This window comes from Tursiops truncatus, chromosome X (assembly GCF_011762595.2).
Source record: "Tursiops truncatus isolate mTurTru1 chromosome X, mTurTru1.mat.Y, whole genome shotgun sequence".
In the NCBI taxonomy this organism is placed as follows: domain Eukaryota; kingdom Metazoa; phylum Chordata; class Mammalia; order Artiodactyla; family Delphinidae; genus Tursiops; species Tursiops truncatus.
The window spans coordinates 27716466-27788554 of record NC_047055.1 but is presented as its reverse complement, the minus strand read 5'-3'; the positions used below and the strand labels follow the sequence as shown (position 1 = coordinate 27788554).

The 72089-nt window shown below is 41.5% G+C and overlaps 1 protein-coding gene across 4 annotated transcripts; it reads right to left on the bottom strand.

The window, feature by feature from the left end:
- Positions 1–18998: 18998 nt before the first annotated feature.
- LAMP2 (lysosomal associated membrane protein 2) lies at positions 18999–51675 on the bottom strand. Of its 4 annotated transcripts, none has more exons than XM_019949454.2 (9): positions 51488–51675; positions 40628–40746; positions 39731–39944; positions 35060–35218; positions 33945–34132; positions 33024–33146; positions 29654–29717; positions 29067–29231; positions 18999–19518 (listed from the first exon to the last, which is right to left on the bottom strand). In XM_019949454.2, the coding sequence occupies exons 1-9, from the start codon at positions 51549–51551 to the stop codon at positions 19379–19381; spliced, it is 1236 nt and encodes a 411-aa protein (XP_019805013.1). In that variant the 5' UTR covers positions 51552–51675; the 3' UTR covers positions 18999–19378. The 4 variants fall into 4 exon arrangements, with proteins under 4 accessions (XP_019805013.1, XP_073655088.1, XP_073655087.1 ...); XM_073798987.1 differs by lacking the exon at positions 51488–51675 and adding an exon at positions 51023–51153; XM_073798986.1 differs by lacking the exon at positions 51488–51675 and adding an exon at positions 41978–42095.
- Between the last annotated feature and the right edge of the window lie 20414 nt (positions 51676–72089).

Genomic DNA, 72089 nt, shown 5'->3' with positions numbered 1-72089 from the left:
AAAATATATAAATAGCTCATACAACTCAATATCAAAAAAACAAACAACTTGATTTAAAAATGGGCAGAAAACCTGAACAGACATTTTTCCAGATGAGACATACAGATGGCAAACAGGCACATGAAAAGATGTTCAACAGCACTCATCATCAGAGAAATGCAAATCAAAACAACAATGAGATATCACCTCACACCTGTCAGAATGGCCATCATCAAAAAGGCCACAAATAACAAGTGTTGGTGAGGATGTGGAGCAAAAGGAACCCTTGTACACTGTTGGTGGGAATGTAAATTGGTGCAGCTACTGTGGAAAACAGTATAGAGGTTTCTCAACTAAAAATGGAACTGCCATATGATCCAGCAACTCCACTCCTTGGTATATATCTGAAGAAAATGAAAACACTAATTTGAAAAGATACATGCACCTCAATGTTCACAGCAGCATTATTTAAAATTATTTACAATAGCCAAGATACTGTAGCAACGTAAGTGTCCATCAACAGACAAATGGATAAAGAAGATCTGAGATGGACTTCCCTGGCGGTCCAGTGGTTAAGACTTTGCCTTCCAATGCAGGGGGTGCAGGTTCAACCCCTGGTCAGGGAGCTAAGATCCCACATGCCTCGGGGCCCAAAAACCAAAACATAAAACAGAAGCAATACTGTAACTAATTCAGTAAAGACTTTAAAAATGGTCCACATCAAACAAACAAACAAAATCTTAAAAAATAAAGAAGATCTGAGATACACATACACACACACACACACACACACACACACACACACACACACACAGGAATATGACTCACTTATAAAAAAGAATGAAATTTTGTCATCTGCAACAACATAGGTGGACCTGGAGGGTATCACGCTTAGTGAAATAAGTCAGACAGAGAAAGGCAAATACTGCATATTATCACTTATATGTGGAATCTAAAAAATAAGACAAACTAGTGAATATAACAATAAAGAAACAGACTCACAGATATAGACCACAAACTAGTGTTTACCAGTGGGGAGAGGGAAGGAGGAAAGGAAAGATACGAGTAGGGGATCAAGAAGTACAAACTACTATGTATAAAATAAGCTACAAGGATATATTGTACAGTACAGGGAACAGAGCCAGTATTTTATAACTATAAATGGAGTATAATCTATAGAAATTTTGAATCACTATGTTGTACACCTGAAACTAATATAGTTTTGTAAATTAACTCTCTCTCTACATATATGTGTGTGTGTGTGTGTGTGTGTGTGTGTGTGTGTGTGTGTGTGTGTGTGTATAATATAACCAGACAGGATCTGGGGCTGTGACTGGGCACAGACTGTTAGAACTATGACTCCACACCACCACTATTATGACTTCTCTTAGCAGCAACTATCTAATCATTGCAATAAGAATTAACATATTATAAACACTTTATAGATTACCATATTTAATCTTCACAACCCTATAAGGTAGGTCCTATATTCCCATTTTACAGCTGATGGAATTGAAGCCCAGAGGAAAAAAGTAAAATAAAATTATAGGAGTGAATAAGCTCATCCAAGGAGAACATATAGAATGAAAAGAGGAGGGGTCTGAAGACAAAACTGGGAAAATACTAACTTTGGAGCTGTGGGAAGAAGAAGAATAAATAGTTCAATGAAACAGAAAGATAAGCCAGAGGAATAGGAGGAACATCAGAAGAATTTGATGTCACAGAAACCAAGACAGTATTGAGTGTCAAGGACGGAATGGGAAAGAGAATCAAACCCTACTGAAAAATCACGTGAAAACTAACTTTCAAAGTATCCACTCGCTTTTGTACTGAGGTAGGGACTGCTGGTGACCTTATCAGAGAATTTTCACTAAAGTTTTGGGGGATGAAAACCAAAGTGCAGCAGGTTGAAGGGTTAAGGGAGCACAGTGAAGTGGACATAGTGTAGACTATTCTCTAATGAGAAAAGAGAAAGGCCAGGACTTGGGTTAGAGGGAGGAAATTATTCCAAGTACAGAGGGAACTTGAACAGGTTTACCCTCTGGGAGAGAAATATCCAGTAGCACAGGAGGGGGGAGGGGCGGCGGAGAGGCAGGAAATACAGGGGAAATAAGATGTAATGAAGTCCCTGAGGAGGGACTGGGATCTAGAGCATGAAGGTAGGGTTTAGCAAGGAAAACCGAGGGGCTTCATGGCTCAGCCACTTGATTTTCTTGATGAGACGAACTCCAAGGTTGTCTGCTTTAGGATGAGGTAAGAGAGCAGACAGCTTGAGACCATATAGAAAGCTTGAGATAGCAGCTGACAGTTAAGCGAGAGGGAGCTGAACCAAAAGAACCCCCCACGCCCACTCACCTGATTTCCGGGTTTGAAATTTGTTGCGCCATATCCAGGTGCCGTCCTTCAGAAGCTCCTGGAAACGAGAATCATTGTGAGGCGCACTGCGGTCCCTGGGAGCACAGTCACCAGCCAGCCTGCCCTGTAGGAGGTTCTGTGCCAAGGAGAGCGCGTCCCAGGTGGACCCTGGAGCAGTCACCCAACTTGCCCGCCCAACAGGGGCCGCTGGTAGAGTACGGTGGTTCCCAACATGCTTTGCGGCGTGAGTCGGAGCCCACATCTCAGAAGTGCTAGCTCGTCGCCCTGAGGGGGTTTGGTATGGCGAGTGGGTGGCTTCACTCTTTGTTAGGAGAACGCACAGGTGAGAGGGGAAGGAGGCTGAGGAGGAGGCCAGGACTGAGCTAGGGCTGAAGGAGGACTGAGTGAGGAGCAGAGAGGCGGATCGGTTGAGGGCCACCGCTCACCACAGAGGCAGTGGCTCTGCCGACGAGGCCGCGGCGGCCATGGCCGTGGACTTCAGAGACCCCAGCAGCGGTTTCCGCCACAACGAGGTAGTTATGTTCATCAACGAAGAGGTGCTCAGTAATGGAGGCGGCCCAGACTTCTACTTGACCTTCCGCTCACGGCCCTGGAACGAGATCGAGGACGAGCTGCAGTCCATCCTGGCCAACCTGTAGGTACCACTGGCCATCAAGAGGGCCTGCGCCTGGAGTGTGCTGGCCTTGAGCGTGCGTGTGGCCACGAGGCACCAGGATCAGCAGGCCCGCCAGGTCCAGCGGCTGCAGGAGCAGGTGGGGCAGCGGGAGACGGCCACCTGGGCTCTGACCTCGCAGCTGCAGCGCCTGCGCAAGCGCGAGGCGCGCGAGGCGCGCGAGGCGCGCGAGGCGCGCGAGGCGATTGTCAGGCGGTTGCGTTGCGCCCGCAGCTAGCTGCAGCAGATGCTGAAAGAGCACGAGGCCCTGCGTAAGCAGCTGCTCCAGGCCGAGATGCAGTCTCAGGAGTTCGTATCCCGGTCTGAAGCCCAGCAGCTCTGGGCTGACATGTGGCCCCTGACCCCCGAGGAGCGAAACACGTTGCTGGTCTCGACGTCGCAGCGCAGGCAGATGGAGGAGGCCCAGAATGCCTCGGCAGGTGGTGTGCTTTACGTGCCGCTACCCCCGAGTTCCTGGCCCCACGTTGTTCAACCCCCTCCTCCCATGCCGTTACACATGCCATTCCCATACCCACCGCCTCCCGCACCTAGGGTAGTCTCAAAAGCAGAAGCAGCAGCCGCAGCAGCAGCATTCCCACCCCAGATGCCTGCTGGGGGGATCTACCAACCTGGCATGCAGCCTGCAGTCGTGTCCCAGGAGGAGGTAGCCCTGCAGTGGGACCTGAGGATCCAAGGCCAAGAGGAAGGTCCTGTGAGGCCCCCACTTCGTAAATCCCTCGGGGCACAGCTGGAGCCAAGAAGACCCAATGAAGCAACAACCTCAGGAACAGACGCCCAGGCCACCAGAGGTAAGAAAGCCTTTAAACCCCAGCAAGAGGAGAAACCTGCCCCAGACCTCAGGAGGAGGGATTGGGACTGCCTAAGGTATAGAGTGGGATTAATTTTTCCTGATACTTGCCTTGCAATAAATGCCAGAAAATCTAGATACTAAGTGAAGTGGAAAGTCTTGGCCAAAACAAGCTCCTCATTAAATTCAGGGATGGGATGTATAAAAAGAATGGACACATAGTCTAAAGAGAAATCAATTTCTGGAGGCTCTCTTCTGCTCAAAAACTAACTCTTTTATTTACATCATAAAAAATTTGAAAATCCATCAAACAAAAATTTTCATTATCCTACCATCAAGCAATAACAGATATAACATATCTGTTTCTACATATGGATATCTTTCTCCCACTTTCATATTATACACGTATATGTATATGTGTGTATACAATGTGTATTGTTTTAAAGGAAGATGAGATTCTATTGAATATGTTAATTAATCCTTTAAAGGAAAATTTCTCCAATTGCATTTAAGTTCACAGGTTGGTAGACTTTGGATGGCTGCTACCGATTGGTTGACACCCTCGAGAGGCTGATGTGATTAAACCTTCTCTTTTTCTCCTTTCTGTATTCTTCTAACTTCCTCTCTCCCATAATACCAGGTCTTTGGCTGAGAATAACCATGCTCTTAGAACATAAGATACACCTTATTCTAGGAACACTGCTTTTCCTTGAGAACGCTATTGTTATGCTGTATTCTGCGGCAGTGTTCATATTTGTTTCTTGATTTGTTTTTATAACATTCATTGGTTTGGGCCTGTTCTTTGTGTCTCTAAGCTCCAGGAACTTCGTGTGAAGCTGAAGGAGGTCCAGCTCCCAGTGTGTGAATCCTTAGGAAACACCCTTCTGGCTCTCAGCAACCTTCACCTCAGTGAGATCTCAACTGGCTGGAGGTAAAGAGTACCAGAGAAAAGGAAACATTCTGGCACACATCTTGCAACAAGGGAGGGCAGACAAATTTTGTTAAACTTAATGCTTCTGTTGGGGACAAGAGATAGACATAGCAGAGTTTCAAAGAGGGGGGTGGGAGGGTAGTATTAAACTGTAGGGGTTACAGAAAGTTTGTCAAATTGCATTCATTAATTCATCGAACAAATAGTGATTGATTGTCTATTATGTGCTAGGAACTACTATTGTATGTTATTATCTGGTACACACATTTTAACTCAATTGGATAAGTTTGGTTAGATGACAGGAGAGAGCCTAATTTGGCGTACAAATTATATCAGGAGTGACTTCTTTGCCTTACACATAGTATGGCTTTAGGGTAAACTCAATTGAAATAAAGTCAAGACCCATTTCTACGATTCTGGGGGCAATGTCAAAGAGACTTTCATGGAAGGATTTGAATGACTGAACTGCTCATCACATTAATCCCAGTGGAAATGAATGAGCAGGGGCATATATTGGGAATGTAGCCTCACAAAAGTACAGGCAGGACTTTTCTCATACTCCTGCTGATTTCCCCCCTTGAGAGGGACAGCTATTTTCTCAGTTGTCTGAAAGACGACTGCATTGTCTTTAAGAAAGACAATGCTTTGGGAGAGTGTTGGCTACACACTCGAACCCTCAGCTTCAGGCTGCCCCCATCCCGAGCTCCTTTCCAATCAAGAGTAGATGAAGAATGAAATGGATTCCAAGGACAGGCATTACGCTATGGATGGTGCTTCCCTTGGGAGTACCTACTGGATTAAAAATAGAACTGGACTGGGCCAAGCACCCTAAGTCTTGACAATGCCCCTGGGCCTTTCTCTTCCACTTGGTGTGTTCTCTGCAGGCTCTCCGCTCCCCTGAGGCAGCTGCTGCAAGCCACGGGGAGCCAGGGTCGAGCCCAGGGGCTGGGAAGTTAGGTCAGCCTCCAGGCTGAACAAAAAGTGTCCTTGGGGCTTCCCTGGTGGCGCAGTGGTTGAGAGTCCACCGGCCGATGCAGGGGACACGGGTTCGTGCCCCGGTCCGGGAAAACCCCACGTGCCGCGGAGCTGCTGGGCCCATGAGCCATAGCCGCTGAGCCTGCGCGTCCGGAGCCTGTGCTCCGCAACGGGAGAGGCCACAACAGTGAGAGGCCCGCGTACCGCGGAAAAAAAAAAAAAAAAAGTGTCCTTGAGTTCCCCCAGGAGATCCCCATTCACCAAGCTCAACCTTTGTCAGAGGTTTCCTGATTCTAACTAGTAATAAAGAGTGTGCACTTACTTGCTGTGTCTTCTGTGTAGTGTGTACCTCGGGGCAGGTTTGCTCAGAAGCGGCAGTTTGAATCTGCATTTTCCCTCCATCCCACTGAGGTGACAGAAAATCCAATCTCATTCACTATTGAAGGGCCCCTCCTCTTCCTGTGAGTTACTCAAGAATGGGAGGGCAGAGGGTATTCTACGGGGTCGTCAATCCATTGTGATTGTCCCTGCTTCCCTCACTGTCCAAGTCCCCACGGTTCCTTGAAGGTGGGCATCTCTGCTACTCCTGGGCCCGTGGGGCACGAGAGGTGAGGTGAGGAGGGCGCTTCTGCCTAGGCTGGGAGCCCTAATGCCTGGTGTCCAGCCTCCCTACAGGCACCGAGAAGCCATTTCCCTGAGGCCCTGTATCCCAGAGGTCCCTTGAGCAGAAATTTCCCCCCTGCATTTCTGCCCTGCAAGGCACTGCCCCCTCCCTCCTATGCATAATCCCATCAGGGTGCTCAGGATTCTGGAGAACAGCCAGGCTTAGACAGTCAGCTAACAAGACAAATGTTCCCTGAGGCAAAGGCGGGTAGAGTCTGGCTACCTGCTTGGTGTAGAGACAGGGAAGGGGCAGAGAACAGACATGAACCTGACCCACCAGCATTCTCTCTTCCCTCGGAGTCCTGATTACCAGGAGGCCTGGGTAACTCGGGAGGGCGCTGGGGAGGAAGGGGACCATCAGGGACTTCAACCCAAAGCTAGGCTTTCTGGGTTGGAGAATGGCTTTGTGATACACTTGTGTATGCTGATAGCTCCCTGGAATTTTGGGAGGATGGGACACGGATGAGACTTGGGAATATTATAGTACATTTTAACCTGGCAGTTCTCAATGCATGGTTTCTGAGCCAGCAGCATCAGGATCACCTGGAAACTTATTACAAATGCAAATTCTCAAGCTCCACCTCAGACCTCCTGACTCGGGAAGTTGTGGGAGGTGAGGCCTAACAGGTGTTTCTGGTGCTTACTACAGTTTGAGAACCTTTGTAACCCCTAGTGTAGTGTGAACAAATCACCCTGGTTGGTTCATTTAGGGCTTCACAACACACTCTGATGTCCATTGGAACGTCTGTAGACCTGTATGAAAGCAGACAGCCCAGGCACAACTCTTCCATAGCTCAGTGTGATCACCTAATATTTCAGGGCTGACTTTTTTCATAGCAACCTGCATGAATCTTTGGCCAGAATCACTGAGGTTGGCTGTCAGTCATCCCTTTGTTCTAGGCTGGGCACATGCAGGTAAAGGCAGCAAGTTGTTTAAGAGCCTGGGCTTTGGAGCCAGAGAGACTGGCTTCATACATCTGCTCTACCATTCACTAGCTGTGTGACCGAAAACAAACTAGTGAATTTCTCGGATTCCCCAAAAGTATTGGCTCCCTTCCCCCACCGTTAGGGTTCTTCTCTGTGATGATGGGGTAATGGGTATAAAGGATGCCCACTGTGTGCCTTCTCATACCACTGAGTACGTACTATGTGACACTGTATGGCCATTATCCCATTGGTGACCATCACAGCTCTGGAAAGTATAAGTATAATAGATAGCTATCAATAGTTCTTCAAGGAGGATATTTTACTCCCATTTTTACAAATGTGGCAACTCAATAAGTTACCCAGAGTCATTCAGTTGGGAGTCGGTGAAGCCTGGGTTCTAACCCCAGTCTGCCTGACACCAAACTCCATGCCCTTTCTACTATATCACAGAGCCTCAACCTTGTACCCTTACCAATTAATAGCAGTTAACAGGGTCTGTCAATACCTTGGTGGATATAATTGACGATAATGGAAGGACTCTGAATCATAGGCCGTCTGGTGGAGAGGGAAGTGAGTGGAGATGGCAAAAGTCAGGCTTGGTCGCTGTGGAGTGTTGGTGCTAGAAAAGAAGGTGCTGGAAGGAGTGTGGACATGGCTTCTAGGGGTGTCAGCCTGGTGAAAGCTGCAGAGACAGAGATGCAGAAGGCTGAGGCAGCATGCGGTGGCTGCCACGTTCCCTGCCCCACCTCCACCGAGCCCCTTGCCATCAACACTTCCACTCCCATTCGTCTCACTCAGCTGCAGAAGTAGTGGGCTCCAAGCTGACCCTTCCTGCGGGGGCCTCTGCAGGCAGCAAGTGTAAAGTTTAGGGATTGGGAGAAGCACCTCAGGTGTCACAGGAGGCAACAAGAGACCGATCGATAATAGGTGTGCCTCTGCATCCCTCTGTGGGTGAGAGAGCTGTGCCTGATGCATGGCAAAGGGCAGCTAACCAGACTAATGAGCAGTGTCAAATAAAAAGTTTCCTTTGATAAAAACAAGTTTCAAATGAGGGCAGAGCCCTGCTGTATGGTAGGAGTGGAGGCTTTGTCTTCTCACAGAGCCAACTCTTATTTATAAGCAGGATGCAAGAGAGAACCAAGGAGATTAAAACCCACTCTCTTGGGAAATCATTTTCCTGAGGGCCTTTCTGACTGTCAAAGTAAACTAGACTCACCAAAACAAGAAGTAGGAAAAGCAATTAAAACCATGCACAATCCCAAAACCTGGAGGCAACTGCTGTTTATATTTTAATGTATTTACTTTATATACACACACACATATGCATATATATACCCACATACATATATACCAAGACACAATATGGTACATACTTTTTTGTAGCCTCCTCAACTGTGAAAGTAGTGGCTCAAATCTGGATCCTTTCTGTGGTGGGCTCCGCACCCCGCATGGGGGAAAGTATAGGGATTGGGAGAAGCACTTCTTGGATGGCAGAGGAGCAGTTATAGATATAGATACATAGATATAGATTTATTTACCAAAACAGAAAAATGGTACATACTTCTTTCCTACATTTGTTTCTCACTTAACAGTAAGACACGAACATTGTCTCATATTTGAATTATTTGAGAATGTGACTTTAAATGGCCGTGTAACGTGCTGTCATGTCAATGTTTCAATTTATTTAAGCTGTTCTATCTCATTGGCCATTTAGATTGTTTCCAAATTTTCATTTCACACTCAACACTGGGTTAGTGTGCAGAGTTTTCTGTACTGTGCCCAAGAGTAAATATAATCATTTAAAATATCTTTAACCAATTTGAAAGATATCTTGTTTTGATTTATATTTCTTTGCTTATTAGAAAGATGGAGTATTTTTTCAAATTGCTTATCCATTTGTATTTCTTCTGTCATGACTTAGCTATTCATGTCCTTATTCCAGTGTACTCATGGAATATTCATCTTCTTTTGTATTTATTTGATAGTAACGATATTAACCTAACCCTTTGTCATACTTAAGATGCAAGTATTTTCTCTTGTTTGTTGTTTATCTTTAAATTTGTGTGTGGTGGCATTTTGATAGTCAGAAGTATTAACTTCTTATATATTGAAATCTTTTCCCTGTCATTTTTTCTTTTTCTTTTATTAGGAAGGCCTTTATTCTGAGATAAGATACAACCATCTATATTTGATTCTGTATCTTTTACAGTTTTTAAAAATTTAACTCCTTAATCATCCTTGAATTTATTTTGGTACTTATGAGGTAGGTCTCAATGTATTTTTTCCCCTAAATAATCAACCTAGTATCTCAGCATCATTTTTCAATGTTCCATTCTTTCCCCATTGATCTGAAAAGAACATCTTTATCAAATACCAAATACACACAGTGTGTGTGTGTGTTGTCCATTAAATTGTTGGTCTATTATTATATCCATCTAACATTTGATCCTAGCTTTATAGCACATCTTAATAAATGCAGTACAAGTTATCACTCACTTATTTTTTTCTAAACTTTCTTGGTAGTTTTCACCTGTGTATTCTCAGTTGAAGCTTTATAATTTAACTCTACTCCTTTGAGTCCCAGATGTACTTCCTTCAGTTGGATTCTGTGAGGCTTATCCAATCACTTCATAATTCATTCCTTTTTTAAAAATAAATTTATTTATTTATTTTTGGCTGCACTGGGTCTTCGTTGCTGCACGTGGGCTTTCTCTAATTGTGGCGAGCGGGGGCTACTCTTCGTTGTGGTGCACAGGCTTCTCATTGCGGTGGCTTCTCTTGTGAGCACCTGCTCCTGGCACGCGGCTTCAGCAGTTGCGGCACGTGGGCTCAGTAGTTGTGGCTCTCGGGCTCTAGAGCGCAGGCTCAGTAGTTATGGCGCACGGGCTTAGTTGCTCTGTGACATGTGGGATCTTCCCGGACCAGGGATCAAACCCATGTCCCCTGCATTGGCAGGCGGATTCTTAACCACTGTGCCACCAGGGAAGTCCCATTCCTCTTTTTTTTTTAACCTAGTTTGAGTAGGTTTCTGTTCCTTAAGTCTTTAATCTCAGCCCTATTCTTTCTCTTCACTTCCTCCTTCCATGATCTTATCTAAACATTTGACACCTATCATCTTTAGGAAGAAGATTCCAATCTATATAATAAAAAAAAGCTCACGCTTATTGCTTACTATGTATATTTGGTGGCATTATCTTATTTAATTCCCTTTAAAACCCTACAAGATAGGTAGTAGTACCAACTTCATCTTACAGATGTAGAAACCTAGGCTTAGAGAAGTTAAGTAACTTGTGCTGCGTGTTAAGAGCCAGGATTCAAATTCTTTTCTGATATACCTGCCATCCTAAGCTATGTAGCATTTAAAAGAAGGAAACGTGACTATTAAAAATTCTGTCTGCTTTAAAACTGAAAATCATAGCCACCACAGATACAGACTTCTGTTTTTGGAATTGAAAATGACACAAGAAGCAGTATGTCATACTAAAAGGAGGTTGTAATGGTAGCATGCTGAAAGGCATTGGCTCTGACCACTTGGGTCTGAATCCCAGATGCATTCAATGGATTAATGGTGTTACAATCCACATACAGCACTCTCCACAGTGCCTGGTACATATCAACTCTAAGACGTGCATTTTTGGGAGTTCCCTGGTGGCCTAGTGGTTAGGATTCCGGGCTTTCACTGCCGTGGCCCGGGTTCAATCCCTGGCTGGGGAACTGAGAGGCTGCGTGGTGTGGCCAAAAAAGAAAAAAAAAAAAAGATGTACTTTTTTCACATTTTTGAAACCAGTAGGTCTCTCACAGTTTAATTGGCAGTATTTATCTTACAACTGATGGCATCTTAGATTTGATGAAATAAGGTAGAAAGTGCTTAATAAGTGTTTAGCTATTACACAAGATGACCACTCATCCATCAGCAAATATTTCTTCAGTGTGAACTATGTGCCAGGCACTGTTCTAGGGACTGGGACGGACTAGTAAACACAACAAAGATTCTTGCTCTCATGAAGTTTACCTTCTAGTGGGAGACAAACATGAAATACAGATTAACAAGTATATAGTATGTCAGATGGTAAGAGGTGGTAAGTAACAGAAGTGAAACAGAGTAAGGGGGATGGGAAGTGGTGGGGGCAGGGTGTGCTCTATTAGACAGAGTGCACAGGGAATGCTGCCCTGACTAGGTGACATTTGAAGAGACCTGCATGGGATTAGAGGGTGAGCCATGAGGATAGCTGGGGGAATATCTTTCCAGGTAGAAGGCAGAGCAAGCGCAAGGGCCTTGAAGTGAGGGTACCCTTAGGGTCTTTGAGGGGTAGCAAGAGGGCCATTATGGCTGGAGAGAAGCGAGTACAGGAGGGTAAATGAGGTGGCAGGGGGAAGCACTGCAGATTCTAGTTGGAAACTTTAAGTATGTGGATAAGGATTTCTTGAAATCCTCTCAAAAAGGCTCTAGATCTAAGAGTAGGAACTGCGTATTGGGGCTCACAACCACCTAGCAAGGATTGCCGAGTGTCATGGCTACACTGCACTTAAGGCTGGGGGACGGCTGGTGGGTAGAGATGGCATTAATTTAGGTAAAGTGAGGAGAGAGACAGTTCCATTTAGTCTCTTAAACACACTAATGCACAGCCAAATGATTCATGGTGCAGAACAGTTTGAGGGCAGAATGATAATGATACGTGATCAGAATAACTAGATGAAGCTACTCTGAAAAAAAAAGTGACATTCAGGGCTTAACATTACTAATGAGGTACAGCACAAACTGGCCTTGGTTTGATCTTTCAAAAGGCATGCTGCCACAGCATCCGTCCTTGCTTCAAGTGGGCTGGACAAAACTAAAGTTATTTTAAGAATACGGAAGAACATTTACAGGGTAACTACATGTAGGACAGAAGAGTACAGAAGTCAGATTTCTGTAACCATTTAATGTAAGGTACACGGTTTTTTAAAAATCTTTTGCTTCTTAGCAGCCAGGATGCATAGTGGTTAAGAGTATGGTCTTTGAAGGCAGATGGAGCTGGGCTCAAATGTCAGTTTTGTTACTTACTCTTTGTGGGACTTTTGTTAAGTAACCAACTCAAGCCTCAGTTACCTCCTCTGTAAACTGGGAATGATACTGCCCAACCTCAGAGAGTTGCTATGAGGATTAAATGAAATGTGTGTAAAGTGCACAGCATTGTAACTGCTCAATAAAACTATAGGGCTTCCCTGGTGGCACAGTGGTTAAGAATCCGCCTGCCAATGCAGGGGACATGGGTTCGAGCCCTGGTCCGGGAAGATCCCTCAAGCTGCGGAGCAACTAAGCCCGTGTGCCACAACTACTGAGACTGCGCTCTAGAGCCCGCGAGCCACAACTACTGAAGCCCACACACCTAGAGCCCGTGCTCCGCAACAAGAGAAGCCACTGCAATGAGAAGCCCGCGCACCGCAACAAAGAGTAGGCCCCGCTCGCCGCAACTAGAGAAAGTCCGCGCGCAGCAACGAAGACCCAACGCAGCCAAAGATAATAATAAATAAAAAATTATAAAATAAACAAATAAAACTATAGCTGCATTTTCCTACTAAAAATGTATTGTATACCAAGATTTCTCCTGTTCATTATCTCTTGAAAGAGAGGGACTCAAATTTACAACTGCCATCAAAATACATACAGACAATAAAAGCAAAGAGAAAGCGCAACGTTTCCTTAGAATTAGGCAGTTCTAGCATTACAGTGTACACACTGAATTTAAAAAGATGGACCTCCAAGTTGACTTTTTAGATACATGGCAACATACATAGAACCACTCTACTTGCTATCAATAATCTTAAAGTGCTTCTTTCAGAGGCTCTATGAGGTGCAGAGTTGCGCAATATATTCAGCAAAGCTGAGACAAGACAGGTTCTATTGAGAACCCCCTCGCCAGTCCCACAAACGCAAGGTAAGGCCATTTTTTGACTGAATTAGAAGACACTAAACATTTATCAGAAAATGAAACTCTGTTACTCAGGAACTGTGGAGAGATCCAAAGTTCAATTCCTTCTCCCACCAAAAATGTCTCTTATGTAAAAAGGAATGTATGTCATTTAATCCAATCATATAATATTTAAGCATTAGGCTGGGTTATAAGGAATTTTCAGAAAATGGATAGCTCCTTCTCAGCCCCGTCATATCCCTGAGGTGTATCTTGCTCAGAATGGAATGAACTTCAACAGTGAGTACATTATATCAATGCAGACATAATATGCTCAAAGTACATTTATTATGAAGCTCTTAAATTTGATTTCCATATTTTATTTTCAATACTTTCTTGTAATTTTCATGACTACATAGGTCCCCATATTTGAAATGTCTGCATTAAAGGTTCTAATGCCTTCTTAATGACGGCACTTGGTTAATTTGCAGACCTATGAGATCATATGAGTCCTACTGACAATTCAAAAGACAATAATTTGAGGAACTTAGATTTTATAACTCAATCCAAGCTCTTAAGACTGAGAACATGGAATAAAAATGAAGTTATCCATAGTGATATAGATTGTATGATCTTTATTATATTTTAATCCATCAATCTAAAATTCACACACAACAGATCAAACAGGAGTACCACAGTATTTATTTTGTAGGTATTAATTAGTTTACTATATTGATATATACAAAACTTTAGGTAGCAGCAGGCATCAGTTCTTCCAAAGAAGCTTAGGTAAAAACAATTCTTTATGAGTTCAAAGTCCTACTATTTGACCCCCCTGTTGTACTGACAATAAAAATAAACTCAGTGAGCAAAGCTTATTGAACACTCAGTTCATAGATTTGGGGCTTCCTGTATTTTATTGGAGTTGAAGCAGTTATTGTTTGAACCCTCTGTTAATATTTTATATTTCAATTAATCTTAATTCTCAAAGAATTAAAACATGTTTGCTAATTATCTAAGATAAAACCATGATACCCAATGAAGAATTAGTGATGTTAGTCTCCTACCCCAAAAGTAGAAAACTTTTAAATGAACCCATAATTTTGAATGTATCTGAATTTTCCAATCCATATACCTAGCAAGGTCACAAGCTGATTTAAATAATCTGGCTTTTAGACAATCATCTCAAAAATATTTTTTGAAACAAAGCCACTGTTCTTTATGATGCCATCATTTTGACCAAATAACAAATAAGCAATTGTTTTCAAAGGAGAACATTTTAAAAGGAAACATTCTTTATATACTTAGCAAAGAGAGGAGAGCTTGAGTCTACAAGTCAGAACCAGAGAGTTCTAAGGGAAATGTAGTTGAGCAATCTATTTCTACTCCAGTTTGGAATATATGCTTTTGAGATGCACTGCATATAAAGATAGTAAAGAAAGATGTTGATGAATTTTCTTCTTTTAAAAAAAACCAAAAATTTCCAACTTCACTTATCGGCAAAGAGTTCTGGCATCAGTTAATGGCAGCAATACAGTGGTGAGCATCTGCATTGTGCTAAGAGGTAGATGGGGACCTAATCCTTGGATGTAATAACTAACTTTATTTAAGGTTTAGGCTTAATTTTTTAATCCAAGGAACATTTTAAAATTTATTTATTTTTGGCTGTGTTGGGTCTTTGTTGCTGCGCACAGGCCTTCTCTAGTTGCGGTGAGCAGGAGCTACTCTTCTTGAGGTGCGGTAGCTTCTCTTGTTGTGGAGTACAGGCTCTAAGCACGTGGGCTTCAGTAGTTGTGGCTCGCGGGCTCTAGAGCACAGGCTCAGTAGTTGTGGCCTACGGGCTTAGTTGCTCCGCGGCATGTGGGATCTTCCCGGACCAGGGCTCGAACCCATGTTCCCTGCATTGGCAGGCGGATTCTTAACCACTGCGCCACCAGGGAAGTCCCAATCCAAGGAACATTTTTAAAGTGAAGGCAGATCTTTGGGAAACTTTTCTTTTTTAGTTATATAGAGATAAAATAGTTTGATAAAATAAACATCTGCCTTATGCTAATAACAGGAGTGCAAAGCAGCCATTTGGACACTAGAGAAATACAACAGTGTGCTTCCAAATCAAAGGATAATTCAATAGCCTAGCCAATCAAGCAGACACTGGGAGGAGTGGCCTATAGTACCTTACTCCAGTAGCCAGAGCCATTAGAGGTCCCTACAGGGATATAAGTCTGTATCAAGATCAACAAATTTACAGAACAATCCTGGTCCAGCTCTGGCCAGGCAGCCATCTGACTGATGATACTTCAGGGCCCACTAGCCTCTAAAGTTAGCACATGCTGCTGTGAGAAAAAAGAAACCAATACATTAAAATTATCAATTAGAACTTATTCATACAGGGGATGAGAGAGTACAGGAGGCACACAAAATAGAGAAGCTTTGTTTTGTTTTTATAGTGGAAGATGAATTAACTTTGTGAACAAGTTAAGGCTGTAAGGGAAAAAAATTCTAAATCATAACTCTAAAAAAAAATAACCCTTTCTGTATCAACACCTTAAAAAAAAACGCCATAGATCTTACTTCATCCTTCAGCATAAACGGAAAGTCTGAGGTAATCAATATATTCCAAACTCCAGTAGGAAAAAAAAAAGACATCCGTGTTTGTTTGGGGTTTTTTAAAAATATTTATTTATTTATTTTGGCTGCACCGAGTCTTAGTTGCGACATCCTTGTTAAAATATAGTAGCCACTAACAGTAATAAAGAAAACAGCCAGACTTTTGCTATTAAATACAATATTATGAAGACATTCCTTTCTTTCTTTCTTTTTAACTAGCAGGAAAATTAAATCAGAATTTAAATAATCTTGTTTAGGCGGTGGGGAATCTAAGTCTTATTACAAACCAAATTTTATGTTTGCCACCAATGAAAACGAATTCACTATGTTCTTGAGTTTATTTCCTGAAGCAAGTTAAGTTCTCTAACAGCTTTGATTATGCAAATAATGTCAAAGAGGCAAAATACAAGTAACTGCAACATATAAAATTATACTTCAGTAGAAATGCTTTCATAATTGGATCCAGAGGCTTAGAATCATTATTCACTAAAAAAAACATATTCTAAGCCACAATTTTTCTTTCAATTACACTTTTACAAAGGAAGAAAAAAAATGGGAAAAAAAGAAGAAATCGGCCCTAATAGTGCTACTCATGCCCAAGTTAGCTAGCAACTCACTGAGGTTAATCTGCGTATCTCAAACAATCAATTGCACAGCATTTCCTGGCTTTTTAGCCAATGGAAAACATAACTTCTAATGGCCAAAAAAAACCCAAAAAGCACTAGATTTAATTGATTACACAGACTGATAACCAGTACGACTTTTCCTTCTTCCAATCATATAAGAGATAAAGACAACAATTATAAGGAAGCCCAAGGCCACACCCACTGCAACAGGAATAAGAAAGTTGAGGTCAGAGTCAGCAGAACATTCTTCAGCTGTTAGAAAAGAACAGACAGAAAGCAAGGAAAGGAAATTAGTAAGGAATGCAATTAAGCAGAAACAAGAAACAAGCATTTTGAAAGAGTACATAGGTTAGTCTTTTACAGCATTACCCTTATTTTCTTATTTTCACTATGTCCACCCAAGTATTTCCAAGCAACTGATCCTCCTGTGTTTCTCACTGTCACTTCATCTCAAATCACACCTAATTCCTCAGTACGAAAAGCAGAAGTTAAGGGAAGAACGGGAAAGGGTCCAAAACAAAGAATTGTGCTTGCCTAATATGGGAAGATTTTATGTTGAATTGTCTAATGGCACTGCAGGGAAAGAGCGGCACTGCGGGGAAAGGGCAGCACTGCGGGAATCTTCACTTAAAACCACTACCTGCCTATTTCCCCACTCCCTTTCTCCCCTGCCACAGCTATCGTGAAAATACAAATAAGAATTCTGTATGAGTAATAACATCTAAGTTAAAAAGGACTCATGATCAAGAAAAATGCAGTATAATTTTTTTCATACAAGCATTAGGTAGCTATCAGGTTATATGTAATTATTTTTAGCTGAGCAGTGGCCTGGAAGAATAATAGCAGAGTCCAATGGACATTGCAGTCCACTCCACTGGACCACCAGGAAGGCGGTGTGCACATGCAATGTAGCTTCTGAGCTCTGGACTGAGACAGAACTGAGTTTGAATCTTGATTCCTTCAATTACTAGCTAAAGGACCTTGGTCAAGTAATTTAAACTGGGCCTCACTTTCCTCATCTGTAAAAGGGGGAGAAGAATACCTATATTATAAGGTATCTGAGGATTAAATGATATTTCTAAAGTATATGATACACATCAGGAGGTCAACAAGTGTTCATTCCCTTCTCTTTTCCTCCCATGTTTGTGATCCCATCCAAGGAGGTTTAGGCTTTGAAGTAGCAGAGGTCAAAATAGGAGCCATTGAAAAAGCCAATATTCAGTACTTTTAAAAATACTTAAGCAAACAAAGTTGGTATCATGTGTCATTTATTGAAATTAGTTAGTACAGAAACTCAAAGTGCCCAGTTCTGATCTCCCAGTTTCAAGTTTAAACTATTCTTACTATTGAGTGACTAGACTTCATTGGGACAATTTTTAATCAAAATGCTAATAATGGTTTTGTTGCCCGCTAGATATGTAACCTCAGTAAAGTCACTCCTCTTTCTGAAAAAATTATGGGGTTATAGTAAGGAATCTTTAAGGTCCTTTCCAGTATAAGTCTAATGCAATTAACAAAATGTGATACTTGGTGTGATTTATGATTGAATAATAACTTGCATTTTTCCTCTAATTTTATCTCTTCCTCCTCTTGCACTTTTGTCATTCATAAAAAAATGCTGCTGAGGTTCTGAGTATATAGAACAGATTTTAGTAATGACATAAGCTTTTATTAAAAAGATTTACTGTATTTTACTGAAAGCCTTCAGAGACTGATAGCTGGGTACCAAAATGCTGTAATCAGTGAATTACAAAAATTCTGAACAAGCCAATATATACACAGAATGAATTAATAAAATAATCACTTCCATGTGAAATTCTCGAGTCTACTGATTAAGCTTCCTTCTTATTTGTCTATACATTCAATATCTGTGCTGCACTTCTAACATGGAGCGTGCCTCAACAGGGGCTGAATATCTAGCTCATTTTCATGCCAACAGCTTCTGTCTACACCCCGTCTATGCTCTGCCCCACAGGGGCCGTCTTGGAAAAGGCAGGAGCCGAGTTGCTGCTTTGCTTCGCTGCCTCCCTTCTGAGATTGCTGCTGCTTACAGCTCATAAGTACCAGTCTGATGACAACACTAAATAGATTTTAATGCTCTAGAGACCAACAAGATGAGGTAGAGAAACACAACACAATCTCTCCTAATTAGTTCATAGAATATTTCTATCTTGCAATGTTAATCAGGCATCCAAGGAAGAGAAAAACATTTTTAAAAAGGCAACTGGTTAAATATGCTTGAATCCTTTCTGTCTATTATTGCTGAAAAAGAAACAGTTTTTTGAAAACTCTAATTCTGAAGCCAGTTGAAGCTCTGCTGCAGCCTCTTGGGTCTGTTTTTTACCTAGGGAAAAATCACAAGCCAAAGATACTGACTTCATCTTCAAAGAAAGTCACATAACCTAAAAAATGCTGATGGTCCTGAGGACATTCAACTGAAAACCAAGTTTAAGCATCTGATGGGCATTTATGCCACATCAACATTTATTTAATGAACTATATGCAAAGGCACTGCGATGAGCTTAAATCAGGATAATTCTTATATACTGAAACAGAACACCGGTAGTGAAACAATATTTATTAATTCCATTAGGAGACAACTACATATTTTATCTTCATAATGGCCATGTTAATAAGTTTAAGGCATCTTGGGTTAGAATCAAAATTTGGCCAAGGCTTCTTAAGATAGACCTTAAAACACTGCACACCGATGTTCTTTTCAACAAGTTTGTCTTCAGGACCAGTAAATACAACATTTAAAAAAAAATTATGCTGTTCTATTAACAGTTTTTATTAATAAAGAATTATCTCAAAATGCTGGGACTGATTTAAGAATTAAAGTTTCAATATATCAATCTTAAAGAACAAAGTATTTCAAAACTGAAAGGGAAGAAAATCTTGTTATGTGCATGTATTTTTATATAATCAATCAGACTGCAGGTTCTAAAATTGCTCATATCCAGCATGATGGCGCTTGAGACCAATAAAGTAAGCCAGCAACACTAGAATAAGCACTCCTGCCAAGGCTGCTCCCACCGCTATGGGCACAAGGAAGTTGTCGTCATCTGCACTGCAGTCTTGAGCTAGATGTGGAGAAAGCACAATTGAGAACAGAAACAGTGACAAAATTTCAGATCTGTACATTTTAAGTTAAAATGACAGTACTTCCCAACACACATATTTTTTTTTTACACCAAGGCAACAAGTCATTGGAATTCATTACCAGCAAATGAGATGTTCCACAAAAGTGATTTTCCAAATAACCAAATCATATACTTTTAAGTACCCCCAAAAATGCAGTCATTTTGGATGAAAGATATATAAAATGATCACATACTTCACAGATTTTTCAAATGGAAGATAATGGATAAATATAATTAGCCTTTCCTTGATGATCAGGCTGTGAGCTTTCAGAGGCAAATTGTTATGATGTTGAAGAAGCACAGTGCCTGGAACACTGCAGATTGGGAAGTATTAATGAAATGAACCAAATGAACAACTACATAAAGCAGATGTAAGAACTCAATGCATAGGAATATGGGGCCATTTAGTAGTAAGAAAAAGTATAAACTGGCCCTGATTGCATAACTGTTTGCCTCAAGATTTCAGTCTGGTGTAGGAGTCAGATAAGAAAATCAGCGGTTATAATTTCAAAATGTGCTGTAATAGGGGCAGGGAACACACAGTGTCATCGAAATATTTCAGAGGCACACTCAACTCAGCCTTGTTACACAAGACACAGTTTGAAAGAGGTGACACCAGAGCTGAATTTTTAAGAATGAGTAGGAATTAACCATGCAGGTAATGGGTGAAGGGTGTTCCAGGTATAGAAAGCACAGACAAAACTATGGAGGGTAAGAAAACAGCACTTCGGGTGAAATGCAAGCAGGTTGGCATAGCTAGAACAATGGATTAAGAGGTACTCTTGGGGCTTCCCTGGTGGCGCAGTGGTTGAGAGTCCGCCTGCCGATGTAGGGGACACGGGTTCGTGCCCCGGTCCGGGAAGATCCCATATGCCGCAGAGCGGCTGGGCCCGTGAGCCATGGCCGCCGAGCCTGCGCGTCCAGAGCCTGTGCTCCGCAATGGGAGAGGCCACAACAGTGAGAGGCCCACGTACCGCAAAAAGAAAAAAATAAATAAATAAAAGAGGTACTCTTGGAAAAGAGGTGGAAAACGGTACTAGGATCAGCTCACAAAGGCACCGTATGCTCTAGGTAGTTTGGCCTTATACTGATGGCCCCCCCAAAAAAAATTTCTGCAGAATTTTAAGCAGGATATTTTTTTCAGAAGTTATGGCAGATGGAAGACTGGAGGTATTAAGTTAGGAAGCAACTCTACTGCTAGAAGTCAGATGACGAATAATATGGTCCTGAACTTGGTTAATGAAGTGCAGATGCAGAAGGGATGGACTAGAGATCCAATTAGAAGACAGAACTGACCAAACAGATGTAGGAGGAGACAATATTGTAGAATGGCTTCCAATCCCTTGATTATGTAGACACTGGTGCCATTCATAGTGATAGGGAATACAGGGGGAATATATGCATTTCAGTTTTATTTGTAGTTATTTTTGTGTGGGTTTTTTTAAATTTAATTTTTAAAATTTGCATGTCAGGGGAGGGTGGAGAGGGATATGTGGAAGAGGAAGACATTCCATTTTAGATCTGCTGAGTTTAAGATACCTACGTCCTAACCAAGTGGTTGACGTGCTAGTTCAAACCAGGGACAAAGATATTTCTCAGCAAGGGCAGATAAGAGTAATAAGAGGATCAGAGATAAAACCCTTGGGAACACCAATATGTGAAGAATCAAGGAGCAGGAAAAAGTAGGAAAGGCAGGTAGAAAATGGTGCCACAGAAGCCAAGGAAGGAAACAGTTTCAATTATCATGGGAGAACAGTGTAAAATATTAGAGACGCCTGAGAAATGTCCACTGGATGTAGCAATACGGAGGGTGGGGGCTAGGAGTCAAATTGTTGCAGGTTTAGGAGTGAATGGGAAATGATTGACTGGTTAGGAGATCAAGAACTTGGGATGGGGAACACACAGTACTCGTTATGAGACGTTTAGAAGAAAGGTAGGTAGGTAGAAGGGGGACACAGGGTCAAGAAAGGATACCTTCAGGGTGGAAGAGACTTGTGGTTACAGGATGTGGGAAAGAGCCATGAGCGTTTTACAGGTTGAAGACGATGGTACAAAGTCTCCTGGGAGGCAGGGGAAATGGGATTCCAGAAGCACTGACCAGAAGAAAACCTACTGAGACTGGAGAAGAAAGGGATAGTGCAGATGGAGATATGTTTGCAGAGAGAGGAGGTGGCTAGCGTGTTGAACCACCGCTTCTATTTTCCATTTCCTTGCCTCTTATTGCCCTAGTTCTCCTCCTAGCTTGCAATTTACCAGGGATTGATAAATCAGATAATTAAACTTATTAGAACTGTGCCGAAAATAAAAATGAATAGCTGCAAGGCACATCTGATTGTGTTTGCATGTAAGAAATGTGCCAGCCTTTTGCTAGTCTCTGGGGCAATAACTGGGAACAGGATGCAATCCTAGAGTTTATGGACTTTATGACATCAATTTTGGCTGCCAGCTCAATGATCTTTTTTACTTGCTTCTTGGTTTTGTTAAAAATCCAGATAGCTGAGGTTGCCAGATGTGACTTGTGAATATATGGTGTTAAGAGCACCCAGTTAGCTCCTCCCCTTCAATTTCCCAAATTACCACCCAGCATATAAACTATTAGGTGACATGACCATAAAGTATTATGTCTTGGATTTAATATAACTTGGTTTTTAAAAAATTCATTAGATTAATTTCTTATTCTGGCAACGAATTCATAGTCCTCTTTCCCAAATTGGGTATTTGACCTAGTACTGAAACGACTTTCATAAATACTGCCAATAAGGCTTTCTTAAGGCTTTCATGCAAGACAAATATTCCCAGAGTAGATCAAAAAGGCAATTCTGCTAATACAAAGATCTTTCTAGATGCTGTCATTTACTTAAAATGCTCTCAGTATGTGAAGTATTAATTTATAATAATTGATTTTTATGAATTCGGCCTTTAAAAATTCTTTAGGTAATGAAAGAAATTTTGGTAAAACAGTAATTTTAATAAAATCACATCCAAGAAAAGAAAACCTCATTCTATAAGTCATTTTGACCTGATCTATTTGCCTAATGTACACTTGAGACCTTTCTGGGGAAAGGAAAAGTGTATTTGTAGAAGAGTTTAATAGTCACGGAAGCAATGAAGATTTTTAAAGATAAAGTTTCATTGACCATTGAAATTTCAATGGAAAGGTTCGTGTAGATTTTTTAAATGCTGTTAATCTTCAATTTTCTGTTAGTTCAGAAATTTTTCAAATCCAGTTTTCAGTGTGAGGGCTGAAAAGCCAAGATGTACATTTATAATAAAGTATAAAACAAACACCTCTTCAAAACCAATGTGTCAAAAATTCTCTTTGGAAGAATCAGCATTTAGAAGCACATCCTTATGTGACATCTTATCTATTATATACCTTTTAGATCTATAGTCAAACTGTTTGAAATATATTACATGAATCTGAAAAGAAACTTGAAGCTACTCTATACTAGTTTCAAAAATAAGATATGGTAATTATTGATGCAGAAAGTTATATACCAGGGTAAAAGATCAGGAGATAGGTAGGAGAGAGCTGAGCCCAAGACAATGTAACATTATCTATCTAAATAAACAGAGATAAAAGGCTATAATCCTAAAAATATCTGAGTCTCATAATAATTCCTCCTAAAAAAACGCAAGAAACTTCAGATGGTGTGTTTTATACTGTATGTAAATATGTTCTTGATGCCTAAGATGTAGCTTCTAATCAGGTTCCTTCTAAAAATACTCAAATGTATATTTTTCTTCATTGAAATGAAAAACTATCACTCAAAAAAATAAGAGTAACAGGACTTAACAGCCCTCAGTCCCCAGATGAAAAAACGAGAGAGACCCCAGTTGAGTAGCTTGACCAAGTCACATGGTAGCTAGTAGAGCTGGGAGCTCTGATGAGTAACTGGCAGTCACGTGGCTTAACTGGGTAATCCAGAGGAAAGCGACTAGCCAGGCTGCTAAATTTGTGTGTGTGATATACTAAGGTGGACTGGGAAGCTATCTGGAAATTGGAAGGTTCAAGAATTTTAAGGTGATCTGAGAGAAAGATTAGGGCTTCCCTGGTGGCGCAGTGGTTGAGGGTCCGCCCGCCGATGCAGGGGACACGGGTTCGTGCCCCGGTCCGGGAAGATCCCACATGCCGCGGAGCGGCTGCGCCCATGAGCCGTGGCCGCTGAGCCTGCGCATCCGGAGCCTGTGCTCCGCAATGGGAGAGGCCACAACAGTGAGAGGCCCGCGTACCACCAAAAAAAAAAAAAAATTACACACAATCCTATTTTGGCTCGGATCAATAGGTCAGTTTGTGTGGCTGACCTAGTACAGATACTAAATATCAGCCTCAATTTAGGACCTGAGAAAAGTGTACAGAGATATTCTGTCACTTTTACTATGAAATAAATATTCTAGATCACTGGTTTCCTAATTGCCTAAACATTAGATTCAGCTGGGGAGTTTACACACACACACACACACACACACACACACACACACACACACACACACACACAAGTGCGCGCCACACACGTCTCATCCCAGACCTGATTCTTACTCTGTAGCCACTCCAACATCAGTAGGGACCTATGTATGGGACCACTCTTCCAGACAGCAATACACAGAACATTCTGGAAATAATTAATTCTACTTCTAAGCATTTCTTAAGTTTTTCCTTTTGGAAGAAATTGCCATTATGTAGTATACAAAATCTAGACTTTAGCCAATGGGAAAGAAATGTGAGCAAATTTCCTTAAGAAATAAAAGAATCTTTATTGTTTGTTTTAGAAGCAATATGTTGAGCAAATGGACAGGCAAATATCTGAAGAGAAATACCATACATCAACTAGTGGTTTAAACATCTGAGGAAAAAACATGGAAAGTATTTACATGGACCAGTTTCTTTATACAAATGCTAACCCATGAAAAACACCCAGAAACCAAATAGAGTGTTAGATCATCAAGGTGTAAATCCGTTAAAGCAAAACTACAAAAGGTACAAAGAACACATGGCTATAGGAAATGATAGTGTGAATGACAGCATATAAACTGGCCCATGTAAAATACAAAAATATTCAATTAGGTCAGATTTTCTATAAAACAGTACTAATTAGAGGTATTTTAATATAAATCAGATATATAATCTAAAGGTAGAAACTTTTAGAAACATTAACAGCATTAAGCCAGTGTGCCACCCACTTGTGCTTCCAATTTTTATTTTTTAAAAAAGCTGCTTTGTTTTGACTCATGAGAAATATCTAAGGCTCACATTCTTGCAAGCATTATCCATTCTGACAACGTTAACAATCTTACACTAAAACACTATTTAAATAAAAATTTTTTTAAAAAAATCAGATTTATATTTAGCCTTTAAAAAGTGCCTTAAGCTGGCAATGCAGCTCAATGTAGCTTTTAGAGAGGGGCTTAGTCAGGAATCTTATTCTGAGCCAGTAAGATTTTCAGGCTACTCTAAACAGAGAGCAAATTTAGGTGGGAGAAAATATTTATCATGCCAATATAACTCGAAAGGTAGTTATAGACATACACATGCTAACATGCAATTGCCTCTGCGTGTGTGTCACTAGACTACCAAATTTATTCAACGCAAACAACATTTTGGAACCCAGATATCTCATTTTCTAGTGAATGGGAGGCACACATAATCTCCCATCCCCCCAAACACGGAACCTGCCATATATTGCTGCATGTTAACAATTTTTTAATATTTGCTCAGCCATCTCAATACCAAAAAAAAAAGGAAGAAAGACAAAAGCAGCAAGAAATACTTGATGTGCTAACTATCAAGCAGAAATGTTTTGCTTTCTCATATAAACATTAGGTGGTGCAGGTTAAATGGACAATTGGTGCAACTCCCCAGAGCACAGAGCTGAACACAAAATACATGAATTAATGATGATGCTACCATAATGAAAAATAATAATGTAAGTTTTGATTAGCACAGAACTATTTAAATGTGAAAGCCAAATTAGTAAATGTTGTAGCAATCAACACAAGCTGGAAACAAAGAACAGCTTTTTCATGAACAAAGAGAAGGCCAAGACTTTTGGGTTAGGTGCAAGTTCTTTATCTAGGTTCTAGGACATACTGGCATTTCTTCTTTAAGGAAAAGAAAAGAAGAGAATAAAACAAACCATCACCAACAAGGATACTAGAAAGCTAAAGAGAAATCTACATTAATTTTAGCACTGCATGTAGAAGCCAATTTACGGGTACAAGGGACTAACACCCCAAATTGGCACTGCCTAGCAATTATCTCTAAAACATCTAGAAAATGGATTGAAATGCCCAGTTGGAATAGTCTTGTGTCTTACAATTTAAAAGACGGAAATATCCAGTTTTTTTCTTAAAAAGATTAAACAATAAGATTAACATCTATTCCAAAATTTTAAAGCTTTTGTATCTTTTGTCACTACAGCCACATTAAATACAAATGGATTCAAAAGGCATTAGAAAAGCATGCATTGCTAAGAACATAATAATACTAGACCCTGTTCAAATCTATTGGCATATCTCTCATAGTCAAATACACAGCAATGCCAAAGCAGCTAAGTTAACCTGCAAACAAAATCACCAAAAAATGCAAAGGAGCAAGTACAAATCCACCGTAGAATGTGTTGTCTCAAATCGACTACATGTGGAGGTGCGGTTAACCCTTTCCTAAGCTGTATATTTCTAGTCAGAATGTTTAAAGTGAGAACAATGCAATACTAATTCAAGACAATAAAATAGAATCTATAATCCACGTGATTTTGCACATGTTTTTTGTTGTAGAAATAACTTTTAAATTCCTTAGTTGGGAAAACCAAAATCATGTGACTAATTTATAGTTTATAGTTTTAGGGGTATTTTTATCTATTTAAGTTCAAAATCCTCTGTACCACCTGTTGTTAAGATCAGAACTGCAACTATATATACCTTAAATCGAATAGTATTGCATGTTGGATCTTGGATCTTGTACTTGCTTTATTGTTTTGTAACAGAGTCACATGTGGATTAGTGTTACAGAGTCTGATATCCAGCATAACTTTTTCTTCTGCCAATTAGGTAAGCAATCACTATAACGATAATCAAGCCTGAAAGACCAGCACCAACTATAATTGGTATTAGAATGGTGTCATCATCCAGCGAACACTCTTGGGCTGTAGGTGAGAAAAAGTGTGTAACAAATAATGAGTATAATAAAAAAAATGATGTCCAAAAGTAAAAGATGTTGATATTCAAAATTCAGAAATGCTCTTATAAGATCAACTTAAAGTAATTAAGACAGGTATATTTTAGTGATAAAGCTACATAAAATTATGCAGTATCCTAGAATTAAAATCCTAAACCTTATTTGTCCTTTCATTCATGTATGTGTATATATATAGATATATATGAATATACACTCGTTTATATCTGAGTAAAACACATACATGTGTCTGTATTTCTTTGTATATATTCCAAGTGCTTTCCAAAATAGGAGTATTACTTTATCAGAAATGAAGAGAGCTAATCTAGCCACATAGCTACATAGCAGGATTAGACTCTTGGTGGTAGAGTGAATGTCTTTTGGGAAACTCGGAGCAGATCAGGAAGGTTTAACTGTGGGATTAAAACAGCCATGCTGGCTCTGGAATCCTTTAGAGCAAAGATCGGGCAAACTATAGCCCGTGAGCCAAATCTGGCCCAAGGGCTAAAAATGCCTTTTGAACATTTCTAAATGATTGGAAAAAAAAACAAAAGATGATGATTTTGTGATTCATGAGAATTATATGAAATTCAAGTTTCAGTATCCACAAGTAAAGCTTTACTGGAACACAGCCTCACTCATTTGTTTATTGCCTGTGGCTGTTTTCATGCTACAACAGCAGAGCTGAATAATTGTGACAGAGACCACATGGCCTCCAAACCCTAACACTTACTGTCTGAGCCTTTACAGAAAAAGTTTGCAGATTCCCGACTTCAAGTATATGCTTTTAGTGGCTGCAAAAGTCAAGAAACTGGGACCTCTTACTAATTTGAGTGTGTTTACCACATTTATCAATCTGGTCAGGGCTGGCAGCCCACAGGGGCTATTTTCCCCATTTCTAGACAGTAGTCTGATCCAGTAAAATCCAATCAACACTCTTACCTTACTGAAAGTCTATTTCCTCTCCTAAACAGTGAATTATTACCAGTGTGTTGTATTTATAGGTACCCACAGTCAAGAACCTAGCTCCACAAATAGATTACGCATTCATTATCAGTACTAAATGTTGTATACTCCTTTGGGTGACATTTCTAATTCTATGTACATAAAAACCAAAGTTTCAAATTAGAGAAAAACCACAGCTCATGTCTATTACAGCTGACTAGACAAACAGGCTTGAGCGGATTTTACACTGCAAATGATTTTAAGTTCTAAACACAAATTTGGACCTAAAATTAAGGTAATAATGTAGGGGAGATCAATAAAGACTCAAAAGTAAAACTATTAAAGGATCAAAATAATTGAAGTTTGTAAGCAAAACTGACAAACGGGGAAATGAATTCTTGAAAGTACTTTTAAATTGTGATTAACCCTTCTAATCACAAGAATGGTAGGGTGAAGAGCCCAATTTATTCTGGCCTAACCAAGTCAGGCTAGGTGTTCAGCACTAGTGCAAAACTGCTGAGCAGCTCACAGCACATTCACTTTAAACACAGCTTCCACATTTCCTTCTAAACCATAGAATTAATTGTTAAAAAGGATGTGGATGACTGGGATGGCTCTGCTGGGCAGAACTGTGATCCACAAACCGTCAATTTTAAGTAATTGGTTTTAAAGGACAAGTCAATTAAGGAATTTTATGTACTTTTTCCTCTTCAAGCAAATTTTAATCTTGTAATGCCAAATGCATCTTTCATATTCATATAAACACACTGCAATAAGCCCTTCACAAAGCTTTCACTAAAAATCTGATAAATACCACCATTAGCCCTGAGTAGACCTTCAAAAAGCCTCATTCACACTGGCACATGCTTTTAAAACTCTCCAGATCTTTCTGGCTGGCCAAAACATAGGTCATGATATCTGAGGCTTCCCTACTGCAATCTTTTGTCTTAACAAAATGAGACCAAACTGCTTTAATTCTGGTATGAAAATGTTTCCAGCGAGAAGATGGCCCCAAGAAGGCAGAGCAAGATGCTCAAAAACTGCTGCTCCCAAGTGCCACCCTTCCCACAAACTACAACCCATGGAGAAATGTCTACACCTTAAGTAAAGCTCACTTAAATCTCCTCAGTTTTAGCTTTAAAAACTTTGTTGCAAATGGTTTTGAGATCACAAAACAAATCTAATTTGAGCAAAATGATGAGCTAAATATAGTTACACAACTTGCTCAAGGCTATGAGAACTCTACAACAGAGTCTAGAGGTGAATTCATATTCCTGTATTTCAGTGCTTATATTCCCATGACTCAAAGGAAAAGCCACCCAGCAGTCAACCTAAGACCATAAATTATTAATAAAACTTGCTTGATTCTTACCTGTAGAATACTTTCCTTCCATCACATTGAAAGGCTGAACCCTTAGATCAAAGGTATTTATCTGAAATGCTCCAGACACTGAAACAGTCTGCTCTTTGTTGCACATATAAGAACTTCCCAGGGGGGCATCCCAGTAGCTGAGATTGTTATTTGCAATGCTAAAAACTTTAAGGGGAAAAAAAAAACATGTTAGTAACTTCTTATCCCATCAACAACAACAACAACAAAAAAATGGGACAGTCCCCAGGATTTTTCTGTGAAATATGGGGGCTTAGGGTACAGGGTCTGCCCACAAAAAGCCATTCTTAAGATCACTAGGTTCCGTATCTTTCTATAGATGTTTCTACAGTCTAAAACTCACTCACATCGTTAACTATTATCTACCATGCTTTGAAAATATGGGATACTGCAAAAGATAGAACACTCTAGTTCTAAGTTACTGATTTTAAGTTATGGTCAAAGTACAATTTTGACATAGAATCTTCTGGTCCATTAAATAAGGCACTATTTGGTAACAAGATAATTACAGTTTCTATTCTTTCAGTGTAACCCATACTCTTTTTCCCAGAGGCCAATGTTTTGCTTACCAGAGCCGTTAACCAAATACATGCTGACATTCACCTCCTTTAGATAGAATCGGTTTTCATTTTTCTGTGTGAAAAAGAGCTTCCAGTTAATCAATGCATCACAACTGTCTACAGGTACAGTTAATGTCTACAGAAAGAAAGCAATCTAATACTATTACCCAGAAGATAAAACCATGGATTAGACCTGGACCAGTAGAATAAACTGCAACTAAGTAAAGGGACTCAAAATGTGACAGAAACCCTTTCCCTCTTCATTTTGTTTCCAACTTTTGGACCAGAGGTGTGCTCATATGGTTCTTAGACACTCAGCAATTCACTCCCTCCATTCCATTCTTTCTATCACTTTCTGAGCCCTCACCACCTCTAGCCTGGATCACAACAGCCTCTTAACGGGGCTCCTTGCCTTTCAGCCTCTCCAGCTCTAACCTTTCCTTCGCTGCTATTTTCTTTCTGAAGCACTCATCTGATTAGCCAGTCATTCTAATTATTTCAGTGCTTTTAGTATGTACAAGGTAACATATCTAAGTGTTCCAGGGAGCCATCAAAATGGACCAGATATGGTTCCTGCCCCCACCGCGTTTGCAATCTGCCAGGTAAGAGAAGATAGATATAAATAAATAACCATATTACAAAAAAGTGATACGTTATGAAAATTAAAAGACGAGACGTTACTTCCAACTAAGGGAGGAGCAAAGATAACACAAGCTTAGGGGTGGGCCATTTGAATTGGGTAGGATTCAATTAGGAAATAAGCAGAAATGAGTATTCGAGAAAGCAACCACATGAGTAAAGGTAGTCAGAAAATGAGCATAATCACAAGCACACGAGCATTTGAGAACTTACAAAGTGACAAGCGCTGTTCTTAAAACTTTACATATGAGGCTTCACGGAATGGAAGAATTACAACACCCCATTTTGTAATTGAATTATGGAGGGTGTTGAGTAACTTCCACAAGGCTACACGGTAGTCGGTGAGCTGGGATTTGGCACCAGGAAGTCTGGCTGCAGAGCCTGGGATGTGCACAGGGAACATGTGCACAGGGAAGCATGAGATTCATATAAAGGGAAAGAAGGAATCATAAAGCTGGATATGCAGGTTACATTGCATGGCAGGGAGGGGAGGCGTGAACTACCCTGGCATGGAATTTAGATGTTTTCTTGTCGGCAAAACAGAACCACTGCAGGTTTCTGAGGAAGAGCTGAGCTTCAGGAAGATCAAGCTGATGCCAAAGTACATTGGGGGAGGGGAGGAAGAGATGGGACTAGTTAGGAGGCTGTGTGAAACATCCAGGTAAGAAGTAATGCAGGCCTGAATCAGTAGGGAATGAAAACCAGGGGGCAGACTAAGAGAATTTCAGGAGGAAGCATAAAGAGGACCTGAACAACCTTATCGCATCTCTCCTTGGCTTGGCATTCAAGGCTCTCTAAAATTAGTCCCATGTACTCTTCCAAACTTATCATTCACTAAACATGCTACATGTCTCATTCTCCACCTGGTCTTGATTGTGTTCCTTTATCCAGGGGTAGCTTGTACTTTTTCACTTACTCCCCACCTTCTCCCCCATGTGTACAAATCTGACCCATCCTTGAAGGTCCAGCTTAAATGCCATCTTCTCTGTTAAACCCTCCTGACTCTACCCTAGCTAGAATTAATGGCTCATTCTTCTACACTCTTATAGCACTTTGTATCTTCCTCTGGTCTAGCACTCATCCCACAGCACTCTACTTGCCCAAAGAATCAATTCCAAAAGCCAGCATGACATTCAAGGCCTTCCATAAAAATGGTAATTATTAGTACATTGCTATCTTTACCACTAATCCATGGGCATCTGAAGAATACAGGCCTTCCTCTTTGTATCCCACCATAACATCCTGCATATACACCAAATTCAATAAATTATCCTTAGAAGTAAGTGTCATGATAGGATTGAAGGTGAGATGGGCCCCACTGAACTCTGGTGACACTGCAGACGTTTCTTGATTTTTCAAAGTACCTATATCATGGTTAAAATGTCACTATTTTGAATTACATTTTAGAATAGTCTGCTGGGCAATTAAATATTGTAATCATTAAATATTACATGTTTCCCCATGAGAGTCAGAAGAAACCATGTTCCTGTTAGGATCTTACCTCAGCTAGAAAGATCAAGCTCAATCACTCAAAAGGGGGTGAATCTAAAATATTACTTTCTTCATTCTTATTGACTATAATATAATCTCTGTGAGGTAACTTGGGAAGCCTGCTCTTATCACACTGAAGATGACAAGCTTAACTAGACATTCTTAATAGTAATTCACTGGTCATATATGTACTACAACGGAGTAATTATTTGAATGCTGTAAAGGAGAAGGTTTTTATAAACCTTTCTAAAATATAATCCTCAGTTACTCAGCATGTATTCCATAGAGAAAAGAGGCTTCAGACTCAAAATACCAAGTTCAGACACAAAACAAAGACATGCCTAACTTTTCATATATCAGACGTTGAGACTATTTCCCCATCCCTAGATAAGAGTAATCCGATTTGAAAGCAGAACTGTTTTTTAGGCCCTTATACAATAACTTTGGTGGTCCAACATTTTCCCTCATTGATAGCCTCTCTTCCCCATTCCAATCTGCTGTAACATGTGTACATACACATACACACACATACACACACACACACTTTGAAAAATTATGGGGTAACAACTGCTTCTGAGAAGGTGGAAATAAAGGTCCCCAATGATCAATTTACGCTACCTAGAAGCAGAACATGCATGGAAACTTCTGCTTAGGGTTCAGCCCTTGATGCGATCATGAACAACAAAAACCTGAATGCTGCCATTATAAACTATCCTGACGTAATGCACGTAAAGTACTTGCACAGAGCCTTGTACATAGTTGAGTACTCAATAAGTGTTAGCTATCATTATTACTGATACTATTATAAATATATAGCCTTGAAAAAGCCTAAAATATTATAACAGACAAACATGAGAATTTTCTAACCAATAGTAGAGAAAATATTATGGAACTTACTTTGTCTTTTATAAATAAACTTTATTGTAACATATATCTATATGGATAGATTAGACTTTTTTTTTTAATATGGGTTAATTCTTACTCCTACCCTAAGGTCTACATAAAAACAGAATAGCAGAATTCGAGTCCAGCCCACAGAACATCGAAGTGACCCTGAGGGATTAACAGGGATCAATGGACTGTATGCACTTTATAATTGAGTAGTGTTGAAATGGAAAATAGAGGTAATTATCCCTCTCAACAAATACACACACACACACACACACACACACACACACACACACACACACACACCCCTTTTTAGACTTTCAGATGTGCTCCCCTAAGTTTTGATAAACCTGTTACTCACCACAGCAAAGACAAAGTCCAGATACTTGATGCTGCTGCTGCTCAGCCTAAGTAGAGCAGTTTGAGGATGGCAGCTGCCAGTGAAGTTGGTTGTGTTGGGATTGATGTTAATAACCGAAGCAACCTTCAGGGGAAGAAGAGGGAGAGAGGTACAGATGAACCATAAAAATCTACAGCAAAACCTTATACTCTAATAAGACCAAGTTCGTGGAGAACAAAAAAATCCTTTTGTCTCCTAGATATGGATACTTAAGTGTTTGATACCTTACTTTCAAAGCTGGCCCAGGTCCTCAAGCTATGACTCAGAAGACTTAAAAAAAAAAAAAGGAAGACAACAGGAAAGCTTCCTCAAATAATGAGCCAAATGAAAACACATTTTTTAATGGAGCACAAGAGCCATCTGTCTAGCTTGTTTAAAATCCCAGGACTCTGAAAATGGGATTGGTTTGCTGGCACGCCCTCTGTAGCCCCAGTAGAGCACTGCAACCAGAAGTGCCATCGTACACCCCTACCTCTATCTGCCTATCTACCTATACCATTCAAGTCACCAAATAGCTGGAGAAACAGCTGCACTGTTCCACACCTAGTGTGGTTCAGGTAAAAGTGTGAAGGAGTTATATTTTAAACTAACTGAAATAAAGATCAACTGCTCGTATTCTGATCTACTGATGGCAAAAAAAATCTACACTCCGAAGAGTCCTTTAAACTACTAGGTTTCCTGCTGGCCAATACAACACCTTGACAGTGACATTAACTCTTCACGGTTATAATAACTCAAATTAATCAAAACTCTACAAGTCAACACAAATCTCTATTTAAAACTGCATCATTCTAATAACACTACTCTTGGGGTGAAGTCTGGACCGACTACATTTGAAAGGAGATACAGAAAGAATGTATCAATAAAAACAGGCAACTATACCTTATCATGAGTAATGTTCAGCTGCAGCCCCATGGTAGCCAGAAGACATGTCCCATTGCTATTTACAACTGAATAGGATCCAACCTCTGGCTTTTCCTTTGGAGAGGGTGTTGTAGTAGGAGATGGCACAGTGGTGGGAACGATGGGCAGCACTGTGGTTAAAGTTTTATCTTTATCACACAAAAACTCTGAAACAAAGGACAAAATAAATTTTTTAATTCATAAGGCCAGGGAAGAGCAAAATATTTCTCACAATAAAAGTCCAAAAGGGTTATATTTAGCGTAGAGAATATCTTAATAGTATTATTTTAAACTAAATGAGGCAGAGGTCCTCAAACTGCTGCTTCATATGCAGACAGTCTTAAGAGTTATGACATGGCAGACAGGCTCCAGACACATACAAATGCATTATCTACTCATGCGTGGCCACACACTCATCTTTTCATACCCTTAAGTCCCTTTGTTCCCCCAAAACTTCATCTGCCTCTGAGGTGAAAATCAGAGGTTTAAGTTTGAAAACAGTTTGCCTCTACCTAGGCCTGCCCTCTTCTTTTCCACATATAACCAGTATAAGGAAAGATACTGTTTTTAACTGAAAAAAGTTTAAAAATCATTGAAGAATTTAAATACAAATGAACCTTTTATTTCAACCTCTTCTTAGGAAGTGTTGGTAGTTTTCCAGAACTGGTGCACGAGAAATTATTGTATTGCCAATAAAGTCACATAAAAGTTACAAAATCAATTTATAAAAGTCAAGATTAGAACACAGAAATCCCATTTCTCAGCCTTCGTCTCGGATCTTCAAAAGCTGAAGAGCTGAGGATCAAGTGCTATCTGAGGATTTGTTCAAACAAAGATTAGGTTTTATCCAGTGAAAACACTGCAGGTAGCACATTTTAAAAGACCATTCCACAACATGTACATCAGAAACTTAAAAGTGCAAGTTCCACAAGAATAAGAATTGCTGTTATTTATAAAAACTTTACAGTGCAGAGTAAGGTGTAAGTCTTAACATATAAATACTTTAAGATAACGACTTCAACTAAAGCTACCTGGTATACTCTAATCTTAAGTTAGGACCCAAGTATAGAAATATATATATTTTAAGTGCTCACCTTTTGTGCTCACTGTGCCATTTTGGACAAAAGCTTGTACATGAACATCCCAATAGTGCTGGACAACATCATTCTTTCCTAAGGTTAATAAACTATTGCATCTAAAGATGTCATTCAATGGAACTCTGAATGCCACATGGTCAGAAACAGTAAAAACTCCTGTAAAAGAAGATTAACAGTAGCTATTTCCAAGAAGGTAGGAGGAAAGTGATCATATAAATATACATTAGAATTTCATCTCTTCTGTCTGCCTGCCCCACCCCATTCCTGAAGTGACAAAAGACAAGGCCTGTTCAGGAACTGACAAATTCACTGTGGCTGAAACACAAGGAGTAAGAGGAAAGACGTGATGGGGATTAGGAAGGAAAGGTAAGTTGCAGGTGGTCACACTTTGAAGCATCTTCTATGATCTAAGGACAGGTTGGGCTTTATTTTGTTAGCAATAGCAGGTCAGCTTCAGTTTTTAAAGCTGGGAATAACAAATGTATCATTTATTTTAAGGAACATAGCAAAACTGCAGAGGTTAGGCAGAGCAGAAAACTTTTAAGGAAAGTCATTTAAGAGGGAAACTAGTTAGAAGGCCAATGAGCTGGTTAAGGGGAAAGGCGAGGAGGAGTTGCCTAAACCAAGATAGTGAGGGGCAGTAAGAAGAGAGTAAAGAGGCCAAATTGAAGACACAGAGCTAAGGTAGAATCAACAGGACTTAGTGATAAAACAAAGAAGAGAGATGGAATAATCAACGATTATTTTTGTGCTACTATCCCAAAGTAAGTTATAGTAACTAAAATGAGTTTTCGAAACCTTTTCCTGGATAGGATTTAAAGACTATTCCATTTCAGGAAAATTTCAGAATATGAAAGCAATAAGTTACCACCTTTCTGTGCAGAGTTATTATAATGCCTATATGGTGAAACTTCAAAAGACTATGATCACACTTATCCACCCAAATGGCTTAGCTTCTTTTGGAGAAGCAAGGAAGGAAGGTATTCAAGGCCCTTAATATAGGCTGCCTTCTGTGCCTCTCCGTCACATAGCAAGGCAGGACTTATGCGCCTTGGCACCCCCTAACGGCCAAAGGAAAAAAAATTTTAAACCAATGAACCAGAACATTTTTCTCCAAAACTGTTTCCCACTGTTAACATCAGTGAATAGATGTATGAACTAGCTGTATGTAGATAGGCCTCAAAAACAAAACGAGTGCAAAAACAAGCTGTAGACATACTGGAGTTACACTATAAATCTATGTCATTTTAGGGCTTCCTTGGTGGCGCAGCAGTTGAGAAACTGCCTGCCAATGCAGGGGACATGGGTTCGATCCCTGGTCCGGGAGGATCCCACATGCCGCAGGACAACTAGGCCCGTGCGCCACAACTACTGAGCCTGCGCTCTTGAGCCTGCGAGCCACAACTACTGAAGCCCGCACGCCTAGAGCCCGAGCTCCACCACCGCAATGAGAAGCCTGTGCACTGCAATGAAGAGTAGCCCCCGCTCACCACAACTAGAGAAAGCTGCACGCAGCAACAAAGACCCAATGCACCCAAAAATAAATAATAAATAAATTTATTTAAAAAAAGAAAAAAACATCATCAACAGTCTATTTAAGGAAACCATTTAAAAATCTCAAATAGTCGCAAATATTACACAGAAGCTAGCAATAAAAATTGCATCTTTCCCTGTTTAAAATAAAAGGGATGAGGGAATTCCCTGATGGTCTAGTGGTTACGACTCCATGCTTTCACTGCTGAGGGCACAGGTTCAATCCCTGGTCAGGGAACTAAGATCCCACAAGCTGCACAGCGTGGCCAAAAAAAATAAAATTAAAATAAATAAATAAATAAAGGGGGGAGAGACTGGCATTAACCTTTCAGAGTCCACAGTTTTTCCATCAAATCTGTCAAATTAAACCCCATCTGCTTTTACTGCCACCCCCCTTGGTCTGGCTACTCATTACATCATCACTTGATTCCTATAACAGCCTCTTAAACTGGAATCTCTGCCTGTAGTCTCCTCACTTCCAATTAATCCTGCAGAACATTCTTTATAAACTACTGTCTCTGCTTTTGTTACATCATTCTCCTGCTTAAAAACCTAAAATGGTTCCCCAGTGCCTACCCCATCAAGCTATAAATGCCTTTCCTTGGCTTCCAAGGCCCCCTATAATTTAGACTCACTGCACCTAGCCAACTTGATTTTCCTTCTACTACACACACAGCCTCTACTTTAATCAGGCAGCTCTCCAATTACTGCTGTGCAGACTATGCTTCCCCCTGCTGGAAATATTCTGCTCAAAATTCTCCACTTATTCAAAATCTACCATTAGGCCGAGTTTCAGCTCAGGCCCTCCTTCTCTACACCAAGCTTTCTCACTCCTTCAATGCACGCTGACCTCTGCTCCTCATCAGGACCTCTTGTCCACAGGCATCCACTGATGGGCTCAGGGACTGTGTACCATATGCAGTTTACTCTGTACTCTGAGAGGGTCTAGAGCTTTCCTCACATTGTCAGAAAGATTTATGAACCCTCCATGCCCAAAACACAAACAATAACAAATTCACAAGGATCTCAATGCTTTCCAATTTATCCATGTAACTTGGGTAAACAACTTCACTTTGTCTCTCCAACTAGTTTTTAAGCTCGGTGAAAGTCAGGGGCAAATCCTAATACTAGTTCTGAAAGACAATATATGGCAGAAAGCTAAATACCAAGATACCCAATAATAAACTTTCCTTAGTTATCCTCTCAAGCGAAGATATCAGTAAAAAGAAAACTAGGATTTAATTTCCAAGTCTCAGTTAGTGATACCTCCCAAGTTTTACACGAGCTCATTCACTTCTGGATCTTTAAAGTATGATCTTTTGATATCCCATAAATCCAAATGAATCACTCATCCCCAAGTCCAGGAAACTAAAGCCCATCTACCTGTGCTTCTGGGGTCAGGATGAAATACTATCTGTGAGAAATGCTAAGCTACTACAAACACCGTGTTAATATCCCAATCTCAGTGGAGGGGGGAGAAAGGAGAGAATTATATCCCTAACAAGACTGAAATCTCTGGGGGCTTCCCTGGTGGCACAGTGGTTGAGAGTCCGCCTGCCGATGCAGGGGACACGGGTTCGTGCCCTGGTCCGGGAAGATCCCACATGCTGCGGAGCGGCTGGGCCCATGAGCCATGGCCGCTGAGCCTGTGCGTCCGCAACGGGAGAGGCCACAACAGTGAGAGGCCTGCGTAATGCAAAAAAAAAAAAAAAAAAAAAGAAAGACTGAAATCTCCATTATCCATGCCTTCAAAATATTTTAACACACATTTCAGTTCTAGTAGTCACAACAACGGCCTAATTCCCAATGCCTTCCCAAGTTCATTTTGACCTAAAATTCTCTCAAAACAGCAGCAAATGTTGATTTCAGTCATCTTACATTTTTTAAAAACTTTTTTCCCTTACCTTTTTTACTTTTCAGCCAAAATCCTACCTAAATGGTAAAAAAGATTTGAAGATGAACTATTTCTGCTGGTCTCAGGTTACTAAACTTGTACACATTTAAAATAGTTGCAGCTCTATTTACAATAGCCCAGAGATGGAAACAACCTAAGTGCCCATCATCAGATGAATGGATAAAGAAGATGTGGCACATATATACAATGGAATATTACTCAGCCATAAAAAGAAACGAAATTGAGCTATTTTTAATGAGGTGGATAGACCTAGAGTCTGTCAAACAGAGTGAAGTAAGTCAGAAAGAGAAAGACAAATACCGTATGCTAACACATATATATGGAATTTAAGAAAAAAAATGTCATGAAGAACCTAGGCGTAAGACAGGAATAAAGACACAGACCTACTGGAGAACGGACTTGAGGATATGGGGAGGGGGAAGGGTGAGCTGTGACAAAGCGAGAGAGAGGCATAGACATATATACACTACCAAACGTAAGGTAGATAGCTAGTGGGAAGCAGCCGCATAGCACAGGAAGATCAGCTCGGTGCTTTGTGACCACCTAGAGGGGTGGGATAGGGAGGGTGGGAGGGAGGGAGACGCCAGAGGGAAGAGATATGGGAACATATGTACATGTATAACCGATTCACTTTGTTATAAAGCAGAAACTAACACACCATTGTAAAGCAATTATACCCCAATAAAGATGTTAAAAAGAAAAAAATAAAAAATAAAATAAAATAAAATAGTTATTAGTAAAGGATTTTCTCATTCATTCAACATTTGTTGAATGCCCACTATTGAATGAAATAAATAATAGTAGTTAAGTGCATGGACTCTGTAAGCTCAACACACTTTGGTTCAAACACCAGCTCATGCACTTACTAGCTTGTGTGACCTTTGGGAAAGACATCTAATCTCATCAAGCCTCATTCCCTTTACCTGTAAAATTGAGATAACATCTACTTCCCAGGGTTGCTGTTAAAGATTAAGTGAGATGCTGCTGGCAACACACTTAGGATACTATTGATACATGGTACATAGTAAAGCACCAAGCAATGACAGCAAATATCCTTACTGTGTCCAACACTATGCCATGCAAGGGAATACAAAGACATGATGTTTCCATTACAAACAGGAGGACAGACTTGCATAAGGATGGCTTTTAAATTATTTACATTTCTTTTTATTATTAATCAAGAGCAAGAGAACACAACACAATCCAATTCTTAAGGTTACCTTTTTCTTTCGCATCAGGAAATGTTGTGTTATCATTCATGTTGTAGGAAAATGAGATACTGTCGATTGAATAAAAAGACTTCTCCTCTGTAAAATTCACAATCCAGGAAAAACCAGATCCAAACTGCACTGCGATTTTGGGACCATTCTGGTCATCCCCACAAGAGCTTCCACTGTACGTTGCAGGACCAAGGTCTGAAATGGTTACAGTTTTCTAAAAGAAAAAAAAATCTGGGAGTTAGGCCCAAACAGGCAGCAATGAGCACAAGCATTTCCAAGTGGGTTGCCACTGCAGTTGACTTCACACCCCCCGTGGCCAGCCTGGCCCGTCTGTGCTGACCAGTCTCATTCAGCTACACACCAGTCCCTCTGGACAAATCCATGCAAGTCTAAAAGGAAAAGGAAAACCGACCTGAACCTCTGTTATTAAGTTGATTTTTTTAAAAAAATCAGATTGTAAGCAGGCAGGACCTTAACCAAAAGAAATAAGAAGGCAAAAAGGATTGAGAGGATACCCCACCCCCCCAAAGGAGACTTTAATAGCAAGCTATTAAAAAAAGGACAAGCTTTGATGTTAGTACATGTTACAAACACGATAGAAGTAGTTAGACCATACAGAAACACCATACAGTCTTCAGATTATTTGCCCTTAACCAACTCCAAAAAACCTCTGAAGAACTGATGAATTAAAATATTCATTCCTAAATAAAATAAAAAATATTCATTCCAACACTAAATAGAATACCTTCAAGTGTACATGCTAAAATAGCTCCACAGAATTTACACGTTAAGTCAGTTAACATATGAAATCTTATTTGTATAAATGAATACAAAGGCTAAAAAAAGAGTAGAAGTAAATTCCTACTATAAAACTCAAAGACAAATAAAAATACTTACATTATGTTTGTCTGTGGTCTCATAGCGTATTGTGAAATTCATCTGCCATTTTGCATAAAGGCAAGTGGCGTTTTCTGAATCTCTCAAATTAAGTTCCAATGCATAAGACGAGACAGCTCCTAGATTAAAAAGAGTAAGATTTTTAAATTGGACTACAAAAACATACATAAAATAAAAACAAGCTCTATCCAGCACTGAAGTTCAACCAGCTCTAAAATGAAACAAAGTATTTTTAATATATATGGTAACTTGGTGATTATCTTTTTATCGAAATCCTGTTGATAAAGTTAGCAATACCCCTTCCCCAAAAAGTTTACTCAACATAGGATGCTCAGGTAATGGCACAGACTGGTGACGTTTGCCTTTTACCTCCTAATAATCGTTTCCACACTCTGTGCTTTGCTAGTTTTGTTTTGGGCAATTATAGTTTACTTGTTAGGACTTTTGTTTTTTAAGGTAAATGAGGTGAAGGGGAAGCGTGGGAGGGGTGTTAAACTCCTGCTTTTCTCAAATCAGCTGGTGGAACTTTCTCTACATAAATAATGATAGATCTGATTTCTGTGGTCTTGCTGCTTTAAATCCTGTCACAAGCTATGTGACCTATGACACTTAGAAGTCTTGGCAAACTATTTTATTCCAACGTGAAAAAATGATGATGTGGGCCAGGGCTAAGCGTGTGTACCATATGACCAAAGGAACAGTACTGCAAAGGTTGTTAGATCCATAAGCAAAAGGTTAATTTTTATAAATGCAGCGTTCATCATTTTTGTTTCATAATAAAATCCAATTGATTAGAAAGCCTAATTAATCTTTTGACATGGGACTTCCCTGGTGGCGCAGTGGTTCAGAAATCCACCTGCCAATGCAGGGGACATGGGTTTGAGCCCTGGTCCAGGAAGATCCCACATGCCACGGAGCAACTATGCCTGTGCGCCACAACTACTGAGCCTGCGCTCTAGAGCCGGCAAACCACAACTACTGAGCCCGTGCTCCGCAACAGGAGAAGCCACCACAATAAAAAGCCCATGCACCACAAGGAAGAGTAGCCCCCTCTCGCCGCAACTAGAGAAAGCCCGCGCGCAGCAATGAAGACTCAACACAGCCAAAACTAATAAGTAAATAAATTAATTGATTAATTAAAAAAAAATCTTTTGACACGGACTTAAAGTCCCTTCCTACATTCTCAACCTGCTACCTCTCTTTTAGCAGAGAAACCTTTCAGGGACAAAAGAGCCTTGGGACTTTTCAGCTAACTTGACTCTGATCTTCTACACTAGGTTAAACATGGGGACATTACCTATTGCACTGAAGAGCCCAAGGACTCAAAATACGATACGCCAGCACACTTACCAGCAGCAGAAATGATGGGCCATCATCTAAGGATTTTCTTCACTGTCTCACACATATACCCAAGGGGTGAGCTGTTTCCTGTTAAGATAGCTGCATAGCCTTGAATGATACCTGAGCACACCAGCGTCACCTACAAGTGGGGACATGCTATAGACTACAGAGAATAAAGTCCTAAGAGGAATACCAAGAAGGCATGCCTCAGCAACAGCTTTCAAGCTGTACACAAAGCTCCCGTCATGCTCTGCATGCTCTGGAGACCGGGCTGCCTCACCAAGCCTGAATCTGATATGCTAAAGCTTGTGGTTGCTGACAATGCCTAAATGTATTGGCTAAGGCCCCAATAAGACCTTGTGAGGCCCAAGTAGGTTTTACAGGCTTTCTTTTCTCAGAACAATCTGGAATGGAGCTGGCATCACTGATCCAAGGCTACCCTGCAGTGGTGTTGAGAACTGCAGCTTAGAATTCTTCTAATCACCTGGAGGCCTGCTTTCCATACACAATCTCTCTTGGTCTTGTTTAAAGTCCCTCGTTTTAACATATTCTCCTTGTGAATATTCAAAGCATTCAAAACTATCAGAAACAACCAAGAAAAGCCTGGCACGTATTAATCATTTTCTTTCCAAAGATATTAGAGTAACAAACAAAACAGTGTAAAACAATGATTAGTATCAACGTGTGCTGGGGTGGAGAACTCCACGCTATGGAGCAGAAGGCACAGGTTGTGGTTCACATTTGCCACTACATTAATATCAAAACAGCCTATCTGCCAACCCATAAATGAGAACTGAGAAATGCTCTGAGGGTCCAAAACATTCTGTTCTCATGCCTTCATAGTCCTTGTCGCTGTGAGAGCTATGCCTTCACAGGGCTTCCTTGGCATCCCAGTCTACATCTCCAGCTGCGCAGGAGCCACTTTTACTCAATGCCTATCACCTCAAACTCAACAATTCCACAATGAAAATCTACTCTTCGACTTCCTCCAATTGGAGCCCGCCTTCTCAGCCTCACTGGCTTGAAAGGAAAGGCAGGACCTTGTCCCGACACTCAGGCTCAAAAGGTTTTGGGAATTAGCTTCTACTTCATTCTCTTTGTTAAGTCCTATTGATTTTTTTCCCTTCAAATCCCCTCTGAAATCCAATCCCTTGCCTTTTATTTCTTTTTTTTTTTTTTTTTTGCGGTACGCGGGCCTCTCACTGCTGTGGTCTCTCCTGTCGCGGAGCACAGGCCCCGGACGCGCAGGCTCAGCGGCCATGGCTCATGGGCCCAGCCGCTCCGCGGCATGTGGGATCTTCCCAGACCGGGGCACGAACCCGTGTCCCCTGCATCGGCAGGCGGACTCTCAACCACTGCGCCACCAGGGAAGGCCCCTTGCCTTTTATTTCTATTCCAACTCCACCACCACACCCCTAACTTACTATAGATACCTCCTAGCTACCCCTAGAACTGCTGTCAGATTAATGGTCCTTAAATACCTCTTCCTGGGGCTTCCCTGGTGGCGCAGTGGTTAAGAATCCGCCTGCCAATGCAGGGGACAGGGGTTCGAGCCCTAGTCCGGGAAGATCCCACATGCCACGAAGCAACTAAGCCCATGCGCCACAACTACTGAGCGTGTGCTCTAGAGCCCACGAGCCACAACTACTGAGATCTGCGTGCCTGGAGCCTGTGCTCCACAACAAGAGAGGCCACTGCAATGAGAAGCCTGAGCATCGCAACGAACCGCAACTAGAGAAAGCCTGCGCATAGCAACGAAGACCCAACATAGCCAAAAATAAATAAAATAAAAACTTTTTTTTAAATTAAATACCTCTTCTCTCAGGATACTTTCTTGATCAAAACCTTTTACTGGCTCCAAAATTCCCACATTAAATTTAAATTCCTCTGCCTGACTTTCAAAGTAATCTTTAATCTTGTCCCAACCTATTCGTTCAACTTCTCTCAAGCCATGTTCCCAGAACACACCCTTTAATTTGCCTGAACTTGTTCCACTGGTCCCATTCGCCATGCTCTAGTCAACCTCCCAGGCTTCTACTGCTCCTAACATTTGAAATCTACTTGTTCACCTCAGGAGGGATTTCACTCTTTCTCGCGGTCCCAAAATCTGAAACACCCGCCACCCTGCCTTTTTGTTACAATTTCTGGCAAATATCCCCACCCACTACAACAGCTGAAAATGTTAGATACTTGCTTTCCCAGCCTCCCTTGTGGTAAGGATGGCACTTACTTATACTAGGCTCCACCCAGCAAAGGCATCCACCCCAGATTCTGAATAAGAGGGCGGTGAAATGCAGCCAAGAAGGGAACTATCACACTCAGATGGAAGTAGCTACAGCAGGATCAGGGTCCCAGGCAACAAGGCCAGAACAGCTAATGGCAGTGGCCAGCAGTGCAAGCTGCAGGTTAATGCTTGGTGATGGCAGTGCAGTTCAGTGGCATGTGTTAGGGTACTGAACTAGGCTTTGGGGTATATAGTCAAGAGCTCCAGTAATTCTGAGTTACCTAATGAACATTTTTTTATAAAGTAAAAATTTACTGATGTGTTACATACAGAAAAGTACACAGCATACATTCGGAAGGGATTTAAAGTGCACAAAGTATACAGCTCAAAGAATTTTCACAAACTGAACCCGCCTGTGTCAGGAAACATTGTGTCAGGAACATTCCAAGTACTCCTCAAAGTCCCCCGGTTCCCCCTTCCAGTTACGATTTCCCTCCCAAGGGCAGCTGCCATCCTGTCTTCTAACAGTATAGTTTACTTTTGCCTGTTTTTCAACTTGGTGTAAATGAAATCATTCACTATGCTCTCTTTTGTATCTGGCTTCTTTCACTCAATATTATGTCTGTGAGATTCACCCATGCTGTTGTGTGTAACTGCAGTTTGTCATTTCTCTCTGTGTATAGTCTTCTTTCACTACTTGTCTATGCTACTGCTGATGGGCATTTGGATAGTTTCCAGTTTGGTTCTATTACAAATGGACACATCGGTGAACACAGGTGAACACAGGTGTATGTGTGTCTATTGGGTATGTGTCTAGGAATGAAATTGCAGGGTCAGAGGGTTTGCACATGTCCCAATATCTTTTTAATAAATTCCTTTTCTGCTTAAAAAAAAAACAGTGAGATTTTATTTGTTTCTTACAATTAAGAACCCAAACTGATATGCTGTCCACTTTTCAGCAGCCATTTTCCCCATAAAGATTTCCTTGACTACAAAAGCCCTCAAGGAGCAGTCATAGTGCATAGCCCCACACCTGAGTGTATTTTACACTATCATGAATTATTCATTTATTTTATGCCTGTAAATCCTGTCTCCCCTACAGTCATAAGCTCCAAAACAACAGTTTTCAACTGTTACTTCGCAACAAACTGATGTGCCATGGTAAGTTATAGTATACAGCAAGTAATTTGTTAACTAATAAAAAAGTAACAAAGTCCATGAATGAATGATATACATGGATAGATTCAAGATTCCCTTTTCATAAGGTCTCTGCCACTCATTTGAATTTCAATATGCTCCCTTAAACAGATGATCTTATCTATGCCACAGCCCCCAGGCGTGTGTCTTTTATATGAATGTCATCCATCACAAGTGTCATGGTGGGGGAGACCATGTTTATTACTTCCCTCTATCTCCTATCATTCCTAGCAGTGCAGAATACGTATTAGATTCTCAATAAATACTGATTGATTAGATCAAGGTGAAAATACCATGCAATAACGACCCAGAACACAGCTTAATCTAATTACAGGAAGAGCCTTTAGCTCTTCCAAATCATGAACCCAACCTATCAGGCTTCTGGGTACTCCCTCAACCCCCATGTCCATTTTTCGCAATAAATTTTGACATGGATTTCAAGCTAGGAATAATCCTTTTCCCAGAAGTTAAGTTTATAGTTGAAACATTTACACTTTGGTAAAAAAATCTTCAGCAAGCCATTTCCATCCTTATTGAAGTGTTTGAGTTTCAAATAGCCAAACCATTTTTGTCTAAAAGGCTTTGACATTAAAAAACCACAGCTGAATATATCCTAGAGTGTGTAATTATAGAGCTGACAGTTTATTCTCCAAAGAGAAGAAAAAGGCAAAATCAACTTTCTCAAATTCAAATATCCTCTTAATCTTGTTTCCAAAGAGATCATTTATAGGTTCTTTTAGAACTCAGAACAAACTCTGTTCTCCAAGCATGGCACACTGCAAAAAGTGGCTAGGTTTTTATAAGTCTATTTGACCCAAAGTGTAGTTGAAAAACATACATTTGTAAATAATATGGGGGTGGGGTGGGAACATAACACTAGTGGTAAAACAAAACCAATAAAAAACAATGATCTAAGAGGCAATATAATGGGACGATTAGGAGTCCCATCACTGGCATTGAAGAGCTAGAATTCAAATCAGGCAGTCCAATTTACTAGCTGTGAGACTCTGGGCAAGTTAACCTTGCTAAGAATTGTAGTGTGTACTTCACTTCTCCAATACATTCTTTGAAAGCATGAAAGCCCTTCAGAGCTAAGAGAACTTTGCCAAGCAAGTTAGAGATTCCAGCTTAAAAGTTTCCCTTCTAGGGGCTTCCCTGGTGGCGCAGTGGTTGAGAGTCCGCCTGCCGATGCAGGGGACACGGGTTCGTGCCCCGGTCCGGGAGGATCCCACATGCCGCGGAGCAGCTGGGCCCGTGAGCCATGGACGCTGGGCCTGCGCGTCCGGAGCCTGTGCTCCACGATGGGAGATGCCACAGCAGGGAGAGGCCCGCGTACCGCAAAAAAAGAAAAGTTTCCCTTCTAGTAAACACAGCACCTAAAGGGATCCTTCCCTAATTTTAGGTATGTCTACTTTCATCATACTTAGTTATGGACTCTTGTCCTCAAACTCATCAATTCAGAATGAGGTTGAGCCAAGGGTCTTAAAAACAAAACAAGCCAAAAAAAAAAAATCAGGACATAGGCAACAATATCTATTTACTCTTTCTTTTCAACTCATAGGTCTGTTAAGTCAAATTGACTGTTCCTCAATTCCTAATATAAGTACGATTACCGTTTCGGTTTCTGATACTCTGGATTTCTGGTAAATCTCTTAAAAACTAAAAGTAATAATAGATTTTAAGCTATGAAATAATTTTTTTAAGGTCAGAGAGTGGGTAAGGAAATAAGACTCAACACCATTCAACTAATGGAAAGGGCTTATTGCTGAGTGCTGTTTGGCAGACCTCCAGAATTCTTTTGCAATGCACAGCAGGATACCAACAAGTACTTATAAAGTACACTTTTGGATCTGATGGGATCTCTGATCATTTTAATCTGAAATTATGATTGGAATGCTTTTGTCACTACAGGAGGAAGAGCAGTCTTCCTGCACCATGGAGCACTGAAGTCAGATGTGAATATCTATAAATCCTATCAGATGTGATAACCAACGACTAATGGATGAATAATAAGCCTGTCCTTTCAAGTATCTTTATTAAAGCTAGAATAATTTCAGCAGAAACTTGAAATCAAAGTTGTCAGTGGTAAGGCTGCAGAAAAATCTCAGTGCTTACTTTCTTGCTTTTTGATCACCTCCAAAAGATAGAGATTGGTTCTTTGTGGAAGCCTTATTCTCCTTTTCACCTAGGACTTCCTAGCTCCCCAGGTGAACCTCCACTACTATGTAGGTGTATGTGAAGGGGTACAGGTAAGATACTAGCATTATTGTATGGGATTATAGTTTAATAAGTTGCTATCTGTACTGCTTAGCACTGATCTTGAAGTTGTCCAACGGAAAACACACACAAAATATCTTCCAAGACCTAATTTAAGGTTCACAGAAGAAAAAGGAGACTGAGTTGGTCTAGTTCACCGTCATATCCCCAGTGCCCACCAATGAAGACCCTCAACAAAAATTTACTGAGAGGTAACCATGTGCCACCTGGCCCTGTGCTAGGGAGGCAATGGGAAGTAACAGTACAGAAGACAGTCTCCACTCTCAGAGACTAAGACCACAGGGGAAACTTGACTATTACTGGGGAAAAAAAAGTGGAAAATAGGCTAGCCTAATAACCTAAGAGTTTGGGAAAGACAAGATTTACTCCTATTCCTCCAAATAAGTCACCTGGCTGGCCTCCTTCCAACACTCAGGTCTCTGCTCAAATGTCAGCCAACAGTGAAGGCCTTCTGACCACAAAATGTCAAGGAGGGTCAACCCCACCACCCACTCCCTATCGTCTGCTCTTCTTCCTCATTACCTGCCTCATTTTCTTCACAGTGCTTATCACTGAAATTCTATTATTTACCTGTTGGGCTGTCTTCCCCCACTAAAATGTAAGCTCCGTGAGAGCAGGAACCTGATCTGTCTTCTCCACTGCTCTATCTATCCCTTTCACCTAGTGGCTGGTACACAAAAGTCATTCCTTAAACAACTGTGGAAAGGAGGGACTCCTACCAGTGAAGTACACACTCAGGACACTTATATCAGGTTTTTTTCCCACCCAGAAAAGCCTCAACCCTATAAAAACCAGACGTCAGACTAGTTACAGCAATCAATAACCACAGAAATCTGAAATCTATGTCACAAAGGGAACATAAGCAGTGATGCTACGAAAAGTTTTTCATCCACTACTCTCTTTGTAATGCCTCTATACAGCTTTTCTTCATAAAGGTCTCTAGTCAGTTATAATTCATTCAAATAAATACCAGCATAACAATCTCTGTGAAAAAGACAAATACATAAGCTCTGAGAATTCTTTTCTATATTTACTCTAGAGCAACTATTTTTAAAAGCTACCTGCTGCAGCTGGGATAGTGTTATAAAGTTACAAAGTGAAAACGGCCCAGCTGGAAGCGAATGAGACCATAAATTCAGAACAGATCCTCCTTCGTTGGTACCCTCTGCAGTAGTCAGGAACAGCATGAAATTCATAGCAGGTACTTTACAAATATTTCTTGACTTTTCAAAAAACTATTCTTGGTATCCATTTTGATATATAAAAGTAACATGCAAAACCCACCACGCAACTGAAGAATTGCTAAATTCTTAAGGAAAAAAAGAACACATGGAAGGAGTTTTGAGCTCCACATTGAACCAATAGCTGGGAGCACAAGCAGCTGTAGAGAAAAGGGAGTTTCCATTTCATCCCGGTACCTCTGAAAAATCTGACCTACCTACATTATTAACTTTTACTTCTCCAAACCCTGTTCTGAACTTGAAAGTGGAGGGAATCAATCTTGGAAATCTTCCAAGAGAATGAATCTAGTTAGTCCCAATCAATAAATGGCAAACTATCAGATGAGCTGATGGGTTCTTTTATGTGCTTCTTTTTGCCTGTTTATTTTCTGCAATGAGCAAGCACTGCTTTTGTAAAAACAAAACAAAAAAAAGCTTTCATTAAAAAAAAATTTAATGACATGAAAGCCAACAAGACAATGATTATTTTTTTTCACTTTCTCTAAACAATAACAGTGTTGTTTGTGCAGATCCAATTGGCAGTGAACTACTGATTACCAGATGCCTTGGTCAGATGTGTTCTAGTCAGTGATAAGGTGCTTTTCGTTGTAAACAATCCTCTCTTAGGGTCGCTTGGCCCTCACTGAGTACTTCACAGGGGAGTTAAGGCTTCGAACTGTGTTTGAGCAAAGCCTCTGTGGCCCACTTTCAAGAAGGGCTACAGAAGAGTTTCCTGCACTGTGTGCACAGCTGGACCCTCTTTTGGCATCAGGACCCCTTTACTCTATCTACTGAAGAACTCAAAGAGCTTTGGTTTATGTGAGTTACATCTATTGGTATTTGCTGTACTAGAAATTAAAACTAAGAAGTGAATAAAACACATCAGACCCATGAGAGTGGTGATGTCATCACACATTCATTCTATAGCCTCTGGAAAACTCCACTGTACTGACGAGAGGATGAAAGTGAAAAAGACAAATGTCTTAATATTATTCTAGAAATAGTTTTGATCTGACAGAACCCCCTCCCCCGGAAAGATCCTTGAGAATCACTAGATTAGATCATCAAGACCCCTTCCAACGCCATGGATCTGGAGCGAGATTTCTCATCTTTTGGCACTACTGACGTTTTGAGGTGGATAATACTTTGACGGGGGTGGGGGAGTGCTGTCCTGTGCATTGTGGGATGTTTAGAAGCACCCCTGGCCTCTTCCCACTAGATGCCAAAAGCAATCCCCAATTGTGACAACCAAAAATGTCTCCAGATATTGCCAAATGTCCCCTGGTTGAGAATCCACCATTCCAGGGTGTTGATTTTATTCTACTGAAATGTGAATTACAAAATGTGCACCTCTCACTGCCTTCTCAAGCCCCTAATATATCTACTTCCTCTCTACTCCCATCTGGATCTATTCCTTCTGATCTTTTATTAGGTCACAAACAGCAAGAGTCAGTGGTAGCAACAAGCACAGGATTTATCAGTTCAGGAAGAGATATTCTGGTCAAAGTTCACCTTTCAGGCATTAAAAGGCCTCAGGGACCCAATGCTTGGGGGTGGGGTGCATCATAGCACCATCAGCCAACATTCAGCCAGTCATTCTTAAGACCTGGTAACAACCCAATCCTTAGGAAATTACCTACCCTCCTCCTCCTCCGAAAACGAGGTAATAGGCCAGTTGTGTGAGAGGGAAGAAGAAATGTAGCTTCTGAAGGCAAAGAGGCAGTATACAAGACTCAGATATAGCATCCCTCTAAAACCTCAACATCTGGGGACATTTTTGTCAGGGTCTAGCTGGGAGGAAGTAACAAAACTGGTAAAAAAAAAAAAAAAAAAAAAAGGAAGAAGAAAAAAACCCCACGATGTCTTCAGCACCTCCACGTCAGATATCCACTCCCCACCAAAGTTCCTACTCATCCCTTTTAGTCTCCAGAGGTTGGGTCCAAGTTTTCTCCCCTGGAAACTGCCCCAGCCACCTTAGATCCCTTCCCCATCAAAACCCCAAGTACCAAACTCCAATCCATCATCATTCTTCACCTCTTTAATCACCCTTCCTCCACAGCGTCAAATTCCTACCCCCCACCACCCAAGCCTCTCACTGCCTCTCAGAATCTACTCGTATCTGTTCCCCCCACTTACCCCAAGCTTTTCTCCACGCAGGCAGTCTCTTCCCTCAGTTTTCTCTCCCGCCCCACAGTTTTCCACCATCTTCAAAACTCTTGCCTGATACTAGGACCAAGATTCTAAATGTCTATGACACCCAGAATCTGCACGTACCGCCCTCCTATGCTCATCACTCCTTAGTATCTCCCCCAAGTTACTCTTTCTAACCCGAGGTGCTCCACTCCTCTCTCTTCCCTACCTACTCCCTCGGCGTCCACCCCCCCCCTTACTTGCTCCGTTATGGGCCCTTCTCCCCTGCCATCCCTCGGTCGGGCCTTCTCTAGGTCATCGCTCGTCACCTCGGGCCAAGCGCCGAGGCCCAGTGTCAGTCGTTCAGCTTCTCAACCCCCTCTCCCCGGACCAGTCTTTCAGGTTGTGGCCTCTGAACTGGGCGCCCCGGGCCCAGGCTCAGGGACTAAGCAGGAGGGCCCGACAACTCACCCAGGACGAGGCAGAGCAGAAGGAGCCCGGATCCCGGAACCGGGGCGAGGCGGAAGCACACCATGATCCCGCAGGGCAGGCTGCTGCGGCGAGAAGTGCAGCGACAGCAGAGAAAAGCCTCGCGGAACCGGGTCAAGAGCGCCGCTGACCACCGACCACAACGCTGCAAAACCCAGGACTCGGCGCTTCAGCACCGGTCATAAGACCAGGGGCGGGACTCTTTCTTGCCTTCAGCCAGTCACCGCGCTTGAAGGCGGCCAGAGGGGTGGTGATGCATGGCCCGGTGGGCGGGGTGACCACGCCCTGGCTTTTTGGTTCACACTCATTCTTGCGCTCCTAGGAGATGGGTGCGGACGGCCGTTTCTAAGGCTAAAGAGAAACGAACTTTTTTGGGGGGGGGCAGGGGGGCTAGATGGCAGAGATTATTTCAGTTCCGACTCCTTGAGGAAGGAGAGAATACTTTTGCTGGAGTAAAAATGGTTGCTAGGCATCGCAACGGAATACCTACAAAAATAATACATGATTATTCTCCAAACACTGATGCCCATGCAGTTCATGTCATTAAAAGGACAAGGGAGCTAGAGGGTGATACAGAGTCACTGAACGCCAGAGCAGGGCTTGGCCTTGAAGTTCACCTAGTTACAACACCCTGTTTTTCAGATGGGGAAACTGAACTCAGAAAGAGGAAGAGTCTTATTTAAATATAGAAAGAAAGAAAATGAGAAAGAAAGAAATAAAATAGAAGGACAAAGGGAAAAAAACAAATATCATCCATGTTCCTACTACACAGAAAGACACTGTTATCTATCTATCTGTCCATCCTTCAGGTTGTTTTTCCTCTGCCTATACACATGTAAATATTCTTTAATTAGAATTCATACTAAACATACTACTTGGTATAGTTGACAGTTGGACGGATGAAACCTGAAATATTCAACAAACGAAAGCATTCAAAAACTATAAAAATCTCAAGTTGGGATAAAGCACTGATTCTCAAATATTAGTTTCCAAAAGAATTATATGGGGATTTTTAATAACATATTAACTCCTCAACCTCATTCCCCAGAGATTCTGAAACAGTAGATCTTTGGCAGTCCTAGGAATCTGTTTTTATTTTTTTAACAGGAACCCCAAGTAATTCTGATTCCTATGGTCCCCAGACTACATTTTGAGCAACACTAAAATAGAGCTTCAAAATCACCTAGTCCAGGAGATCTTAATCTGGTTCCAATGGATGAACTTGGGGTCGGGGGGTGTCTGTGAATCCCCAAAAATTACATGCAAGGTTTCTGTATGTGTATTTTTCTGGGGAAGTTTATAACTTTTACTGGTTCTTAAGTGGGACCTGTGACTCCTCACCCTAACACCCGCCCCTGCTCAAATATTAATATCTAGCCCCCACTGTCTTTTGCTTTAATGTGATTAATTCCTGAAAGTGAGAACACTTAGCAATGAATGTGTTCTGTCATGGGTGAAACTGAGTCATGAGCAAGTGACTTCCTCTAAGAGGGACTGACATACACTACAGTATTAGGCACTGCCTTTAGCAAAACAAGGTCATTTGACTGCCCCACCATCAATAAGCCTAGGCAACAGCTATGTCCTGAAGAACCCACAACTGAGTTGAGCACTCAGAAGTTGCCCCCCCATTCTTAATGAAGCAACTCTCTCCCTTCTCCCTCAGCTGTAAACTGCCTAACTTTAATGTTCAGTGAAATTCTAAGTTCCAGAAGAAGAGACAAAAGAGGATGATGGAAAGAACATTGGATGGGCAGTCAGAAGAGTTGGGTATGAGATACCACTTACTGGCAGCATGACCTTGGGTGAGTCAATTCATCTCTTTGAGCTTCTATATCTTTATCCAAAAATAACATAGTGTGACTAGAGCTGTTTCTCAATCCTGGCTGCACATTGGGATCACTTGTAGGGCTTAAAAACTAGAGATGCCCCTTGGTCCCGCCCCTTGAGATTCTGATTCAGTTGATATGGAGTTGGGCCTGGGCATTATGTTTTTCTCAAAACTCCCCAAGGCAATATTAATGGGCCAGACATGATCTCTCTAAGGTAGCCCCAGCTTTACAATTCTAGGATTCTATGAGAGTAAAAAGAAAACAAAGTGTCCCAATGAGTCAAACATTCCATTTAACAAATTGTTGTCCTGAACTTCTTGCAGATGTCATCAAATGAAAGCATGGAACACAGAGAGATATCAGCGGCCTTACAAGCGAAATCCACCACCATCACCACCTTTTCCCCTGGCAAAAACAAATGCTCATTCCTTGACTGGGACAGCCTCCTTCAGGAGACAGAACAATGTTTTGGGGGTGGTGAGTAAAGGTTGGGTTATTTTGTCAGAAGAAACAAGCCAAAAATTCTCAAACCTTTGTTTGGTCTGAGTGTCCATACTTGCAGTTGTTTAATGTCCCCTCCTCCAACACTGTGAGAACTACTCCCTTTTTTGTGCACTGTCTCCCATCACCCCCACCCAGTTGAAAGAACTTGACCAGAGCTCTTCTGCAGGAGAGGCAGATCCGTATGTGGGACTAGGGTCCATGGTTTGAGGAACTTTGTGAGATCCCCTGGGATCTGAGCTTCACATCTGTGGACTTGATTATTGATACTGCTGTAAACAGAGCGCTTTTACGTGCACTTCCTCTCCTACCCGACCTCGTACCCCCACCTAGGGCAAAACTCCTCAGTCCCCCACCACCATAGGTAGATTCTGACTCTTTGGAGCAGCTCTGAGAGCTCATGACTTTTTAGCCAGGCAACAGGGAGTCACCGGCAAACACTGCCCTAAATGTGAACACACTGAATGGTGGCAGAAATAATGACCCTCTCAGAGTTGGTAAATGACAAAACAATGAGATGTGTGGGTCCAAGGGAGGAAATGAACAAAAAGATACAGATTTAGAATGGAAAAAATGACAAATGCTTATTAAATAAACGAGCGACCCTGAGGTACTGGTGCCATCTGTTGAACGAAGAAAAACCCACTGTCTAAAAGTTGGGAGTTCTGTTTTATTGGGGGAGTTTACTGAGCACTATAGCCCGCACCCGAGACAGCCTCTCAGAGAGCTCTGAGGAAGTGTTCCAAAGAGGCAAGGGAGGAGCCGCGATATAGAGGAGTTTTTTGCTGGAAAAAAAAAAAAATGTGGTCGAACATGAAAAATTACTGCTAATCACAAAAAAAAACAGACATCTCAAGTTAATGATTTTAGTGCTTTTCTCTGTATGGGAAGATGCAAGAATCTGGGCTCATTGCAATTATTCCTTAGATATGCATCTTCCCTATCTAGGGCCACTATCCTGTTTTCCTCCATCCTGAATGCCCCTGGGGCGCACTGTTGGGGGTGGCTGCCGAGGTTGCTGGCTTGGTGGCGGGCGACATTCTTTGTTTACTGAAATGGCAGGCTACATTTTTTTCTCCCCACATCATGCAATTATTTTATTTGCATTCTTTCTCTGCCATTTTTCCTTTCCCTACTCATTTTTTTTTAGTTTCTCCTACACTCCTTTTTCCTTTCCCCTCTGGCATGGCCCCCTTTTCTGGGTAAGCCTCCAAACTGTGACTGTACGGTCATCACTCAGCCCAACGGAAAGGTCACAGTGGGCTCAAAGGGCTGCCAGCCTCGAGCTAGAGTGCGCTGGGTGAGTGGAAACAGGCCATTGGAGTTATTTGTTTCCCCCAGCAGGATTCTTCTCGACCTGTCCCCCAAAGATCTGGTCTAACCTGCTAATGATTCTCAACTTGCAGCATGCATCACAATCACCAAAAAGGCTTCTGAAAACACAGATTACTGGGCCCTACTGTGGAGTTTGAGCCAGTCTGGGGTAGGGCACGAGAATCTGCATTTCTGGCAACTTCCCAGGTGATCCTGATGTTGCCATTCTGGAAACTCTGAGTAAAGAGACCCCAAACCGAGGTCACCTGTCCTCTGGGGAATGGGGTTAAGAGGTGGGGGAGAAGAGACTTTCATTAACTTCTACAGTATTTCAATTTTTACAGCAATCAGATTTTTTTTGTAATAATGGTTTTTAAATTAATGAGTGCAAATCATTTTAAGAAATCAAATAATTTTTTAAAGTATGAAATTTAAGGGAAACACACTTTCTAAAAAAATTTTTAACATCTTTATTGGAGTATAATTGCTTTACAATGGTGTGTTAGTTGCTGCTTTATAACAAAGTGAATCAGCTATACATATACATATATCCCCATATCCTCTCCCTCTTGCGTCTCCCTCCCACCCTCCCTATCCCACCCCTCTAGGTGGTCACAAAGCACCGGGCTGATCTCCCTGTGCTATGCGGCTGCTTCCCACTAGCTCCTGGACTCCAGTCCCACTCCTCAAAGTAATAACTGGTAACAATCTCTTTTTCTCAACTCTTGGGAAAAAATTATGCATGTACCTGCATATATATTTACATTTTTTAAATTAGATAAATACGAGCATGCTCTACATATTGTTTACTGACTTGCTTTTCTCACTTAGTGGCATATCTTGAAGATGGTCTTTAAAAGTCGTATAGCTTTGCCTCATTCTTCTAACTAGCTTTCATTGCGTAGCTGTACCATAATTTATATTTATTTATTTAATTTTGTCTGTGTTGGGTTTTTGTTGCTGCATGCGGGCTTTCTCTAGTTGCAGCGAGTGGGGGCTACACTTCATTGCGGTGCGCGGGCGTCTCATTGCGGTGGCTTCTCTTTGTTGTGGTGCACGGGCTCTACGTGCACAGGCTTCAGTAGTAGTGGCACGCAGGCTCAGTAGTTGTGGCACACAGGCTCAGTAGTTGTGGCTTGTGGGCTCTAGAGTGCAGGCTCAGTAGTTGTGTTGAATGGGCTTAGTTGCTCCGCGACATGTGGGATCTTCATGGACCAGGGCTCGAACCCATGTACCCTGCATTGGCAGACGTATTCTTAACCACTGCGCCCCCAGGGAAGTTCCTGTACCATAATTTATAAAACGCAAATATTCTTAAACCCCTCTTCCCCAAACAAATCCCTAGATCTGTCTGCAGCATCACCCTGTGGTTAACATAGGAATTGCATCACATAACAACACCATTAATAATAAGGGAATTTTAATAAATTACTTAGACTTATGTCACTGTTTTGAAAAGTGGAAACTTGCCACAAGGTAAGCACTGCTGGTGTGGCCGGAGCAGAGTGAGGTCCAGCCATTGTGATGCTGAAGTGGATCTTTGGAACCCATTCAGCCATCTGATTATCATGCAACATTAGGAAGGTCATTCCATGCTCTGTGTGCATCTGATATTCCTCGCCACACACCCCCCTCCGACTTGGAGGAGAAGGGACATAGCTGATGGAAGGAAGTTACTTCTTAGAAGAGGGACAACTTTAAACACTAGTTGGTCTCGTGTGTGTGTGTGTGTGTGTGTGTGTGTGTGTGTGTGTGTTTCACTTTAATCATTTAAAGAGGGGTGGTATAGTGCAGTAGTTGAGAGCAGGGCTGTGGCATTGTACTGCATCGATTTGACTCCTGCCTCTACTACTTACTAATTGTGTGACCTCTGGGCCTCAGTTTCCTCATCCATAAAATGGAGATAATAATAGTAGTACCTATGACGTAGGATTATGGCAAGGACTGAATGAGGTACATGAAAAACTCTGACAAGTAGTAAGCACTTGACAAACATTCCTGTTACTGTTATTAGTCGTAGTAATTGTAGGGTTCCCTTCTCTCTGCCAGTGTGTCATAGACCTAATGACTTCTCACTGGTGCTCACTGATTAAGGAAGGGCCATTGCTATCCTTCATATTTAAAACTTTTTTCTATATAAATGCATACATGTCCAATGAAGAACGCTTGTAAAACATTGCTAAACACCAAGAGGAAGATTAAAATAACCTGTGGTCCTACTTCTGCCTAGAACATTCCTTCTCCTCCCACCTCCTCCAACACCAGGCTGGCTTCTGCTTCTCCTTCAGGTGACATGACTCTCTTCCAAGAAATCTACTTTAACCAGTCAAGGCTGAGTTAAGGGGGTTTCACCAACGTGCTCCCCTAAAGCTCTGGACTTCCCTCATCATGGCGTTCAGCACACTGTAATTGTCTGTTCACTGGCCCAGACCCCACCGGAGCCTGTGAGCTTCTTTAGGGCAGAGGACATGGCCATTTTTTGTTTAATTTATTTTTTATTGAAATATAGTTGATTTACAATGTCGCAATAATTTATGCTGTACAGCAAGTGGGACATGGCCATTTTTTTCACCGATCTATGCTCATAGTAAGAGCTCAGTAAATGCTTATCAAATTCACGAATGAATGGCAAGTCTCAGAATAGGTTCTCGCTTTTGGAGATCATATGGCCTAAGTGCTGAGCTGGCGGAATGGTCTCCCCAGCAGAATATTTCCCAAGTTTTTTCCATCTGTGTTACATCAGGGAAAGTGGCAAGATACATGCCTTCTTTCCACTAGACCAGCCCGCTGACCGAGGACAAACTGCTAACTTCCGCTTCTACCACTTTCTCTTCGTCTATATGTCTCTCTGTCGCACTCTCTCTTTCTTTCTTTCTTTCTTTCTGTCTCTCTGTCTCTGTCTCTCTCTCACACACACACACACACACACACCCCTCCCTTAGGTCTTCACTGGAATCTCCACATTCTCTTTCAACTGAATAGATTATGAAGGAGAGGGACATTAAGACCCACAAAACTGTGAGACTGTGTGTTGCTTAGGCAATAATGTCATATCATTCCCTTCCTTTGCAGTTGGGGTTTGGAGGAGAGGGTTCAGAGTCAGAGGTTCTTACCTCCCCACTTTATGACATTGTTGATAGTGACAATAACCTGAGGCTTCAAGTGTAACTGAGAAGGCTGCTGCCAGCTCTTTGGAGTAAGATGGCAGCCACTTACTGCAGGCTCCTGATAGGGAATGATAGACATTTAAAATCAGAAGAGCTCTTGTCTGCTTCAACCCCTTCATTTTGCCCAGGGAGGTCAAGTTACTTGGCCAAGTAGGCAGCAGAGCTGGGAATAGAACTCTTACCTCTGTATTTGTTGCCTAGTGCCCTATTCTCAGTTAGCTCAGACCCTGTGCTCTAAAAGGCCCCCTTCATTAAAATTTCATGTCATTGAGAAAGGCCAGGAAAACACTGAGGGCCCTGTTCAGTTCCGGAATTTATTAAATGGAGACCTTAGCGCTCTTATGAATTGAAATGTGTAAGTTTCCTAGCAACTTCACTCTTCCAGATGTTATTTATTCCCTTTTCCGGCTGACTGTTCATGGAAGTCCTTGTTGGCTTTACAATGGGCTTTGAGGAAGACAGTCCATCTGGTCAACTCCTTCATTAGGGATGTAATAGGAGGCACGAACAATAAGTACACTTCACTTGATTCCATCCCTTTCCTTCCATCCATATCCCCCACCCCTTTCTCTCCAGACACAGTGATTTCTGAGAGCCAGGGTGGCTTCCAGGGTAGACACAGCCACCTGCAGACCTGTGAAACCAGGATTCAGATACCAACCTTCCTGCCGCATCCAGCACAGGGCTCGCACCTAACACTCGCTCACGCTCCTCAGCATAAAACCCAGGAAAGCTGGTTTCTGAGCCCAGTTTGGCCACTACTCACTCCGTGGCCTGTTCAGGTCACTTAATCTCTTTAGCCACTTAATCACAATTTCCTCTACTGTCTAAGGGTTTGGACAACAGCAGTGTTTCTCAAAGTGTGTTCCAGGGAGTCCATGGGCTCAGAGGAGGTTTCTCAGAGCAGATGGGCAGGAGGTCCTGACTTTCACTCCACACCAACAAGAATGGCTCCAGTTTTCTCTGTTTTATGTATTTTTTTTAATTACTGCTAGATCTTTACTTATTTATTTTATTTATTTATTTTTGGCTGTGTTGGGTCTTCGTTGCTGCACGCAGACTTTCTCTAGTTGCGGCGAGCAGGGGTTACTCTTCGTTGCAGTGCGCGGGCTTCTCATTGCAGTGGCTTCTCTTGTGGCAGAGCACGGGCTCTAGGCGTGCAGGCTTCAATAGCTGTGGCACGTGGGCTCAGTAGTTGTGGCGCATGGGCTTAGTTGCTCCGGCATGTGGGATCTTCCCAGACCAGGGCTTGAACCTATGTCCCCTGCATTGGCAGGTGGATTCTTAACCACCACACCATCAGGGAAGTCCCCAGTTTTCTCTGTTTTAGATCATGGGTTTTTGTGGGAAATTTTGCTTGAACAAAGGGCTCTGTGGCTAAAAAAAACTGCAAGAAACTTTGGACTAGAAAATCGCCATGGTCACTTTCAGCTGTAACAGTCTAAAATCCTAGCTTCTTTCTGGGTTTCCAAGATAGGCCTGTCTGATAATGAAGGATTCTGGTATCTTTTGTTCTAAAAAGAGCAGCTAAAATGAGAAGACTTGAAGAGCACATCCATGGCAGGCCTCTAGGGTCACCTCTAAGCTGGTGGCACCAAAAAGATAGTAATGGCTACACGTGTCCTATATGCCAGGGATTGTTGTAAGCCTTTCACATGGAATTCTCACAACAACTCTATAAAGTAGGTATTATTGTCTCTGTTTTACAGATGAGGAAACAGAAGCACAGAAAGGTTAAATAACCTGCCTGTCTTTGTCAGCTCGGGCTGCTATAACAAATTACCATAGACTGGGTGGCGTAAGCAACAAATATTTATTTCTCATAATTCTGGAGGCTGGGAAGTCCAAGATCAAGGTGCTGGCAGATTCAGTGTCTGGTGAGAGCCAGAGCTGGTTGACAGACAGCTACCTTCTTTCTGTGTCCCCTCATGGTGGAGACATCATCTCTCTCATGTTTCTTCCCATAAGGGCACTAATCCACCCTCATGACCTAATTACCTCCCATAGGCCCCACCTCCAAACATCATTACGTTGGGCATTAGGGCTTCAACATATGAATTTAGGGGGGCCACAAACATTTGATCATAGCACTGCCCATGGTCACATGTCTATTAAGTGCAAACCCTGGCAGTCTAGCTCCAGTGTCCATGTTCCTAACCATTACCCTGGTTGTACAAAGTCTCTAGCACCAGGTGCTGTTTCTAATCTCTGAAAATCCATCTGCCCATTGGACATACCCACTCAAACAGCTCATTGTCACCTCAAACTTAATTTCTCCTAAACCAAACTCATCATTTCTCTTGTTCCCCAAGCCAGGTGACCCTTCCCATTTCCTTTGTCCTCATAAAGATTTCTAGACTTTGTTTTTAATGTCTTAACTTCATCTTTAATCCAGCTCCTCCATACCCAAACTAGCCACTCACCAAATGCTGTTGATGTTTCTTTTACTATTTCTCTTGAATCTATCCTTAGCACTCTATTCCCACCCTAGACCAGGCCGTCATTGTCTAGCTGCTCTCCTTGACTCTAATCCTTCTTACACACCAATGTCGCATTGATCTCTCTCAGATATTGCTCTTACCACATCCTCTTACTACTCAAAACCCTTTCACTAGCTCTCTCTTTCTGACTATATTAACTCTAGATTTTTCTGCTTGGCTTTTAAGGCCTCCACAATCTAGTTCCTCTCTACCAAGCCAATCCTATCTTCACATTATACATTCTCTTCTCTAGCTTTGTTGGTCTCCTTATTGCTACATAAGTTTTCATTGACATTACATCTGTGGCAGACACGACTTGTTGCTTACCAAAGAGTCATTCCCCCTACTTCCTTAGTGACAGAACCTTGATTATGTTACAGGTGAAAATGTGCACAGCTCCAAGAGATGAGTCACAATTGCTCTAAACCACTCATGCAAGCCTTTGGTAGTGATGGATATAGGAATGACCAAGTGACCTAGTTCTGGCTAATGAGACATGAGGAGGACTCTGAGGGAGCTTCTGGGAGAGATTTTTCCTCTCACAAAATGAGATGAATTGGAAAAACACTCCATCAACCTCTTGCTTGAGGTACTAGAATTAGGATGTGATGTTTGGTGCTGTGGCAGCTATCTTGGAACCATGAGGGGAGACATCATTGTTGCACTGAGGATGTCAGAGCAAAAAGACAAAAATGTCAATGAGATGGTTGAGTTGCTACACAAACCCTGGAACTGCCCACATCACAACTTCTTGTTAAGTGGGATAATAAAAGTCTGTATAACCTTAAGTCACTGTTAGTTGGGGAACTTTGTTGCTTGCACTTGAAGTCATCAGAACTAATATCCTTCATCCATGAAGCTGTCCATTTGTTCCACCAACAATTCAAATCCTGAAATGCTTTCAAGATGCAGTTCAAACCCTCCTTTTCTGGTGAGCTTATAAACTAGCATTTAACATGTGTCCTACAGTTTGGTACTTCATTATGATGTTTTGTATAGCTTTTCACTCTAGGTTCTCCGAGGTCCATTTTGACTTTCCAACTAGACTAAGTTCCTTGAGGAGCGTGCCTTCTACTAGCATACTTTTCCCCAGCGCTGCCAGCAGTGCTTAACATGGTGCTGCAGTCATCAACCTTCCTTGTCTGAATAATAATGGTGTCTGTAAACTATTGGAATGTTTAGTGCTGAATAAGAGGCACCTTATGTCTCTCCTCTCAATAAGTTCTTTTTTTTTTTTTGCAATAAGTTCTTTTTTTACTCCAGCACAAATAATTCAAAGTCCAAAGTAAGCAGGTGACATTTTATGAGCTCAAAGGGTTTTTTTTTGAGATTTGACAGGTTGTTAAATATTATTTAACCCCGAAATCTATACTGTGGAACGAAACAGACTCATAGACATAGAGAACAGACTTGTGGTTGCCAAGGGAGAGGGGTGTGGAGGAGGGATGGATGGGGAGTTTGGGATTAGCTGATGCAAACTAGTATATATAGGATGGATAAACAACAAGGTCCTACTGTATAGCACAAAACTATATTCAATACCCTGTGATAAACCATAATGGAAAAGAATATGAAAAAGAAGGTATATATATATATATGTATAACTGAATCATTTTGCTGTACAGTGAAAATTAACACACATTGTAAATCAACTATACTTCAATAAAATTTAAAAAAAAGAAAACAGAACTTTAGGTATACAATTTTATATATAAAATATAGATTTTACCTAAAGATGTGAAAAAAATCTATATTGTAGAACATATAAATTCGTGTTTCTCAGTCAACTATACTTCAAAAAAATCTGTGTTTCTCAATAATGACTGCACAGTAGAATCACCTGAGGAACTTTTTAAAACATAGAAATGTCAGGATCCCACCTCCAGAGATTCTGACTTAATGCCAGGTGTGGTCTGTTTGTCAGAGGTTTTAAAAGGTCTCTGCGTGATTCTCCTGTACAGTCAGGGTTCAGACCCACTGCTATAGATCACTGTGTGGAAGTCCTAAAGCAGGGTTCTTAAACTCTAGTGTCCATAAGAATAACCTATGCTTTATGTCAAATGATAATTTCTGAGCCTCACTACCAGAGAATCTAAGAGTCTGGTTGGGGCCCAGGGATCTGCATTTTTAGAAAATAGCCAGGTGATTCAGGTGTATTTGGTCTGTGGGATACATTTTGAGAAACTCTATCCTAAATGAAAACATATCTAGAAAAGTCTGTGGTCCATTTACTTGCTTAAAAATATAGTTTTGGCAGAAAATTAATCTGTCGCTGTTGTAAGTCAGATATGGGAAAAGCAATTATGGTTCTCTGCTCTAAAGAAAAAAAAAAACCAAGATTTGTTCAGTGTTTAATGAATCACACCGAAGGACAATGCTAATTTCCAATGCGTTAGAAGTGAGTATAAGTATGGAAAAGAAAAAAGAAAATTGTGTTTTAAATGATAGGAATATTTTCCTTAAAATTAAGTGGTCATAAACTTTGCAAATGATCCAAATCTAGGAGCTATTCTGATGATTCAGATTCAAATGCATCAAGATTTCTAACAATGTGGAACAGACTGGTACAGTGGGTCCAAACCAGTGAGATAAAACTAAACAGATCAACATAAAGTCTGCTTTGACTTTTTTGTTTGTTTGTTTTTAGTGTTTCACAGGTACAGGATGGAAGAGACCATACTTGGCGAAAAAGATCTGCAGGTGCTTATTACTGACAAACTCAATGTGAGTCAACAGTGTGACTCTTAAAAAAAAAAAAAAGGTGTAAAGTGCAAGCTTGGACCACTTAGGTAGAAAACTCGAGTCAAAAGAGGTGATATCCCCATGGACTCTGCCCCGGAGTCATAGATCCAGTTCTGGGTGGGTTACCACAGTTTTGGGACATTAAACCAGAAAGTCTCCAGGAAAGGGAGACCAGAATGGAGAGGAACTGCGAGATCTCCCCACGGGGACTTGCTCATGCTGGAGAACAGAAGTCCTAACGGGGTAGCTGTCTTCAAAGTCCTACAGGTTGAACTGGAGAGGACATAGGAAGATTAGTTTGAAGTCAGCAGCCAGGATTCAGTTCAGTAGGAAGGAAGAGTTTCTAACCATAAGATCTTAAAAAGTAAGAACTCGCACTGACTTGTTCTGAGTCACTTAAAGTGTATTACAAAGAAGCTGAAGGAGCATTTATCCAGAAAATGCAAAATGCATTTCAGCACTAAAAGAAAAGTTAGATAAGATGACTTCTAAGCACTCTATCAACTTAGATCCCACAGCTTTCTGAAATTCCTCATGCCTCAGTAGTTGTTAAAGGAGGGAATTTACAGTGAATGAAAATACAAAGGACGGCGATGTTATAAAAGGAAAGGGACCACGTGATAAAGAATGCAAGCAGCCTATAGAAACTGGAAAAAGCAAGGAAACTCATCTCCCCCCAGAGCCTCCGGAAGGAATGCAGCCCTGCTGACACCTCGATTTTCGGACTTCTGACCTCCATAACTGTAAGATAATAAGTTTGTGTTGTTTTAAGTCACCAAGTTTGTGGTGATCTGTTAAAGCAGCAATAGAAAACTAATACAACAACCCCTGTATGAAAGACTAGCAAGTTTTAGGGACTAAGAGCCCTGAGCATTTTGCCCCCAAAGTTGGCATTTATAAGATTTTGATGGAAAATGTTTTTGTTTTTTTGGTTGGTTTGCTTGCTTCCTTTGCCACTTAAAAGTCCCAGAATAAGAGCACATGCCAGTTTTCAATGGTCTCAATAAAGAGTTTGGTTTCTCATCTAGCCCTCTAGAAACCTGCACATCTGGACAACAATTGTGGGGCAGTGTGAGGCCCTGTCTCTGTTTTCCGTGCCCTCCCCACCCTTCCCTCCCCTCTGCCACTCAAGTTCCAGGAAATCTACCTAGAACCATCTTCATCTGATGACTTCTTTCCAACTCAGGGGCTGCTCAAGCACTCATACCTTCAATTTGCATCCTTGCTAACATCTTGCTTTGTAATCTAGTATCTAGCCATTTACTCACTTAAGCAAGATGCTCTGCCCCTCTCCATCCGCATTAGCGGCTTTTCTGTTCTTCATGTACAGTCACACCCCCGGGCCTTAACACTGGCTGTTTTCTCTGCCTGGAACATTCTTTTTTTTTTTAAATTTATTTTTTATCGAAGTACAGTTGATTGACAGTGTTTCAGGTGAACAGCAAAGTGATTCATATATATATATTTTTTTTCTTTTTCAGATTCTTTTCCATTATAGGTTATTACAAGATATTGAATATTGTTCCTGTGCTATACAGTAGGTCCCTGTTGTTTATTTATTTTATATAGAGTAGTGTGTATCTGCTAATCCCAAACTCCTAATTTATCCCTCCCCCACCCTGCCCCGAATAGTCTTCCCTCAGATATCCAGATGGCTCTCTCACTTCTTCCAAGTCTTTGCTTACCTGTCACTTTCTTAATGGAGCCTGTCTTGACTACTCTATTTAATACTGAAACACCCCCGTACACCCACACACACATACCCACACACAAACACTTTCAAACTCCCTTTTCCTGCCCATTTTTTTCACAGCCCCTATCTCCTCCTAACATAAAATATAATTTATTAATTATTATGTTTATTGTTTAGGGTCTGTCTTCCCCCACTAAAATGCTAATGACACAAAGTGCAGGATTTGTGCCTTTGCTGTTCACTGATAGATCCTAAGCATCAGGTACAGTGCCGGGTACGTAAAAGATACTCAGTAACCATTGTTGAAGGAATGGATTTATTCTCCTCCCTGTGCTGACACTAGGCCAGATCAGAGGGTACAGCTATGAAAGAATAAGACGTTGTGTGACCTAGAATCGGCCTGCCCAATATTACACACAGGTTTGATTTTTTTAAAAAATAAATTTATTTATTTATTTATTTTTGGCTGCGTTGGGTCTTCATTGCCGTGCGCGGGCTTTCTCTAGTTGCGGAGAGCGGGGGCTACTCTTGTTGCAGAGCATGGGCTCTTGGTGCACGGGCTTAAGTAGTTGTGGCACGCGCGGGCTTTGTTGCTCCGAGGCATGTGGGATCCTCCCGGACCAGGGCTCGAACCCGTGTCCCCTGCATTGGCCACTGCAACACCAGGGAAGTCCCAGGTTTGATTCAGTTTGACCCGCCAGGCTATAAACACCTGGGGACAAGTACACTCTTACTTCCCTCTAGTCCCCAGGCGCTCAGTCCCTATCTCCCCCTCCTCCCCACGCCTAATCACTGTGCCGGTGCTTGCCTACTCTCTCCAAGTTTCTCTCCTCTACTCAGTGGAAAAGAGTGGGAAGGGAGTCACATCACTCCTGTCCCTGATCTAGATACTTATGGATATACATGGTGTTGAAGCGCTGTGGATAAAACACAAAGAATGCTTAGAACGATAGTTTTGGGGTTTTTTTCAAACATATATTTGTAGGAAAACCTCAAACAACTCCCAAACTAAAAAAAAAAAAAAAAGTTCAGGTGTGTATTACCTTAAGCAAACCCAATAAATGAGAACTCAAAAACTGCTGAGGGGCAGCAGAACAGATCAGCCCAAGATGTAACACTTTGCCATGTGTATTGTTTTGAGATGAAGGCAATTAAACCCCAGCAGACTCAGGAAAAGCTTTTTACCTCCCCCTTAACTGCCTAGAAGAATTGAGGTAGGGGGCCAATACGAGGAAGACAGCTATTCCCAGAGAGAACTTTTATATCACAAAGACTCCCTTGCAAGGCATGGCAAACATTTGTTTACTAAACATTTCCTCTTCCCATCTTCCTGTGAATTGTTTTCCTCCCCTTTGAAGCCCCAGACCCCTACCCCCTTCTCCTTAGCTCAGGAAGGTACAGAAGCCTTAAGTACCTGACTGCCAGGGACTCGTCATTTTCTTTGTGGGTCTTCTATACATATGTAATTAAATATAATTAAAATTGTTTTTCTCCTGTTAATCTGCCTTATGTCAATTTAATTATTAGATCAGCCAAAGAATCTAGAAGGGTAAGAAAAGTTTTCCGCCCTTACACTTATAAAGGTAGATTTGATCTGGGAGTGGTTATTTGCATTTCAAAGGATGCCTCACTTCACAGAAAGAATTTACCACAGGGCTATTTCAAATAGTTTACTCAATTGAAAATACTGAAACTGAATGTCTCAAAATGGAGGATTAAGTGAAGCATGTTACATTCATACAATGGACTATCAAAGGGTCATTAAAAGTTATACAATGGGAAAATGCAAACATTGTAATGAGGGAGAAAAAACTGGAAATAAACAAAATTGTATAATTACAATGATTTTTTTTTTTTTTTTTTTTTTTTTGCATTACGTGGGCCTCTCACTGTTGTGGCCTCTCCCGTTGCGGAGGACAGGCTCCGGACACGCAGGCTCAGCGGCCATGGCTCACGGGCCCAGCCGCTCCGCGGCACGTGGGATCTTCCCGGACAGGGGCACGAACCCATGTCCCCTGCATCGGCAGGCAGACTCTCAACCACTGCACCACCAGGGAAGCCCTACAATGATTTTTTTAAATACATAATAAAAAGCCTGGAAGGAAAGACTCCAAATTATTAACATGGATTGTTTCTGAGTGTTGAGATTGTAAATAACTTCCTTTTTGTCTTTTTAAAAAATATATTGGTTTATTTAATTTATTTTTTTGGCTGCGTCAGGTCTTAGTTGCGGCATGCAGGATCTTTTGTTGTGGCGCATAGGATTTTCATTGGGGCATGCGGGCTTCTCTCTAGTTGTGGCCTGCAGGCTTCTTTCTAGTTGCAGCACATAGGCTTCTCTCTAGTTGTGGAATGCGGGTTCTCTCTCTAGTTGTGGTGCACGGGCTCCAGGGCGCGTGGGCTCTGTAGTTTGCAGCACGCGGGCTCTCTCCTCGAGGCACATGAGCTCAGTAGTTGTGGCGCGCGGGCTTAGTTGCCCCACGGCATGTGGGATCTTAGTTCTCTGACCAGGGGTCGAGCCCGCATCCCCCTGCATTGGAAGGTGGATCCTTTACCACCGGACCACCAGGTAAGTCTCCTTTTGTCTTTTGAATTGTCTGATTGTCCACATTTTCTATAATAGCTGTAGTATTTTTATCATAAAGATTAAAATAAACTTTTAAAAATAAAAATCAAGGTTTGAGTTTTAAAAATTCAATTCACACAAAACTTTTCAGAATTGTCACTGCTGGGGTGTGTCTGGTGAGGGGGGGTGGATTCCAGGACATCTGTTTATGAAGTTTTTATATAATTTTCCCATTTGTTTAAAAATAGGTCTATAATAATCCAATAACTAAGGGAGAGGAGTGGGAAGAAAAAAAAACCTTTTAAGATCTTTTCGAGAAAATGCGTGGCAGTTGCTTCCGTGGAGAATGAGGGAGGAAACTGTCAAGTGATCATTTAAAACCCGTATCTTATCATTTTGCGGGCTTGAAATGAATTGGTTAAATGAATTTAACCCGTGATTTATTTGTTCTTTGTATCCAATGGGAGAATTCCCCATAAAAGTTCAAAACTGGTAGATAGGACTATACAAAAAAAGGTGAAGGCGGTGATGACAAACCAATACATTAAAGGAGGCTGTTCGGAGAAATCGCTGAGTCAAGAGTCGGGCAGTCACGTGAAGATTTTAATAAAAACGAAACTTAACCAGAAGTGGTTGGCTCCCTGCCCTCTCCACCCCCTCTTGGTATTGTTACAGGAGCTGGGAACATGGGTTTCCGTGCTTTGGTTCCTCGGCGGGGCGCACCCGGACGGGCCAGGCCGAGAGAGGTGGCGGAAGGAGAGGGATCTTGGCCCGCCTGTCGCGCCTTTGGACATGTGGGTCAGCGTTTCGGGAACAGGAACAGATCGATCTGGGCGAAACATTGGCTTTTTGTGTCTCCTGCGTTTGGTACCTTCGGAGGGCCCGTTGCAGCTGTGGGCGGCCGCGATTGCTGCCAGCGGTCAAGGCGACCTTGCTCAGCAAAGCGACTATTGTACTTTGAGCTAGTGACTCCGGAGGCTTTGCCGCTTTCCAGGCATTCCTCCAGGAGCTTTCTCCCCCTGGAGGCCTAGCCTTTAAACGCAGTTTGTTTTTGCAGTGCGATGCTGCTTTATTCTTGGCCTTGGCGCCAAGAGTAGCCTGCAATTCTGACCAGTTAGTCACGGCCTCTCGGAGAAAAGAACAAAAAAGTGCGGCGGTCCTTTATGTCTAACGTTGGTGATTCTGAGTTCACTGACAGTAGTTGCTTTGAAGTCTTTCTCCAGCGCACTTAGTCACCTGGTATCCTTTATGGCGCAAGAATCTGTACCAAAGCCTGGCGCCTCTCCTGGGTTGGCTGTAGATGACTTGGATAGAAAGAGACACCACAACTGTTTCGTTCATATGCATATTTCAAAGCTAATGAAATTGTACCTTTTAAATATGTGTAGTTTATTGAATGTCAGTTATGCTTCAATAAAGCTGTTTAAAAGGAACACAGAGGATTAACTAATAAATGGTAATCAAGACTATGTAAGTATGGGAATACCTCAGAGATATTGCGGGTTCGGTTCCAGACCACAGCAACACAGTGAGTGAGACGAATTTTTTGGTTTCCCAGTTCATATAAAAGTTACATTTACATTATATTGTAGTCTATTAAGTATGCAATAGCATCATGTCTGAAAAAAACGTACATACCTTATTTTAAAATACTTTATTGCTAAAAAATGCTAACCATCATCAGAGCCTTTAGCAAGTCATAATCTCTTTGCTGGTGGAGGGAGGGTCTTGCTTCCACGTTGATGGCCGCTGACCGATCAGGGTGGTGGTTTCTGAAGCCTGGAGTGGCTGTGGCAATTTCTTAAAATAAGCAAAAATGAAGTTTGCCAAATTGATTGACTCTTCCTTTCACCAACGATTTCTCTATAACATGCAGTGCAGTTTAGTAGCATTTTTAAAATAAATTTCTTTTATTTTATTTATTTTGGCTGTGTTGGGTCTTTGTTGCTGCGAGTGGGCTTTCTCTAGTTGCGGCGAGCTGGGGCTACTCTTCGTTGTGGTGCGCAGGCTTCTCATTGCAGTGTTTTCTCTTGTTGCGGAGCACGGGCTCTAGGCACGTGGGCTTCAGGAGTTGTGGCACGTGGACTCAGGAGTTGTGGCTCGCGGGCTCTAGAGCACAGGCTCAGGAGTTGTGGTGCACAGGCTTAGTTGCTCCGAAGCATGTGGGATCTTCCTGGACCAGGGCTCGAACCCATGTCCCCTGCATTAGCAGGCGGATTCTTAACCACTGCACCATCAGGGAAGCCCTGTTTGATAGCATTTTACCCACATAGAACTTCTTTCAAAATTGGAGTTGTCAACTGAAAAAAAAAAGCACAATGTGAAAGTTGAGAATTATGTTTTATTTGCTGGATTTACTGAGGACTATAGCCCAGGATACAGCCTCTCAGATAGCTCTGAGGGACTGTTCCAAAGAGATAAGGGAGGAGGGGTGTGTGTGTGTGTGTGTGTGTGTGTGTGTGTGTGTGTGTGTGTGTGTGTGTGTGTGTGAGAGAGAGAGAGAGAGAGAGTTTTTGCCGTAAAAAAAAATGTAGTCGAACAGTAAAAGAAGTAAAAGAGTACTACCAGTCACAAAAAAACAGCCATCTCGTTAATGATTTTAGTGCTTTTCTATGTGTGGGAAGATGCAAGAGTCATTGAAATTATCCCTTTGATGTGCACCTCAACTATCTAGGGCCAGTATCCAGTTTTTCTCCATCCTGAATCCCTTCAGTGTGCACCGTTGGGGACGGCTGCAGTGACTGATGCCTTGATGACCACCGTCTCCTTTGTTTACTGAAATGGCAGATGACATTCTTTGTCCACTGAGTGAATCGTCTCAAACCCTGCTGCTTTATCAACTAAGTTTATGTAATATTCTAAATCCTTTGTCGTCATTTCAACAATCCATTAAGTTCTTTGTCTTATATGGGCACTGTTTGTGCTGCCCCAAAACAGTTACAATAGTAATGTCAAAGATCACTGATCACACATCACCATAACAAATATAATAATAATGAAAAAATTGAAATATTGTGACAATTACCAAAATGTGACAAAAACACCAAGTGAGTAATTACTTTTGGAAAAATGGCACCAATAAATTTCTTGATGTAGAGTTGTCACAAACCTTCAATTTGTAAAAAATGCAGTATCTGAGAAGTACAATAAAATGAGGTATGCCTGTAACTGATAAAATGCAAAACTACATTTCTTTTATCTGTCACTGAGTGGTAAAAAATTTAATATCAATTGCCCTTTTTGGGTGACTTAGTTATTACTTATTTTAAAGGCTTCAATTTCTGTAAATATAGGCACATGGTTTTATTTGCACAGTTTTTCCTAGATGAGGATATTTCGTTAGTGTTTTATTTATAAGGGCTGTGACACCTAAGAAAACACAAAGCCACCATGCCTCAAAACCAAATAAAAACAGAAAGAAAAGAAAACATCACAGACCAGTAGGATGTAACAGGACCAGAGTCAGGAATCCAGCTAGGGAGTCAGGCTGACCTAGGTCTGAACTCAAACTCTGCTACTCAGACTCTGCTAGCTGTGTGAGTAGAAGTGAGTCCCTTATTTTCTCTAAGCCTCAGCTCCCTCACAGAGTCCTGAGTGAATCAGGGTCAGCAGAGGAGGAGCAGAAAGTGGGATCATTTGGCTGGAGCCCCTACTCTAGATGGGAGAATGACTATCACACAGGTGTTGATCCTAAGTGAAATCCATGGAACTCTGGTGCTAGAGGCTGGGAGTCTGATGAATGTCTTCAAAATCTGGAAGCTTGGGGCTTCCCTGGTGGCGCAGTGGTTGAGAATCTGCCTGCCAATGCAGGGGACATGGGTTCAAGCCCTGGTTCGCGAAGATCCCACATGCCGCGGAGCAACTGAGCCTGCGCGCCACAACTTGCTGAGCCTGCGCTCTAGAGCCCCCAAACCACACTACTGAGCCTGCATGCCACAACTACTGAAGCCCACGCGCCTAGAGCCCATGCTCTGCAACAGGAGAAGCCACCGCGGTGAGAAGCCTGTGCACCGCAACGAAGAGTAGCCCCTGCTCACCGCAACTAGAGAAAGCCCGCATGCAGCAACGAAGACCCAACACAGCCAAAATAAAATAAAATAAGTAAATAAATTTATATTAAAAAAATCTGAAAGCTTCCCAGGCCTTGAAGACCTTTAAGGCATAAATGAGATAATAATGAATGTGAAGGCTCAAAACAGTACCTGATACATAGCAAGGACTGCACTTAATCAATGGTACCTATTTTTATTTTGTTATTATTGGTGGAGGAACCACCTACCCCATAGTAT

What these genes read in the sequence shown, in the direction of transcription:
- LAMP2 (XM_019949454.2), bottom strand. Translation starts at nt 51,551, where the DNA reads ATGGTGTGCTTCCGCCTCGCCCCGGTTCCGGGATCCGGGCTCCTTCTG. An exon ending in GTATTTGGTTAACGGCTCTG is followed by an intron (nt 29,232 to 29,653) that starts GTAAGCAAAACA and finishes TTCCCCTTAAAG; the next exon opens with TTTTTAGCATTGCAAATAAC. An exon ending in GGAAGGAAAGTATTCTACAG is followed by an intron (nt 19,519 to 29,066) that starts GTAAGAATCAAG and finishes CTCCACATCTAG; the next exon opens with CTCAAGACTGCAGTGCAGAT.